This window comes from Silurus meridionalis, chromosome 19, assembly GCF_014805685.1.
Source record: "Silurus meridionalis isolate SWU-2019-XX chromosome 19, ASM1480568v1, whole genome shotgun sequence".
Taxonomy (NCBI): domain Eukaryota; kingdom Metazoa; phylum Chordata; class Actinopteri; order Siluriformes; family Siluridae; genus Silurus; species Silurus meridionalis.
In genome coordinates, this window is record NC_060902.1 from 11,673,164 (window position 1) to 11,745,252 (window position 72,089).

General features: G+C 39.3%; 1 protein-coding gene across 2 annotated transcripts; it reads right to left on the reverse strand.

The window, feature by feature from the left end:
- Positions 1-1,471: 1,471 nt before the first annotated feature.
- lrrn2 (leucine rich repeat neuronal 2) lies at positions 1,472-53,205 on the reverse strand. 2 transcript variants are annotated; one of them, XM_046875744.1, is made up of 2 exons: positions 52,926-53,205; positions 1,472-5,539 (listed from the first exon to the last, which is right to left on the reverse strand). In XM_046875744.1, the coding sequence occupies exon 2, from the start codon at positions 5,305-5,307 to the stop codon at positions 3,169-3,171; it is 2,139 nt and encodes a 712-aa protein (XP_046731700.1). In that variant the 5' UTR covers positions 5,308-5,539; positions 52,926-53,205; the 3' UTR covers positions 1,472-3,168. The 2 variants fall into 2 exon arrangements, with proteins under 2 accessions (XP_046731700.1, XP_046731701.1); XM_046875745.1 differs by lacking the exon at positions 52,926-53,205 and adding an exon at positions 25,262-25,775.
- Positions 53,206-72,089: the final 18,884 nt, after the last annotated feature.

Consider the following 72,089-nt stretch of genomic DNA (forward strand, 5'->3'; position numbering starts at 1 on the left):
AAGCGAGAATTTGGCGGTTCCACTTCAAAAACGTCGACTTAATAGGGTTGTTGAGTTAACCGAGGGCGAGATAACCGGGTTCCACTGTAATAGGGTTGAGGTCAGAGCTCTATAGCGGGGACAAAGAATTAGGACGGTATGCATTTATATTGGTGGATATCAGCTTACACGTGACACTAATTAAACATTTGCCTCTATCATACATGTAGTTTTCAATCATTCATTAAATGATTAGTTGTGTTAAAAAGAATTGTGTATTTTGCCTGAGAGGTAATGAAATTCAGCCTGAGGTGTTTTCTCTTATTGATCAGGAAATTGCACTGACTGGGTCATTCATTAAAACCGTAGAATCGGCAACCCTGTCCTTCACGCAGTCATGTTCTAACGTTGTAGGACGCCTTCCTGTGACACGATCGTAACAGTTTAGCTGCGAAAATAGACTTTGGCTCCATTAACTGCAGGAGGTAGACTTCAGTGATGCGGTGAGCTTTGTTCTTTGGCATTTCCACCTTTAATAGGTCAGAAGGAGAACATTTAAGTATGCAGGAAGCATTAAATATGAGGTAACTGGATGAGGCATCACTACTTTCCATGGTTAAAATATATGTATATTTTACTGTCTAATTTAATGAAGTTCCCAGTTCCCATACACATTTTTTTCAAACAATTTATTTTAATAATACTACATTTTCCATTTTAAAAGATGCATTTTATTCTTCTTTTTTGTAAGTAAAAGCTTAAAAAGAAACATTGATTTTATTGTCAAAGAAACGCTTTTAGCTAGATCAGATAAGGAACTTGTCCAAGCATGTCCTAAAATTAAATTCAAATCAAATGCTATTTCAGGCAGTCTGTAGACAATAACCCCCACCCCAATTCATCGCTTTATAAATACATTCTGTGTACCAATGTTTCCTTTAAGATAAGATCATAATGTTTGCATTTACTTTGAAAAGACAGGAGCACTATTTAACCAGATGCTGCTGTAAATCCCATATGGTGGAAAAGTTGTGTGCAGCGCATATTGAACAACAATGTGAAAGTGAGATATCAGTGTCTGAATTCTCTCCCATCCTCCTCATCTTCTTTCTTTCAATTTCATTTTAGAGCAATTTTCGACAAAAACAGGCACTCACATTCATTAGTGTATGCTTGAAAAAACTGGATGTAAAGACCTGTCTAAAAGTAGATGGATGTTGCTGAAAAAAGAAGCATTACCTACCTGGGGCTCTTCTCTGTGTGATCTTTAAAAAGCTATGCTCTGTTCTGCAGATGAATATTTATGCTCATTATAACTGAAAGTAAAATCGCTCCAGGAACTATTTCATTGGTGTGCAACGGCGAGATAAAACTGTACCCGTGACTTTGACTTTGACATAAACTTACATTTATAGTTTTAAAGGTTTGATTTGCACTTGCTCTCAGGTTTCAAATATTCTCAAGCCATGACCAATGAATCAAGACACTAATATCAGTCTAAAATGGTTTAATAATACTTCAAAATAGAATTTAACACACAGCCTTCTAAATAATTTCTGAAAGGGAAGCTGAACACTGACTGGAAATTCAAGGTGATTTAGTGTAAGTACAGATTTGAGGTGATAGAAAGTAAGAGCTGACGAATTATATCAAATGGAATAGAATTAAAAGGGGAAGAGACAGTTCAGTTAGGCAAGAAATTCAGAAACAAAGGGACACATCAACTACAAACTGACAAAGAACTCAAAACAAACCCGCTGTTTAACCATAAATGACACTTTAGAAAATGGGGTTCTCTGTACTAGATAAGTGAAGAATAGCCGAGCTGACAATCCTTGCTGACGATCCTGTTAACAAATGATGAATTCCTTTGCCCTTGTAAGATTTCTTCAGGTGTAGATGTCATTTTGTCAAAGAATTGTCCCTGACTAAGCCAGGCAAGACGACAATCGGTCGATCAAGAAAACCATTTTGTAACTCGCTTTCTTTACACATTAATATGTCCTTAGCTGTATCCAGTTCTCCATTGCGTTTGTGAAAGAAAAGGAGAAATATAACAATAGGACTTGTTTCATTTGTTGTACTCAGCATGTTGGCAATTATATGAATACTCCTCACAGAGTCCTGGGGTGTATCCTTCTGTCTCCATCCAAAAATGTATAAAGCTGTCACAATGAAGCTGTTCAGGGCTGAATGTAACTTGAGAATCAGTCTTTTGGCAGATCACTTTTAAAATTGTTGTTTGGTTTTCAGTGAGAAAAAGAGAAATCCATAACCAAACAAGCCCTGATTAGCACATCATTTTGTGTCCTTGATCATATATATAATATGTATATATAGATAGATGTGTCCATCATGAAAAAGACAAACACACACACACACACACACACACACACACACACACACACACACACACACACTGAGACGAAGATACCTTTTTATAGTTCAGACTTCATGTTGTGCACTGAATATGGCCCATAATATCAAAGAGAAATACTTGATGTACAATTACGCAACATATTAAAAATACCCTTCTGTATTTTACATATTCTTTCAGTATCTAGGCTTAGACCCTTTTTATTTGAAAAAGTATTGTTGTTTTTTTGTTTTTTTTAATAGAAAAGTAACATTTAATTCTTTAACAACTCACACCAGGATAATGTGATTCTTAAAAAAAAAAAAAGGAAAAGAAACAAAACAAAACAGATGTTTCTTCCCAAATTGTCAACAAAAGAAAAACATTTGGAATGTCTTTCATAAAATTTCTTTACCCACCTGTCAACTCTGTGTCTTCAGCAATGTGAAAAATAAGTGAGCACTTCATATTTCCTAGTAACTTTCAAGTAAAATTAAATCTACTTAAAAACACTTGACAGTTCCTTCTTACAGCTGGCACTATCTGCACGGTTTTCTCAGTCCACATTGCGGTTACATGTAAAAAGCTTTCACTGTACATATATGGTCTGTATCTTTTCCGTTAAAAAATAAATAAAAAATGAACTCTCATTTTATGGCACTGTATTCAAAATTGAGACACTTGTAATCTTGCAAAAAAAAAAAAAAAAAAAAAAGCTATGCTTTTGTCCAGTGGACTGTTAGTGTTGAGTGTGAGCTGTAGTTTGAGTAGCTTTACAAAGTTTGTACGGCTTCTCTGACACATTGCCTTTAAACTGTTGCAAATTGTGTGTCCTAAAATGCCTGTTTTGAAGGACTCGGGACATCTTGCCCAGACATGGCATCACTGAACACCTTTCCGCTGCCATCCGAGTTTTTCTCTTTGTACTGCTGAAGTGAATCGGGAGCCACAAAAGCCATTGCTTCCTGGGTCAAAACAATGGAATGGGGTTTCTTAAAATCTTTCCAATCATATATTGTCCTTCCATGACAAGTTTTGGCTGCCAACAGGATGAGGAAAAAAGCTGATAGACCCAGTAGGAATACTGGGGTGATGTCTGCAGTAGGAACTAACAGAAGCACCTCTTTAGTCCTAAGATGGACACAGGAGGTATCATTTGGCCCCATATGCAGGCAAACCTTATAATAGGTTCCCGGTTGGAGGCGAGTTAAGTTGAAGCCTCTAGTGCCAGCTAATATTTTAGTGCTGTGCTTGTTGTGGTCTTCCAGGCTTCCGTTAACTGACCAAGAGATTCGGGCAGCAGGTATATTATGGCCAGTGTTCCAAGAAAGTACAGCATACCGTTCTTTAACATCATGGACCTCAAGGCTGTCTTCATTTGTTTTATCATTTGTTATTTCTGCCCAGCTGGATCCCTCCACTTTTAGTGTCAGAGTCTTTGTGTCCGCTCCAACTAGATTTTGTGCAACGCAAGTGTAGAAGCCAGACTCCTCATGAGTGACACCAACTATTTCCAAAGTGCCCTCTGTTAAAACCTGGTAGCGTCCAAACTTTGTGGAGGGAGTTAACCTTAAACCTTTTGGAATGACCCAGTAAATAATAGGTTCTGGTTCTGCCAATGCTCGACAATGCAGGGCTATGTTGTCCCCATGTTTTACTTGAATGTAAGATGGGAATATGCTTGGTGCAATCAAAGGGAGGCAGCTATCTGCCATCTCTCTGAAAGAAACGTCTTTTACTCGTCTTGCTTTTAACTCTGGAGGTTCTGAGCAGAATGTGGACTGTGGTTCAATGAATCGAACTGGCTTGTCATCCTCTGCCCCCACCCAGCGAATAAGGCAGTCACAGCGAATAGGATTGGTGTGCAGACTGATCTCCTGTAAACTTGGCAGAGACTGCACAGTCTGACGATGCAGAGCACTCAGGGCATTACTATTAAGCATCAAGCTTTCCATGCGTGGTAGCTTCCGGAAAGCCTGAGGGTGAATGAATGACAGTCGGGGATTGTTTGTGATTTCCAGTTTTGTCAGTTCAGGGAGGTTTTCCATTGCAGAGTGCTCAACGGACACCAGATCCTCCATGTTGTTCAATCCAAGTTCCTTCAGGTGAAGCATGTTCCTGAAGTCCCCTTTTTGCACCAGCTGAATTGGGTTCTTGTTAAGGTCCAAAAATTTCAAGCTCGGTAGCATTTGCAGTGCCTCCTTTGGAACTTTAGTCAGGTTGTTGTCATAGAAGCTAATACTTTCCAGGTTGAGAAGTCCTTCTAGAGCACGCTTGGAGATCTCACGTAAGCCCATACCTGCCAGGACCAGACTCCGCAAGGATCCAAGAGGTTTGAAGTTGAGATCTTGGATTGTATCCACCGGATTTCCTCCTGTCATTAATACTTCAAGTTGAGGCAAAGCATGGAACCAGCGCCTATCAATTATCATTAGGTGGTTAGAGTTAAGATGAAGCCTTAAAAGGTTACTCAAACCTTTGAAAGCTCCCGGGGAAATACTTCGGAGCCTGTTATGATTGAGGTACAATTCCTGGAGGTTAGGCAATCCAGAGAAAGCTGCTTCAGGCAGGTGCCTCAGCTGATTTTCTTCCATGTGAAGGCTTAAAAGGGCTGGCAGTTCAGTGATTCTTAAGTTACGGGTGCTGATGAAACTGTTGTGGGAGAGATCCAGCTCAGTTAGATTGGCGAGACCCTGGAGTTCACTTTGGTCCACTGAACTGATGAGGTTGCTCTGCAGCCTTAGTGTTTGTGTCTCTGGTGGGAGAGATGTGGGCAACTGAGTCAGGAGCAAGTCATTACAGTCAACAGTTGGAGCCTCTTTATAAACAGACTGGGGTGAGTACCAGGGCTTGATCTGGCATACACACTGATGAGGACAGGGTACCTTCCAGGGGATTGAGTGAATAACCAAGGAGCAAGCAACTCCAAACAGGAGGTGAATATGTACAAAAATCATTGTAATCTCTCTCATTTTTATTTCAATTTGATTATCAAATTTTGAAATTTCACTTGTTTTTTGCAAATAAATTGTTAACAAAATTACATTTCTTGAGTTTCATCTTTTCCACTCTTCAAGCTTTATCAAAGAATGGCTTGCTCTGATGTTCTTAGGAGTGACACTACGATGGCCTTGGGTTTCTTCTTATTTCCTTGTCCTTACATTCATGTCCGATTGAGCTTTCAGGACTACTTCAGAGGCATACCTGACAAAGAGAGAATAAGTGCAGTTAGAGATTACTCATGTCGTTGCTCATCCATAATTTCAGACATATTTTAATTGTTCACTGTTGGCTTTCAAAATTTACTTTTAATACAAGTAAGAGGTGAATAACTAATTTTTATTTAATTTGCAGTGTCCAACAGGAGTTATCTCCTGGCTAGAAATTATATATCTGAATTAGTATCCAAACACTATACCAAATCTTCAGCTTCTGAATCCCTTAATAATTATCTCTAAATGAGTTCAGGGATAGCACTGTGCAGTCCGACTGCGGGATCACCAGTTAGCAAATGTAAAAGGAGAGTCTCTGTTACTTATAGCTGTATGCAACTGGGCTATTAAATACCTAGTGATGGTGCCATCTTTGGATAAAGCTACCCAAGATACATTTTATAGCCCAGCAAAAAGATTTAATTTATGGTGACACCAAGACTCATTAAACATTCTGAGACCAGGATATAGCTTTTTTTAAATGTATTTTTCTTTCTTTCTTTCTTTCTTTCTTTCTTTCTTTCTTTCTTTCTTTCTTTCTTTCTTTCTTTCTTCACTTTTAAAAAAAGAAGAATTCACCTTCATTTTTAGTGCTTTTGTTCTTAAATTGCACCATAGTCTTAGATGCCCAGGCATCACTGCACTGCAGCTAAGTGGCAAATTGGCAAAGGCTCTTTACTTGCTCTGATTGTTGCATCCAACACCCACCCCTTCTTTTCCTTCCTCCCGCCTTGCAGATCTATCCTTCTGAATGCCCAATTACTCCTAATGTACTCCCTGTCTCCCTTCGCCAGTTCACCAGAGAGCTACCTGATGGCTATGAGACCATTTGTTCTCCTTTAGACAGACAGACACGCGCACACACATGCACACACACTGGAAGCAACAGCGTGATCCTGAGCTATCAACACGTCACCCCTTCTAGCTAGCAGAGTGCATGCTGTGCCACAAAGCCCGTTTACAAAGTGTCAGCTTTACAGGCAGAAGCTTGGCCCACATGATGCACTCAGTCAATCCATCCTTACTGGTTGAGCTGTGTATCAATGATCTCATACTCGCGTGCTAATAAGGTGTGAGGGTCAATTCGGCACTTTTGATGAATGCAGATGTGTGCAGTGTGTGTGTGTGTGTGTGTGTGTCTGTCTGTATGAAGTAGCCCACACCTCCAGTAAGTAAATTTCCAAATGTAATTAGGTGAGAATGATATGTTCCCTGATTCTCTTACTATGTGTATTGTTTGCTGATAAATTAGTTCTTATCAGCATTTGTTGTTGATGCTAGAGTTACAAATTGTTTTATTTCTTTTTTTTTTTTTTTTGGAATTGCCATAAGCAGCCTTAAGGTGAGTTTACATTTATACTAATGAAATCACTCTTTCTGTGCTAGCAAAAGGACCTGGTAATAGCTTCCGATTGTTGCAGTAGAACAATGTTTGTCCTGTAGATTGTGAGTCTGAAACTTGGAAACATATAAATTGTCTGGACTCTCTTGTGCACACGGTGAGAGATTTTGGGATTGAATACTTTCTGTCAATCATATCAGCATTTGCTTTATGAGTGTCCGAGGTCATGCATGCAGAACTGTGTGGATAGCACCTTCCTCCATTTGTGTTACCCTGCCCTGGGTCACAGCATGAGCAGCAGTTTAAAAAGATGCAGATGGCTAGCTTCATGCAGCTCAGAGGAAACACTATCCACATTCTCAACTGGTAGCCGTTGTATAATATTGCAGAGCTAACTGATGGGTGAAAAACATCCAGGAGTAAATATTTTAAATTTGATGCATGTATAGATACATCTGAGGAGATGATGTAGAATATGAACTTTTTTTTATTGAAATATGTAAAAGGCAAAGGAAAAGAGCAAAAGCTGTATGAAATGTATGAGACGTACTGAACTGAATATAGATCAGGCCAGATTCTCTAAGGCTGTAAAGGCAAAAGTGAGAGATGAGAGAATGAAAAAGAGATTCTCATTTGAGATTATTACTGACAGCCACTTTGGTTCTGGAGCGGAATAATGATCTAGGATGCCGTCGGTTCATAATAGTATTCTTTCATACACAATGGCTCGTGCACTTGGTAACATTTTCCCCTCTTGCAGACAAAGAGTACCATAGAGAGACATTATTATAGGCCATATGCTATATAATAACTAGATTTAAAGTCATATTTTAAAGTTTCCATGAAGCAGTGCCTTCTGTCCCTGTCTGTTGAAACCTGTTTTCATACAGACTGCTATGATGAGCTACTTTTATTAAGCTTTGAGACATTTGTGCAGTGAAAAAAATGTACACTACTAAATGAAATTAGGGTTATGTACTCATATCAGTCAGTAAAGTTGTAAAGCTTTATAGACAATAGTATTTGCTTTTGTAGAGATTTGTGCATTTTAGTAATGTCAGCTACAGGTGTAGGCAGGATAAGGAAACCTGAACTCAGTCAGCATACCATTTCATCATGCTCATTAAGGTTAAAGTCAGAGTTTTACATTTTAAAGCATTTGGCAGACGCCCTTATCCAGAGCGACTTACAACTGAGCAGGATAGGGTTTGGGGCATTGCTCAAAGGATCAGCAGTGGCAGCTTGGTGGTGGTGGGATTTGCTTGTAACCTTTTGATCCAAAGTCTAATGCCTATAAAGCTCTATAGCACGCCACTCAAGATCTTTCACTCCAACTCGTAAAACATATCTCCATGTAGCTGGTTTTGTGCACAGAGAAAATGTATTGCATCCAAAGACACCATATACAATTTTGTGCCTCAAACTTTGTGGCAACTGTTTGAGAATGAACCACATATGGCTGGAAGAGTCAGGGGTCCCAAGTCAGGGGTCCCAATGTGGCAAATTTGACTTAAACTGAAAAAAAATTTGTGTAATAACTAGTGAAGTATTATTGATTAGGAGTTTTGTTTGATTCGAATTAAAATAAACGAATGATTTTTTTGCCAATGTGCTATAGCTTCAGTCTACATTTTGGCTTCTATATAGACCTTTTTATAATTTTTAACTTTGATTGTCTACATTTTAAAAGTAAAAGTCATAAAACGTTCATGAAAGCTAAGTTTCAACTTTAACCTTAAATTTAAACTGAAAAATGTATTGGATATTTACAGGTATTTGTAATCAATAACTATTGGACAATTACACACATTTACCAGTGAAATTCCATTATTTTACAATGAATGTACAATTGAAAGATTAATAGTTTATTGATTTAACTACTTTCCTAAATGTAGTCCAACTGCCAGATGTATTGCGAGGGTCAATTTTACATAAAGCTTTAAAGTAAATGCAAAGAAAGAAAAGAAAGTCTTATAAATTACTGCTAGGACAGATTTAAACTCATGCTTACAACCATTCACTTTTTAAATGTCAGTCCAGCAGAGTGTCTCATCCAATGATATTTCTATAATCTGAAGTTTACAGGGTTAATTTGACATTTTGTTCAGATGATGGAAATAACATTGGAAAATTATGGATTATTGTAGATCTGCAGGAGATGCTCTACTAGAAACAGAATCTATTTTATAATGCAGGTTTCAGAATATTCAGCCACATCAAGACAAAAATTGTATAAACTTCCCATAATAATTTGAATATATAATTAAAATTATTATAGAAAGAATATCCTATTGTGTGTTTAAAAAATCTTTGTATAGCAGACACAAAGTTCTGATACAGTACAGTAGCTATTTCAAGGCTACTATCAAAGCTAACTGTATCACACCTAGTCTGCAAAGATTTAAGTGGGTTTTTTGAGGACACTTTGATTATGTGTGTTTCACTTGGACTTCAGTTCCATTATCTTAATCCCTTAGGTGATGTTTAAGTTGTTTATTATTCAATGCTGGGTTCTTTGTCTTAAGGGTTAGCAGCATATTTACAATCTCACCTCTGACCTCAAACAAGCTTTGTGGCATGTATACAATAGGTCTGGAAAAAAAAACCCAATTACATCTGTCCATTATGACCCCATTACAGAGACTGAAAGAGGAGTTTGGTCAATACTGTTTTACAAGCCATCAAGCCTGGCTGACTGCTACTTGTGTAAAATCATCATGAGTGCACAGTGGCTTTTAGTAGAGGAAGGATTCCGAAAGGAGGGAAAAAAGGCAAAGAAGACAGAGAGACAAAGTGCTATCAGGTGCTGCTTCAAAGGTCAGTGTGAAATCAATCAGGGTTATAAGTAATTGAGAGCAAAGGGGAGCCTTGTCTGTGGAAAAATGGATAACAATTAAAATATTTTAAAATCCAAAAAAGAAAATGCATGCAAATACAGGTCAGAAGGTTGATGTCAAATGTAGGAAAAAATGCAATCTGGGTGATTTTGACTATGGCATGGTTGCTGGTACCAGTAGGGCTGATTTAAGCATTTGAGTAACTGTGGACTTCTGATTTTTATTTTTTTTTTATTCACAATAAAGCCTATAGTTTACACAAAGAAAGAGTGTGATAAAACACCTGGTGAACAGTTTGACTGCTTCATGTTTCCATGACAGCCATTAAAGAAAAATTGGGGAAAAAACCTACTCTTTATAAACTTTACTATTTTAAAATGCAAAATATACTGAACTTTAGGGTGAGTAGACTACAACTGCTAACCATGGTTGTAGGCCATTTTTCGTAAAAATATTTGATGTCTAGCCAGAGAGTTACAAGAGTGAACCTGGGTCAATGGAATAGCCATTCAGGCAGAATATGAGCTAAATCTATATTTAACATATGACAGAATTATTATTTAAACATTTACAAGGCAGAGGGATTCCTGTGAAAAATGGTAAAAATGTTCCTGGCTTGGACATCAACTGTATGTCTATTCATATGCTTTAAAAATGAGCTCTTTGAACTTTTTGTCATTAATGAAACCATTTGAACTTCATCGCAGCACAACACATACTTTATTGAAAGCACCAGAGTGAGCACAGACTACTAACAACATTTCACTCCAAAACCATAACAATTTATGAATTCCACATTGATTCAAGTATCCTCTTTTATTTAATATTTAATAAACTTAATCCACACTGAGGATGCTAGTCAATTCAGCTACTTAATAAATCATTTACCAATGAAAATGTTGAATGAAAATGGCTTGTTGAAGACCATAAAAAGCCTTTGGAAAGTATAGAAAATGAGCTCAATTGTTTTATTTCCAGTAATATTGCTTGGATTACACAATAAAGACAATGGAATGGTAATGAAGTGGAAGTAAAGATAGAAATAAAAAATAAAAAAGAATGAGATGGCATTATAATGCGTAATACTCTGTATGGACACCTGACCTTAAGATTCGTATGTGCTTTTTGAGCATGGCATTCCACATTTAATCCCCATTTGCTATTATTATACCATCCACTCTTCTGGAGAGATGTTCCACTAGATTTCAGTGTGTTTGTAAAGTTTTGTGCTCATTCAGACACATAGTTTTTCATATAGTATATGAATAAATATGTAACAGATTACTAAAAAGTACACTACAGATCTAAAAAGAATAGCCAATAAACACACAGATGAAGGGCAGAAGGCTTTTTCACAGAATATAGGAAGACAGATAATTGGTCAGTTGTGTGTCCTACAATCATTAGCATTGTAATAAGAAAAAATATTAACTAAAGAAGGTCTGTGGATATAGGGTTTATATAAGTCATGATGTCATCGTAGGTTTTATAATACATGTATACTGACCCGAAAATAAAATAAATAGAAGAACCACTGGAATGAGAAAACTGCTGTTATAGGTTATACACTTTTACAGAAACGAAATTTATTTGTAAATTTGTTTTGTACCCTCTGGCCAGTAATACAGCTTGTGCACTGAGGCATTGTAATAGCAATCAACAGAAAGGTCATTGGGTACACTTTTATATAATGAAGTCTAGGTGGAACAATTCCCTTTATGGTCACCTTTAAAAAGCTCTTAATTTGACACTTAGGACACTGCAAAAAAAGGGACCAGTTTTTTATATCCATATTGCAGGAAACATTTTTTGTGAACAATTTGTCAATAGTCCCTTAGTTTGTTGAAACTCTGATTGCTAACATGAATTATAGCTCTATTAAAAAAGAATCCAACAAGTACTGTTACTGTGATATGAGATTTCAATTTTTTAATTATGATTATTTTGTCAAAATCTTGTAGATTTTTATAGTTAAAAATATAGTTATAGTTTTATAGTGGGGCTTGTGTCCGAATCATTTCGTTATACCATTTGTATAAAATGGAAATAAAATTTAATTGCATCATCACTAGACTCCACATTTTTCGGTAGAGTAACTTGAATATTTTGCAAACAAATGAACAACGACTGAGGCACACATACAGATTGGATAGGATTGGTTTTTTTTATCTAATTTTCTAGCTAGCTACCTGGGAAGGATTTTCACTTCTAAATGAGGCTCTGGAGATTTGTGCCTGAAATCTCCAGAGATTAATAACCCTCAAAAGCATTACTGAAATCAGGTACTGATGTTGGTAGATGAGGTCTGGGGTTTAGTTGATGTTTTAGGTCATCTCAAACGTATTTCGTGAAGTTGACGTAAGGCTATATTTAGGCCACTTAAAAATATTTTTCCACACCAGCTTTGGCAAAGCATGCCTTCATGGACCTCACTTTGTCATGTTGGTTTGGGCAGGTTAATCCAATTGAAATTGCATTACTAGAGCATACAAAGGACAATTGTGTGCTTCCGATGTCATGATACCAAAAACATATCTTACAATACTACAAACAGATACCATGCAATTCAATTTCACTTTCAACAACAGGCCATGTCCCAAAGCAGCTTTAGACAGATAAGTAGGTTATAAAGTTAGAATTTATATGTTAGTTATAAGTTTAGTGAATGTAAGTCCATCTCTAAGGAAAACTCCTTGAGTTTGAGGGAAAAAATGAGGGAAAAAATCTTATTTAAGTGGTACCTTATATCCATTGATCACAGTTTTATAGCTGTTGAGGTGTGCTATTTAGTGAACTGTTCAATACAAAATGAACCAAGTCAATGAAAATAGAACACAACCGATATTAGAATGAATAACAGGCTATTGGAAAAGAAATCATACAATTGATTAGCATTCAGTGTGCCACATATTTCAGCTGTTGTTCCCAGGAGCAATAAATGTTCTAAAGACTGTTATATGGTTAGTATTTGTGTATAGCTAAAATTCTGAATGTACTTTTATTTCCAGCACAGGATAATCTGAAGTGTCCACATGTGTGAATAGCGCATATTTAAATTGGTTTTCTTTTAGTTCTGAGTTTCTTCCCTGTAAGTGTGCACTGGAGATGTGAGTGATTTAATGGTTCTAGCAACAGTTGCCTTTAAATTAAAATGACATGGCTGAGCACATATCTGCCACAAGTCATAAAACAAAAGACTTTATTATCATTTGCATTAGGAAGAAACTATATGTGCAAACACCACACAAGATGAATTTGGGCACTCATTGGTCATAACCTAACATAAAACAGCTTTGTCTTGTTGAGGTATGCACTCCACAAGACCTCTGTGCTGTGGTATAGACTTTAGTAGCATATATTTTAAGTCCTGTAAGCTGTGATTTGAAGCCTCCATTTATTAGACTTGCCTGTCCAGTACATCCCACACATACTTGATCAGATTGAGATCTGGAGAATCTTTGCAGTGTGGCAGGAAGCACTAAAGAGTCTACAGCCATTAGAGAAGTGATATACTTGGTCTGCAAAGTGTCTACATAGGTAGGTGATAGGTGTCAGATTAACATCAACCTGGACTCCAGGACCCAAACTTTCAGTACAGAACATTCCTCAGAGCATCACACTGCCTCCACCAGCTTGCCTTCTTTCCATACTGTATCCTGGTGGCATTTAATTTTTTTTTACCAGGTACATACATACACCTCGGGATCCACAGATGGTCCAACAACAAAAATGTGATCCACCAGACCAGGCCACTTTCTTTCATCGCTCCATGTGCTACTTCGGATGCTCGGAAGACCTGATTTTTTAAAGATCCTTTGACCCACTCATCTAGTCATTAAAATTTGTCTCTTGTCAAAGTTGCTCATATTTTCACACATTTTTCTACTTTCAACACATCAACTTTGAGAAGGGACTGTTCACTTATTGCGTGTCAGGATTCTGTGGACCTGTCACACATTCTTACTTTATGTTGTCTTTTGTCCACTAGATGATTTTGTCCCCTGTTTGTTATAGCTAATTATTGCCACCTGTGTTCTATTTATCTGTGTGCATTAACGTTCCCTGTGTCTTAGATTCTTTGTTTGTTTTTTGTTTGATGTTGTCAGCCCCTCATGTTTTGTTCCCATTTGACTTCAGCCATGTTTGCTATTTGTATGGGACTTTGTTTTGCTCTAGTTAAGAATGTTTGTGAAAAGATTTCATCACAGTTCTTTCCTCAAAATCTTTTGGATGTTTCTTTTTGTATATTTTGGACTTTTTTTCTCCAAGGACCTTGAACAGTGTTAAACTTTGTTTTTTTCCCTTTTAATCATTTTCTTAAACTTTAAATAAAAAAGACACATAGAGAGTCTATATCTGTTCACTCAATCTCCTGTGGCTAAATGTGAGAAAGTCTGACTATTGCACCATTGACCTGTTTTAAATCTTGACCCCGACACTGCCTAATATATCTCTATTCTTAACAGGTGCCATTGTGTTTTTAATATTATGGCTGACTGTTGTACAGTTTGATATGTACATGTTCATCCGTTTTTATTACTTTTATTTTTTTGCATAAATGCAAATGCACAGGAAGTCGCCACACTGAGCGTGAGTGTGATGGATATGAACTTTATTATTCTGATTTGTTATTCCTTTTGTCCTGCTGCTACTGCAGCACCCTCGTCGCCTCGTTGTCCCAGAGGAGTCGCTGTATATTACACTCACCTTCTCAAAGTATATTGACCTTTATAATAATTGGATGGGTCCTGCGGCATGAGCTCGCAGGGAATTGATGGCAGCTTATCAGGGAGGAGAGGATGGCAAAAAAAGATGTCTGAGGATTATATAATTATATCTGCTCTTCACAGTTTGAAAGGCAGTATAATCATATCCATTAGCAGATTGCCTTTTGTTGTGGTTTAAAAGCCTCGTGTCCTAGATGCAAAAATAAGTTGCAATATTCCTCTTGTTTTCTCTTACTTGCAAACACGCACACACCCATTCACTCACACACATTCACAGTCAGCCTCTGCATAGCTGCCGTCATTTATTCCTTGGAAGGAGCTATTGCAGTGGTTGCTGCAGAGTTGCCATGGTGATCTGCCTCCGTGTTTCACAAGGTCAGTAGGAAAGTTGAGAGAGCTCTGCTGTTTTCTCATATACACTCGCAGCGCTCACACGCTGCCATATGGCTAAATGGATTTCTGTTTTTGTTCTCACTGCCCTGGTATTTTAATGGATGGGCCGGGATTATGTAACGTGCTTTTCTATTCTTTTTTTTCATTTTTTTTTTCATCCATTTTATATTGAATACGTTTAAAATAAAGACACCATTTGTGTATAGATGGTGTGGCCTCCGAAAAAATATTCTACAAATCACGACCAATTTTTGTTACAGTGCACATGTATTAATTCCCTTTTATAATCTGACATAATTTGCTAGTGTCTTTTAAGTTGACGGACAATTGTAGTCCATTCTACCCAGAGTGCACCGACAGATTTCTCTCTGAGGTCTGAGCATTGGTACTCTGCTATATAGCCAAAGGTTTGTGGACACCTGACTATAATTCAGTAATCTAGTCACATGTTCTTCTTACTGATGTTCTTCTGAGTGTGCAGAGGAGCAGACAGACTGCATAGCAACAACTGCAGTACAGTGACTAGCTTTAAAGCCAGAAATTGAAGTCATCATCATAGTCAGAAATAGTAAGCATGAAGTAAGGGTATGAATGAGACACACTGTTTTAACCTCTGCACCACTGTGGTTCAATCACTGTGACAGACTGTAGTGGTCTGTCCTTAGTGGATTGTGTTTGTTACCCAAAGCCCCCACCCCCCACAGCAAAAAACAAAACAAAACAAAAAAAACAGCTTAGTTGTCAAGATAAATAATTGGATGTTTGTTGCACTATTTATACTTTATAAAATGACCTTCAATAATACTAGGAACACCCTTTAGTACACCCTGGTGTACTAAAATTATAACATATGCAAGTATGCAATTATTGGATATCCATGAGAACTAAATATTTTTCATACAAATTGAAGGATTAAAGCAGTAAACAATAAAGGATTTTTTTTTTTTATTCGACTTCAATTGTATTCACAAAGGATGCCAATATATTAGATATATTATATTGGACACCACTGTATATATTTCTGTATGTAGAGCTTCTGTGTTGGCTGGTATGTTAGTGACATTTTGTCTTATCGTGCACACAAAACACTGTGACCTCACTTAAAACCTTGTGAATGCCTTACAAATGCTTTAGTCAAGACTGATTTTCACTTTGCATGTTTGCAAAAATCTTCATTAGTTGAATAATTCTTTATTTGCATTCTGCAATCTTTCCTTGCCATATGTATTCATAATTTGCTTCATTATCTAGGTATCTTGACAGGTCTTTACGCACATTGTGTATGTATTTTGTTAATGTTGTGTCTGTACTATTATACTAATCTGTACTGAATAGGCAACACCTACACTTTACAGTATTTGTTTTTCTCTTCTTATGATTTTAAAAGCATTATTGCACTGTTTTTGTATTCCATGGCTGTGAGGGTTTGCAATCCCTCCAGAGTAAACCAGCAAACATTGTATACCTGGAAAAACTCTAAGGAAAATCCACTTTTAATTTCTATCAAGAGAGTTCTTTATCCATGGTAAGGACGTGAGCCTCCCTTGCTTTCCTTTCTTATTAGTAAGAAACAAATGATGAACAGGTAATATCTAGCCCTAATGTAAGGAACAAATCTAATTAACAATAATTACATTGCGTTGCACAAAGAACACCATTGTGCAGTTTGACAGAAATGCTAAATGGCACCAACGTTACATGGTTATTGATGATGTTATTTGTTAGGAAATGAGACAAAATGAGAGAAAAATGTGTTCCACCTTCACTAGGAAACTACATTATATGAACAAAATTTAGGGACACCTGAACATAAGATTAGTGTGTGCTTTTTGAACATCCCATTTCGTCATTTAGTACAACTTGTTGTTATAATACCGCCCTGGGAGGATGATTTACTAGATTTTGGAGGCCCGTGGTGACAGTATTTCAGTTCAGCTTAAATGGGTTCAGTTGGGTTAAAGTCAGAGCCCTGTAGAAGGTAATTCAGGGGGCACAGGGGATTGTCATGCTGGAACAGGTTTGCGCCTCCTAGTTCAATTGAACCGGAATTCAAAGACATCCTGTACTACTGTGTGCCTCCAGCTTTGTGCTAACAGTCCCAAAAATGTCCAAATACTTTTGTCCACCAATTGTGCTTTCTGAAATCTTCAGAGTCTGACCCCTGCTGGTCCAATGGCTTGCTGCACGAAGGTCACGACTCATCTCGGGTGACCTTCTATTATACCATTCTCAATAATACTGACACTGGCTTGCCTGTGGAACCGGGATTCATCTTCATTAACGCAAGGTTTTAAGCATCACTGTCAGAGCTCGCTCCCATGTGATCAGGCTGCTATCTCCGGCCCTGTCTGCACCAATCTCTACCATCTCTCTCTCTCTCTCGCAATCCCAGCCGTTCCTCTTTAGCTCAGAAGAAGCTCAATCAGACCATCACCTGAGGGAACTGCTCCTGAAATCGACATGGACTTTAAACTACAGAAAACTAGGCCAAAAGAGATTCAAAAAAGAGAGACAGAGAAGAGGCATCAAGATGTAAAGACGGATCAGCCTTTTGAAAAGCCGATTTGCAACGCTGAATGTAAACAAGGCAAGTCACCTTTTTTAGGTAATGAAAGAATAACAATTTCCTAGTAAAACTTTGAAATAGAAGGAGTTGAGCAAAGAAGAACGCAGTGTGCTCATACATCTGTGGTTCGAGTTAACAGATGTGCTAATCAAGAACTATCTGCAACCTGGTCAGGGTCCCTTTTTCCACTGCATACTCATATCTGCGAAAGGAAAAGTTCTCAAAGCAGTGTGGGGGTTTTGCATACAATTTTACACAGAAACAGTAGCAGCAATGGAGAAACTTCTTATTTTACCCAACATTTGAGTTTAAAATAAGGAGACATAAAACAGCCCCAGTCATATAGAACATTTATGAGTTTTCTTTTGTACTCAGCAGGAAGGTTTAAAAAGGTACTGGAGATGGCTGTTCCATGTAACCTGTAAGGAAGGCAGTTCTAGCTACAGTAGTTTTGCTACATCCAATGATACATAATACATACGGTCTTCGTTGTATATCACATTCTTGCTTCTGATTAAACACAGCAAATGACTTTCACGTGGTATGTTATCCACACGATGATGACCAAAATTATTAGGATGCCTGATGTATCCAGTCATATGTGGTTCTTCCCCAAACTGTTACCACAATGTTGGAGGCGCACAATTGTATAGGCTGTCCTTGGATGTGGTATCATTACATTTTCCCTTTACTTACACTAAGAGAACTCAATCATGTTCCAACATGACAAAGTAAGCTCCATGTTTTACATACAGTCGTTTAAAGTTCTTGAAGTTCTAGGCTGAAGATCCTAAATGGCCAACTATAGAGCTCTGATCTTAACCATACTGAACACCTTTGGGATGAATTGGAACACTTACCGCACAACAGTACCTGACTTTAATAACACTCTGAATGAGCACAAATCTCCATAAGCACTCTCCAAAATCTAGTGGATCATCTTCCCAGAAAAGTGTAGATTACTATAACAGCAAATGGGGACTAAATGTAGAATGGGGTGTTCAAAAAGCACATGTGAATCTAATGCTCATAAACATATATCCATATAATGTAGGTAGCTTATCAAAACTGATTTAATGGGAAGTTAGTTATATTAAAGTTTTTAATAATCCAGCTTGCCATTAATGTCATTAATGTAATGTGATTATCAACATTGGAATCCAACTGAAAGCTATAGTAGATTTGTTTTTATTCATTACTTAAACATCCTCCAGTTCTTCAGACAGATGCTCACTGTATGTAGCCAACATGTGATGTTCAAGAAACTACGAAAAAGTTTATGCTGGGGTTTTTGTGTGTTGCTGAGTTTTGGTTTTGTGCCATAGTTTTGCTGCTGTTGTTGTTTTTTAAAAAAAAAATTGTGTCATGGTTTTGCTGTTATGTCTACATTGTGACTTTGAACTAAAAATGTAATGTGCTATTTAAAAAGATGGCTAATACCAATCGTACTGCACACAAAAGCCAAAAAAAGTGTTGTTTCCTTTCAGCGTTTGCTCTTTTCGCGCTTACCTCCAGAGCAGTTGACAGTTGGGAGTGTTGCATCACGTTGTGTGTTGTTTCAGTTTAAAAATACTATTACCGAAGAACGCTCTATAATGGGAAGTTTTATTTCTCACACTCCTCCGCGTTCCCTGATCAGTCCAAATTTTTTTTCTTACACACATACTGCACTGTGATGCAACAGCATGCCCATTATTTATGTTTAATTTGTATTATTTATTTTTTATGTCTGTGCAAATGTTTTTTTTCTCTCATTTTATGGCGTCCATGGTCTTAAAGGAGATCAGACTCAGACTTCAGTGACTATAGTGTCAAATTTGCTTTTAGTTTTTTTTACCAGACAGCAATTAGCGGTTATCTACTGACTCGTGGTTGAAACCTGTTTACACGTCCATCTTCTGCCTAATTGCTATTCATTGGCTGCAATTTCCACATCAAAACACAAGCCAAGGTCCTTGTTCAGGCACATATTTCGCTATAGTAATCAATTTACATCCTGACATTTTCTGTTCATGATGCTATGTAAGCTCATGTTAGGCTCTGACCTTTCATGTCTTTGCATGGCCTCCTGCACAGATCCCTACTTGCTTTTGTGATGCTGTTGACTAGGAAACGCTAATGCCATTTTACAATGCTGCCCATGTTGAGAGCCACGCTCTTGGCACAGCGTGACTGAGTGAAGACAACAGATCACAGTGGGGGTTTTAAAAACATGAATACGTTTGAGAGAAATCTGCATCATATGCGAAGGCTTTTCGAAACAAAACGAGCCAGTTGCTTTATAAAGATGCTGTGACGTGTATGTATTATGCTTCTAAATGCAGCTTTCCCAGTGAGCTCAGTGTTTAGATGCATATATGCAACATAAAATTCACTCTTTATCATGGTGTAGTTTCCAACAAAACAATCAGTGATTTCACATTATTCACTATTGTTTTACTTCTAGTTCCATTTCAGCTCCTGTTACCTGTAATGTGCACCTGTTCCATGGTTTGTATGTGCTTTTTGAATGTCCTATTCCACATTTAGTGCCCATTTGCTTTTATAATAATCTCCGCTCTTCTGGGAAGATGTTCCACTTGAGCGTGCTTGTGGAAATTTGTGCTCATTCAGACCCAAGAGCATTAGTAAAGTAAGGTACGGAGGAGGAATAGGGTGTAGTCAGCGTTCCGATTCATCTTAAAGGTGTCCAAATGGCCACTTAACATCTTCCACTCTAACCAATGTAAACCATTTCTTCTTTTGTGTGCTTTGTGTACAGGGGTGTTGTCATGCTAGAACAGGTTTGGGTTTCTTAGTCAAATAAAGGGAAAATGTAATGCTTCTGTATCAAATACACCCTATACCCTACGTGTGTGCATCCAACTGAGAGCCACATATGGCTGGAAATGTCAGATGTCCCAATACTTTTTGTCAATTTTGTGTACTTGTTATTAACAAGTCCTGTTTGCTAGTTCTAATAGTCTTTTTATTTCCTGGTTTTGACCCTCACCTATGTCCCAGTTATTATGTTTCTGCTCTTATAGACACTGATTACCAGTCTTAGCTTTGCCCTAAATAAAGCATCTCTCCCACGCGCTACGACGTGCCACCCCGCACATGTCGTTATGAGCTGCTTCTGACTCATCTTGTGCTGCCACAGTTATAGCATCGAACAGCGTGCCCAGATGCCCCTTTGCAGAATTCTCAGCATTGCTCTCTGCCTTTGTGAACACGCAGGACCGGAAAGAGATGGGGCAAGGATTATCCGAACCCCTCTGTGCTGCTAGATCTCTCGGTTTTTTTTTTCCCCTTCACTTTACTCATCCTTTTTAAACAAACGGCAAGTGTGCTGAGCGAAAGCGTACACTGCTATCCCGGCGCTGCGGCATGACCCCGCCACCAGTTTCAACACTGCTTTCTGGTGTGTCAGCCTTGATGGATGTATGGACTCAGGGCTTCTAGTCCTGTTTATTCTGCCTAAACACCCACACACATGTACACCTCACTTAACATCCCACTAAAAGGACGTTATTAAAGTCAGGTACAGAAGTAGCATGCATCTGCATCTATGGAGAATCTTATAGAACAGTGCCTCTGACTCTGTCCTGTGACTCTGTGAGGACAGGTATCAGCAAGAATCACATCGAAAACACAGCTGTAGCCCCAATTGAGTCAGCTTTTCCAGAAAATTTGCACTAAAAGATTTCATGCGTCTTCATCTTGATGATGACGGACATCAGTGCAGAATCAGACGGAGTCAAAGAAAAAGTTGCTGATCAGAAATCATGGAACTCTAACACCTAGCTCACAGCTGTTTGTGAGTTTCTGGTGTTTGATGAGGCAGGTCAGCGTTTCTGACTCTGATCATTCAGTAATGCTGATTGTTCAATCAGCTGCTGTTGTTCAAAACGAAGGCCTGGTGTTGGATTTCAATTCACCACCCAAAACTTTTTTATTTTGCATGTTCATAAAAACGCCTAGTTCATTTTATGGCAAGTCCTTCCTAACCCAGTGTTGAGCTTCTTTGCTATATTGCTGGATAGGAAAGGTCAAACTTCATATATACAGTATCGCTGATAAATCTCCCACAATTTAATTACTATTTTTTAGTTTTACATCACCAAAAAAAAAAAAAATAAAAAATTTAGTTAGCTTAGCTAGTATGGTATTTTCCAAAATGTCATTATGTCGTGCTGGCTTAAAACCCAAATTAGAAAAGGTTAAAAGTAATTGTACAGGTATAAAGATGTTTCTATGCAGAAAGTCAAACATTTGAACCCTGACCTAATCATCATCTTTTTTCTGCTCACATTAGGGGTCGCCACAGCGGATCATTTGTCTCCATACCCCCCCTGTCCTCTACAGCTGCCTCTTTCAAACCAATTATCTGCATGTCTTCCCTCACCACATCCATAAACCTTCTCCTTGGCCTCCCTCTTTTCCTCCTTCCTGGTGGCTCCATCCTCAGCATTCTTCTTCCTATATACCCCGTGTCCCTCCCCTCACATGTCCAAACCAAATCGCACCTCTCTCACCTTGTCTCTAAAATGTCCTACATGCACTGTCCCTCTAATAAACTCATTTTTAATCCTGTCCATCCTCGTCACTTCCAACGAAAACCTCAACATCTTCAGCTCTGCTACCTCCAGCTCCACCTCCTGTCTTTTACTCAATGCCACTGTCTCTAAACCATAGAACATTGCAAGTCTCACCACAGTCCTATAAACTTTCCCTTTCACTCTCGCAGACATCCTTCTATCACAAATCACTCCTGCCACTCTTCACTTTTTTCACTTCTCTAACACACTCTTCATTACTTTGCAGTTTTGACCCTGGGTACCTAAACTCCTCCACCTTCACCACCTCTTCCCCTTGCAACCACACCACACCACTCCACTGCCCTCCCTCTCATTCACACACATGTACTCTGTCTTACTCCTACTGAATTTTATTCCCCTTCTCTTCAGCACGTACCTCCACCTCTCCAGGCTCTTCTCAACCTGCTCTCTACTTTCACCACAAATCACAACATCATCCGCAAACATCATAGTCCATGGAGACTCGTGTCTGACCGTGTCCATCAACCTGTCCTTCACCACTGCAAACAGGAAAGAGCTTGGAGCCAATCCTTGATGCAATCCAACCTCCACTTCGAACCAGTTTGTCGTTCCTACTGCACACCTCACTGCTGTCACACTGTCCTTAAACCTGTCCTGCACCACCATCACATACTTCTCTGCCACACCTGACTTCTTAGCACGCTTTCTCTTAATCCATAAACACAATGCCGGTATGTCATCTGGTCCAACCGACTTTTCACTTTTCATCCTCTTAATCGCTGCTCTCACTTCCTCCTTACTAATCCTATCCACTTCCTGCTTTACCATCTCCACCTCATCCAACCCTCTCTCTATCACATTTTCCTTATTCATCAGCAGCTCAAAATACTCCCTCCACTTTTTCTAACACACTTTGCTCGCTAGTCAACACATTTCCATCTGCATCTTTTATTGCTCTAACTTGCAGCACATCCTTCCCAGCTCGGTCCATCTGCCTGGCCAATTTATTCAAATCCTTTTCTTCCTCCTTTGTGTTTAACTTCTTATACAGCTCCTCATATGCCTTTTCCTTTGCTTTTGCCACATCCCTCTGTCCCCTGCCACCACCTTACTTTCTCCAATCTTTTTCAGGTTGCATCGCCTGCATAGAATATAGTCCACCTGTGTGCACCTTCTGCCGCTCTTGTAAGTCACCCTATGCTTCTCCTTCTTAAAATGTGTATTTACCTCTGCTCTTTTCATCCTTTAATCAAAATCTACCACCATCTGACCTTCCACATTCCTCTCCTTAAGGCCATACCTACCCATCACCAACATGGCCATTAAAGTCTGCCCCAATCACCATTTCTTAGTACACTCTCCACCACTTCATCTAACTCACTCCAGAACTGTCCTTCTCCTCCAGCTCACAACCCACATGTTGAGCATAGGCACTGATGACATTTATCATCAATCCTTCAACTATCAGCTTCACGTTCATCACCGTATCAGAAACTCTCTTCACCTCCACTTTATTCTTACTGTTCTCTTCCTTCAGGATCACCCCTACACCATTTCTCTATCCATCTAACCTCCACTCTCCTACACTTATTTTCCTCCTGTTTCTGTAGATGTCTTTCTCCTCTCCTTCTCCTCATTTGGCCATCATGTTGGCTAACAATACCTGTGGCGGTCGTTGGTAACTTGGGGCTCGACCGATCTCGTATGAAATTATGGTTTATGATCTGTTTATTTGATTTGGCACGTTTTACACTGAATGTCCTTCCTAACACAACCCTCCCAATTTATCCTGGCAATAAGAGTGCACTGGCTTGTGCAACCCTAATGGTTGGGTTAGATCCCTGACCTAATGAGCTTGCTAATTAGCTAAAATGAATGTAGCCAAATTAATGTGACAAATCATACTTAAATGTCACAGAGTGATAAGCTCTAGTTGTTTTTTCTGTTGTTTTTTGTTGTTTTAATAATTAGATCTTGATCTAGATGTCTTAATGAATCGAATCTCTTGCTCATTTCTATCAATATTAGACATCTTTAGCTGAAACAAAATAAATAGAAATGGAGTGGGAAGGAGGCTGATCTTTTAAGCAGTTTTTTGTAACAGGAGCATATTCTGAGATCAAGTGATGCTATAGTTTTGAGTATATTTCCATGTTGAAGCAGGGAATGATAAGATTTAATAGCCAAACAAAGTTAGAGTTTACTATCAGAAGCCAGCAATTTGCAAAGAGGGGTGTTTATTTTCCTCCTGGACGCAAACTGCTCTCAGAATCCTGCTCTGTGCCACACCTCTCAAAATAGCAATTCACTTCAAAGGACAACATTTTTTGAGAAAGCCTGCGTAAAGGTTTCTGCCCGTTCATTTTTTTATTTATTTATTTATTTTTTTACCTGTAACTCCTCTCTGATCCTCATCTTTTGATCTGTGCACATTTCCTGAATAATGGATTTAAGTTCATTTATTTTTGATTGCCTTCATTTTCACCCCATTTTTCCACCCTGTTTTTTTCTCGACCCTCCTCTTCTACGATTCTAAATTCTGCATGTATGACTTCGAAGGCCATCTGAAAATTCCCGCTGAAAGAAAATCCTTTCAGATAAAACGCAGATGTTCGGAAAAGGAATGGCTGTAAAAGCAGACAGGAAGCCTTGAACATAAAGTCTGTCTCGCCACTGCAGATTTACGACTTAATTGTCAATATGCTTCGGCGATGCTGAGCCCACCCGACTTCATCTATCTTCTGCGATAGCCGACTCTCGTGTTTGATGGAAGAGAGGAAAGGGAAAAATGGGGATGTTTGCAAAATAACATCCTATGCTGGTATTTATCTTGAAGGATAAAAAGATCGGCTTGTCCCAGAGAGGACAAGGTGCCATCTATCAGGTTAGAGATAAATTAATTTGTTTGAGCTTTAAAGCCGCGAAGGTAATCTAGATTAGAATCAGAATTCATTTGACTGGACGGCCCCTAGTGGTGGGGAAAATGGAAAAAAGTAAAGTAATTATTTAACGTGGCTTTATTTATTCTAAAACAAAGGGCGCTTTGTTTCACTGGAAAGGGAACGATTGCACTGGCTTTGACTGTGATTTTATTGTTTGCACGATTCACAGTACAGGCGAGGGCAAGTGTAACTCCGATAAAAAAATGGAAGGTTATATTAAATAAGTAAGGTTTATTTTTGACTTTTTGTTTATATGTTAAGAGCTCTATAAATGCACTGTGTGAAATGCTTTTCCATCACTGTGGCTTCACTACGGAGTTATGTTAGATCAATAAAAAAAAGAAAAGAAACAAAAAAGTCACATACCTGTTTGTGTAATCCCAAAAGCCTTTTTTCCCTCGATCCCCTTGTATTGCTGCTGCACTCATGGTGTTACCTTAACCTTATTTTGTGCCGATTGTTTCCTTATTTATTTTTACTTTCGTAATAAAATCCGATTGTGCAGGAGCCAGGGATATTGATCGGCACCGCACTGATGAATGACCCGTTTTCTGCAATGTGCTGACGGATACACTAAAGCCTTTCCCTGAGCTCAATCTTGGCCCAGCAAACACAGCGGGCCCGTTGGCACAGGGTTTTTTTTTTTACCTTGATTAACTAAAACTTTCCTGAAATCCATGGTGAGCCAGTTCCCTTGCTGCTGAGCGCTGACCTGCTGTCAGCCATTTCCCAGCCTGCATATGCTTTTAGATTCCTAGAGGTGTCTCTGCAACCTAGCCATGCTGGCTACGTTTTGCTCAACAAACTCATTGGCTGCACCTGTGATCCTCCTGGCAAGACTGCCTTTGATGGTGAAAGCAAACCGTGACTAGAGCTAGCCACTTAACTTGAAGGTACTAAGAGAAACTGGATTTGCACCACATTTCTTTAAGTTCCTCACCCCTGAACAATGTCATTTAACTGTCTAGCTAAAACAGACTGTATTTCCCATGTCAGCTTGTCTTCTGTTCTCATTTATTCTGACTGTTCCTCGTCCATAACATTATTTCTCCATTGGAAATCAGCTAAATGTTTAATTGATTTCCTCGACAAATGTTCTTGTATTTTTTGTCCTACAAGCCCTCATACACTGCTTTAAATTCAGAGTGCCTAGCAGGCACTGACATTATTACACACTCGGTCAGTCCATAGCAAACTCCTAATGAGCAACTCCCAGCAGTTCTTTACTAAAAAAGATGTAATAATAGGTTATGGGACCAGACTTGTGACCCGAGACAAAAATGAGAAGAAAGGCCCTTAAATGTTGGATCTGTCAGTTGGCCGAGGCAGCAGGAGGAGCAGAAGTGTCGAGTACTTTGGTTCGGCTAAACGTGAAATTGTTGAAAAAGAAAGAGGTGATATAGACAAAAATGTCTGTATGTACTCTGAAGTACTGGTAATGTTTTAATCTATCTATCCTGTTTGTGTGTGTGTGTATGTATGTATATATATATATATATATATATATATATATATATATATATATATATATATATATATATATATATCTCTATCCCCGATAATTCGTAAAAATAGCCGATTCTCATTTGGAACCCAACTAACAGCAAGTTGTGGATTATCTTAACTCATGGGAATCTGCAGCAGGAACAAATGTTCAGGAACGTTAGTAAAACACTTTAAACTTTGTTCTCACTAACAAATTTCATAAAAATTGTAAAACACATTATTGTATTAAAGTGAAAATGTTTTGATGAATTCACTAAGGTACCATAGGCGCTGCGGGGGTGCCTCCGAAATCTGCGGGGGTTAAGTTCTAAGACGTTCTAAGTTCCAGTATATATACACATTTAAACATACATATATACATACACACATTGATTTATTTAGCCATGCAAGTCATTATTAATACTAATAATAGCACCCTCTATTGTTGGAACATGCATTATTATTGTAATTGAATTGTTGATTTGTTGTTTTTATTAATTGTTTAAACCTGTATATAAACTTGAACCTAGACATGATCAAACTTATTAAATTCAGTTTTCTTTGAATTGCTCTTTAATCAATGGACACTGTCACAATGCAGAAATGAATAGATTCTGACAACAAATGTAACAAATGTAACCCTATTAGTTTATCTCAAATCAGTAAGACAGAGGCAAAAGGTGGCACATAAAACTTGGGCTCAGGATCACTGGTCACATATGTCACATATGCCTTGTTCACCATAGGCAACCTTGGCTTGGAAAATAAGGCATGTTTTATTGAAGCAAGAACCATCCATTGCTGCTTCACTCTTTCATGAAAGAGATGATGAAGATGAAATGACAAGAAGGATGCGTACAATACACTCATTGGAAAAGGTCGATTCGATCCAAATTGCATCCCTGCCCTTTTCATACCATACACACTCGGTAGCACCCGTGTTTCATTGTGACCTCCTGATGGGATGATGAGATCACTGCGGCAGTAATCTCAGCATGCAATATGCACCTCTGCCACCGCTGGGCGTCCATGAAGTGTGGACAACTACCAGCACCATTAAACTTTTAATTAGCAGTAGTTGAGGCGGCAGTCAGCCCTAACTAACAACAGAATCTCTAAGATCCCCAGGGGCACTGCGACGAAATAATAAGCCTTAGAAACATCAGATGGTTTTCTTTTTACCACACCATTTCTCATTTGTCTCTTTCCTTGAGGGATATCTGCCTTATCATCTATTCTACCTGAAAGCAAGGGTTACACTTTAGTTTCGTTTAGACACTTTCCTTTCAATAGAGCAACACTTCAACTTCATGTTTCGTTTGATGACTCCCATCCTGGCTTCATTAGAGAAGAGCCTAATTGGACAGGTGTAATCATTTGACTTAGGAGGAATGGATAGTCATGGTATTCTTTTTCTGTAGACAAAATTTGATTATTGGTTTCTGAGCTAATGATTTTATGGGGTCTTAATATCCAAATACCTGATGATACCTGAAGAATTATCTTGAACAGTGGTGTCCCAGATTTATAGAACAGCACTTAATTGAGTACATACTATTGTTCTGTATTTTAAATGGGCAGAAAAATGGCAATAAAGATATGGCAATGAAGTTCATAAAACTGTAGCTTGTGCATCAAATGTAAACTGGATTAATTTGCAATTTTTTTAGTTGTTGAGGTAATATTGCAAGTTATTTTCTTTATTCACTGACTATTTAGCTGACCGAGCCTTTATTCACTATACTTATGCTATTTATTGTTATTGATTGTATTTCCTAGGCATACATTTTTGTGTGCCATTCTGGAGTTACATCAAATGATCATTTGCTTTAATCCAACTACTTACTAACATTAAAACCAAGGTCCAAATTGCACATATGTAAGACACTTATTTCACTCAATCTCAGCATGGCTAATTCCCACCTAAATAAAATCACTTGCACAACTCATCTATGAATACACCCTTCATGTGTATCACTTTAGGTAATGACCATGAATCTTCTTCTAATGGGTATGTGCTCTGTATTTAAAGTACACCCTCTAGAAAATGTCCTCGGGTTACGTTTTTATGATGGATTATTCTGTTCTAACCTGCACTCCCCATTTAGTTGGCATACAGCTGCTGTCCAGTGCTGACGTTTTTCTTCTCGTAAATCTTAAGCCTACCACCTGAGCCTGGGAAAATGTCTTTCTTCACATCCAATCTGAGTTCTGATGATGATCTTTGTCTCGGTGGCTCCTCTGAGACCGCTCAGGAGTGTGTGTTCAGCCGTCGCCGCAAATAACCGAAACACGGCCATTAATCAGTCTGCTGTAGTAATGTGTAAGAGCTCTGGCCCCATAGGACTGCTTTTTTGCAGGTAGAAAGACAGGAAGATGGACAGAGGTGTCGACTTGCAGTGTTAGGAGTGAAGAGGTTACTGCTTTATTTGTACCATTGCTGATTTACCCTCTTACTATACAGTCACTGTGGATTAGACTTGACATTCTCATGGCAGACAGATGTGTGGAAAAGACATTACTTGATCATCATTCTATTAATTTTTATTAGTTATAGCGCTTTTAACAGTGGACACTGTCTTAAAGCAGCTTCACATTATAAAGATGTATAAAAGAGTGTCTAAGTTTAGTGCCTATAAAGCAAAGAAAACATTCCTGAGATGGTATGAGGAAGAAACCATGAGAGGAACCAAACTCAAATAGGAAACCCATCTTCATTTGGATCCACACAGGTCTGCATCTTACATGTCCATCACTGTGGAGGTATGCTGTGGTAGGTGCTTAAATGTATAACTGTTCATGCAATCTGTGGTCCTGAGCCATTGTAGTAGAATGTTGTTATTAATTACAATCCGAATCCATATTGAAAGTTATGGAGCTGCTCAGTTAGTTCATGGACCTTTAGGCTGTTGAGGTAGAACCATCCCCAGCATCATCAGTGTGTCACTGTTGTGAATATATAAAAAAAAAACTGGGTACTATAAATCTGTCATACACATATTCTTTAAATCAAATCACCTTTACCAATGTTAATTTAGCTAATTTTATATTTGTCAGATATAAAGTTTTATACTTTATAATGCCGAATGAGCAAATCAGAAGCGACAGATCTTAAATCTAAGACGAAATTAAAAAGAAACCAGGAAACAGGAGCTTATCTTCTGATTAGAAGCATTGGAGTAATTTCGGAAACTATTATACCTTTAATTTACATCCATTCCATTGAACTGAAAATATTCCTATTAATATAACTCAATAATAGAGATATGAGTGCAGTTAAAGTCCCAAGGGTATCCACTGAAGACATTAAAAAAAACACCTTTATGGTTTCTATGCAGTATTTAATATTGCTTTACGTAGTATTTGTTTTAATATCAAACACAAGACGAATACACAGTTATTCCACATGCGTCACGTCTATCAACTCAAGAAGCCAAAAGGAAAGAAAACTGTGATAATCAGTAAAGATGTGCCATTTTAAGTAATTCCTTTTGCACGTTTTAGTTATTTGGCACACTATTTAGACACGACTTTTCCAGTGCTATGCGATTCTTCCCCAAACTGTTACCACAAGATTAGTTGCATACAATGGGATGTTTGGGATGTTTAAAAAGCACATATGAATCTTATGATCGGGTGTCCACAAACTTAATTACATATAGTGTACAGTTAGACAGTTCTTAATTAGCAGTTTTTCATTTGCAGACTGTAGTCATATGGTACTTGATACAGTCCTGATTGAAGTTTAACAAAAATGTACATAATGCTTCAATTTTCTCTCCATGAAAGCAGCTCCCAAACCTAATGAGTCAATACATATGAATAATACAGAGGAGGGTTTTGCAGATTAGCTACAAGCACTAATCATAAAAAACATTAATACACACGAGATCCCAGCATGTTCAAAGGCAACGCTTGTTTAATACAATTTAGCCTAGATTGATCTAGATGAATATTTGTGAACCGTAATGGAAATAAACACCAAGAGCCTGATTGTCTGAACTGCAGGAGAGCTGGTTACTGAGGCGAGTTGTACGACTATCTCTAAACGGCTCCTACAGTGCACTACACAGGGTGCAGAAGTCATTAAGTTTTGCCCCTACGTAGAGCAGGAGACCATTTAAGATTTGTCCAACTCTCTGAGCTTTCGCCAATGCCATGGAAACAGCCATAACTAAGGTTGATGGCGTGTCTCTTCATATTCAACTAGATAGGAGCCTGGTCTTGTCTGACTTACAGTAACTACATTGGAGAGTTGCCAAGATGGCCGCTGAGTAGATGGGCTGAGTGGATGGTGTTTCTTGGACTAGCAGCCTTTCTGCTGTAGTGATAATACTGTATTAGCCTATAAAATGCACAGGGTCAGTTGGCTCATGAATTGCTAAAGGAACTGAATACTACCTTTAGACTGGAAAATGTTTCACAGGTTTTGTTATAGCAAATTTGTCTGTGGGACTCAGGAGAATAATATGTTTATTAGGTGGGAAATTTTTATTAGCAAGAAAAATTATCTTGGTTATTATGTTTCCCGTAGGGGTTCATTTTCTGGGCTTATTTCTTATTTTGAGTTTATTTCAGCATTTTATGAAACAACATAGAGAAGAGATGAATGGCAAAGCTAGCCTTTTGGTGCTTAGCATGCTTTGCAAATAGTTGTGGAAAGCTTTTCTTCAACATCCTGTCTGAGGACTATAGCTATTAAATATCGCACTTTTATTTTTTAAGAATAGCTTATATTACATGATGTTAAATACAGTTGTAATTTGCTTTGCACCAACCGATTTATCTAGGATTGTTGATTGTTTCATTGCAGTTTTATTTAAACAATAAGAAAGTCACACTAACTATTATTAGTATTAGCAACAATGGAGGGAATCAGGGAAACAGCTCAGCAAGGACACAAGCAAGTGATTCACTAAGCTCAGCTTTATTTGGTCTATGGGAGAAACAAAAAACCTTGATTACATGTCTTCGAGGTACAGCGTTTTTTTTTTTTTTCCTCACATTTCCTTATAGTGCATTTATCACAGGCTTATGAGCAACAGAGAAAATGAGTTTTTCATTGTTATTCCACATCTTAGCCGTACTGTATTTATGACAACGGGGGATTTGCGGCATGCGCGTTCTACTTTGAAATAACATTGCATTATTTTTCCCCTTTATGTCCCTGAGTATCACTTCCAAGCATCTGCTTTATGCGCAACTTCCGTCAAGTTCTTTCTTTTTTTAATGGTACATCAAACAAGCTTACGCTAGCATAATTACAATATTCCTCCATCAATCTTGTTGCATTCTACCACAGTTGCTTGTTGGATGATTCAGTGGGGCTGCAGGAATAGTTATGCTTGCATGTTCGTCCACGGGACAATACACGTTCTGCCTGCCGTATTTTGAAGGAGTACATGGTATTTTTTTCACTGCAGTCGTGATGACGCTACACGCTGTTGCCCACTGGCAGTTGAACCGCACTTTTAAAACAACTCGCAATAAATCATCGCATCAAAACGATTCATTTCCTGTCTTTCTCAGAACTCTGTTATGAATGTGCTGCAGACACCAAAAGCGAGCTTTGAAAATGGCTTTCCTGGAGTAACTGCATTTCATCACTGAAATGATTTATAGCCTCCATTAACCACTGAATAAACATACAGCCTTTTGTGTAATAGGCTAAAGTGATAAATAAGTAAACTACAGCCAGGTAAAAGGAACATTTACCACCCAAAAACATATCGATAACAAAAAAAGTAGGGCTGTATGAGTCAGGTCTAATCTTGAACGTCATTTAATGACTTGGATTGCATATTTACATTTTGCTTGAAATCATCTTATATTTGGGAATTGATCTGCCTCTAGTCTCGGTTTTGACGTTTTCTTGTGGGCATCCAAATATATGCTGCCTAAACCTGCTGTCCAAAATAATTATGTAATTAGGATTCTTTATAATTGTCGTCTTTATATTTAAATAAATAAAAAAAGAAGTCTTGATCTTGCTTCAGCCGTTCTCTCAGACTAAGTCTTGAATAAATAAGTCTTAATATTGACTTCAGCCTTTCATACAGTACCTGGATTTTTGTGCCTGTGTGTTAAATACAGTTGTGAATCTAGACTATGTATCAAATCAATGTTTTCATGAAGCTTTTCATCCTTCGACTAGAATTAGTGTTCGTGACTGTGCTGCTCAATGTAACTGGACAAAAATTAAAGTTAGAGTCTATCAGAAAGGCTAAAGCAGGATGTCAGGAAATTTCATCCCTCAAGGTGAGTGTTGAATGAGCGGAGGATGGAAAAGGTGCCCCACAAACACTCCAATAAACTGGGTCTTTTCTTCCAAAGTGTGTGTTTGTCCTTCTGTCCTTCTATTCCTTTTATTTGTATATGAATTGCATCAGGCTTTTGTTGCGTTCACAATGGCAACAGCGTTCACACCAACTTTTGTAGCTTGATATTTACACAGGTGGGCTGAATGTAAATGCCGAGGACCTACGTGAAATGCCATTGATCTGTGACATTCTGTGGGTGGAAGTGTAGCGGTACTTGCCTTTTAATTTTCATCGAGGGCACGTAATAGCCGACCGGCACATTAAAATTGGTGTACCCGACTCCGAAACAGATGGATGGAGAACAATGGGAGGGAAAATAGATTGGCCTGACAGTTTGAGGAGAGATTGAAAGGATGAGGCACAGGGCTATAAATCAAGCACTCTTGTCAAAACAAAAGCGAGAGGAGCCATGGAAAGAGGAGAGTGTGGCAGTAAAGCACTAGCTCTAGTCATCTGTCTACGTGAGGACGAGGCTATTAGTGGGATGACGGCGCTAGAAGACGTCGATGAACCCCTTTTTTGTTTTCTCTACACTTCCTTTCGCTCTTACTTCCTGTCTCATCTTCCTGTAGTTAAATATTTTAGTAAGCTTATTAACAATCAAGACAAAATGGCCTTCATTCTTTTAGAAAAGAGTATATATGAAACTATATTATATGTAAGTCCTAGTGTGTAAGTTTTTCAGCTACCATTTCATCATCATCAAATTTAATAGCAAAGTGTAGATTTCACCTGCCAACCTCTGTGTTCTGGATATTTAGGCATTGTTCTATAAAAAAAATGTAGTAGTTACTTTTTTCTTACCATGAACCAGTGTGGCTTCTATGCCTGATTCAACTGCTGCTACAATAGAACGGAACAGGTATTTTTACAGCTGATTTTTGCAAAAAAAATAGGCTGATTTGTAAAGTTATAGGATGCTTACAGATGACAGAAATGTTGGTTTATTCTCATTGAGTCAAATCAATCTTTTCACAGTAATGTGGCACTATTCGTGAAATCGTGATGCGGCAGTTTAAAACAGAACCACTTGTAATGATGATATTTATTCATGGTAATTGACAACCTGTATTACATACAGTGAGGGCAGAAGATTACAAAAACTACTGTCATACATAGTCTAAATAAGGTCCTTTATTTCACTGTGGATGTTTTATCCATCTCAATGAGGGTTCTTTTTCAGCATGTCTGTTCTCCTCCCAGCTCCCAAGATTGTCTCTGCTAAATTGCCCCTATGTACTGCTATAAACACATTGCTGTTCGGTTAGTTGTGTAGGCTTTTGTCACTGTCCGCATTATAACAATTACCAGATATCCTGATTTCGTGATTTTCGCAACGCATAAAATTGTATATATAAAAAAGCGACTATGAAACACTAATGCGTTTGAAAATTCTTGCCAGTCTTAAAACAATAAAACAAAAACAATATTAAAACAATAAATTCATTACTTTCCATAAACATGACAGTTTCCCAAATCATTATCTGGACCTCTGCTGTCAACAGCGCAAAATAGCTGACAGGCATGCAAAGTGAATGTGAGTCAGAAGTGGTGATGGAACACAATGTCATGAAATCTCTGACAACATTGTTTAGTCATGATCCAGAGCCTGTCTACGCTGATGTCAGTGTCACATGTCTGTATCATTCAAAGCTTATGTAAATAAATAAATAAATAAATAAATAAATAAATAAATAAATAAATATGAGTGAGGCGGTCCTACTCGAGACCCACTCCTTAGGAATAAATTATAAAACCAAATTCAAACCATCAAAGCTCGCTTTCACTTTCTTTCTTTCTTTCTTTCTCTCTCTCTCTCTCTCTCTCTCTCTCTCTCTCTTTCTCTCGCTTTCTTTCTCTCTCTCTCCTTTGAAATGGATTCCGGCAAGGAGCTTGAATTGGAGATAAGTCTCCCAAGGGTACTAGATAAAAAAGCATGCAGGCAACAATTATTAAACCTCCTGAAATTAATGATGGCTTTTTCCCTTTTCTAATAAGGCATGTTAATTCATTTCACACAGGGAATTCTGTAATGTCATATTGTATTTATATTACTGCATTGAACATAAATGTGAGGGTATATGGTAATAAAAGACGGATGAAACATTATTAGAAGCTGTGACTCGAAAAATGTTTAATAGAGCTACAAGTAAACTTGTACCAACACTTGGTGGGGTCATATATAAGAAATAGATACAAATGATATGAACAAATGTTTGTGAACGCCTGACCTTTTTTTTGCCATCTCATTCCACATTTAGTCCCCACTTGCTGTTATAATAATCCCCACTATTCTGGGAAGATGTTCCACTAGATTTTGGAGTTTGCTTGTGAAGACTTGAGTTCATTCCCCCACAAGGGTGTTAGTAAAGTACTGATGTAGGGAGTCCTGGGGTGCATGGTTGAGTTTAGAACTCTTTCGAAGGTCAGTCAAGATTTTCCACTTACAACCATTGTAAACCATACCGTGGGTTTGTGCACAGGGAATGTCATGCAGGAACAGGTTTGGGTTTCCTAGTTTAAGTGAAATGAAAATGTAATGTTACCGCACCCAAATTCATTTTATAGACTAGATTTTGGAGTGCGGTTAAAGAGATTTGTGTTCATTTAGCCACATGGGTATTAGTAAAATCAGGTACTGATGTAGGTGAGGTGAGGAGGACTGGGGTGCAGTCAACGTTCCAATTCATCCCAAAGGTGTTCAGTAGGGTTGAGGTCAGAGCTCTAAAGCAGGCCACTCTGACTTGTGAATCTGTTCAAACCCATGTCGGAAAAGTGTTGTTGGAATGCAGGTACTGGAACACAAGCTCTAAAAATGTTGAATGTGAAATAGAGCACAGTCTAAGACAAGCTGTGAAGAAAAAAGTGTCAGTGGAAAGCATTGGACAGATGAGGAAGAAAGAGATGGGCTTCACCTGTGTGTGGTGCAGTTGTGAAACACATGCACTCACACAGTTTGCTTAAATTGTTCTTGCAGACATTTTTGACATTTCATCCTTCAGTTTCTCAGTATTGGTGAAAAAAATCCATCATGACCAGAAGAGGCAAACTAAATACATATAGTAAATACAGATGTTAAATCTGATTGCAGAAGTTTTAGAAACTTTCATTAAGCATTGTATGGTGAAGCCATTGACCAATTTTCACTCTGTAGACAACTAACTAGGAGTAGCTCTGTTATTAGTGAAGGCTGCAAGTCAAGCAACAAGGTCTTTGCTAATGCTATTGATCAAATTTAATATTATTATTACAGTAACATCGTTATAAGGATATTGATGATGATCTGTTGTGCACATGCTTAGGGAATCTACCTGATGGAGAGTGCAATAAATAATAGAAAAATGTTAAGAATAGAAACATCTATCTTGAGAAGTTATCAACTGGGAAGTTGAAGATTACAAAAATATATTGCCTGTAATTTTGTAAATTGCCATACTGTAATTTTTAAACTGTGAATTTGTGAAATACTCAAAAACAGTCCTCCGGATACCAACCACAGTGACACCAACCCACCCATTCTAATTCTAATACAGTATGAACATTAACTGAAGGTCTGTATCGACATGAGTTAATGCATTGCGCTGGTGGATTTGATGCTGTAAAATGTTATAAAAGCTGGACTTTTATCTAAACTTCATGTAACTGCTACGAAGCAATTGCCTGCCTAACTGAAAACGAGTCAAATATATCAAAGTCAAAATACAACTGGAGCTCTGTGCTGAATCAGCCCTTTGGAGCCTGAGTGTTTGCTGTGGTGTGATTTAGCACATTGGGAACGACACCCTAACCATCCTAAATGAATTAACTGGGCTTTCTGCCCACATTTAGAAACATATCCACTGGAGTGAATTTATCCTACCGGAAATATTACTTAAAACAGCTGAGATTGGTAATCAATGGCCTCATGTGTTGTTTCGTCTTTCATCAAAATGAAGATAAAAGTCCTGCTTTTCCATTTTTAGTTCTGAACAGAAATTCTGAAATGATCTTAACCCTAATTAACAGTGGATCCACTTGAAGGCCAAGAAAGCTGCTAATTTTCTAGATGCAGAAATGTAGAGGACAATATTCTAGCCATTAAAAGTGCTGTATCAAAGATTGTCCCGTCATATACGTCATTTCAGTTGCACATACCAATCATAAGGTCAGATGTCCACAAACCTTTGTCTATTTAGTGTATGTCTGGCTCCTCACAAGAGACACTTGGAAGCCTGGTAGTCTTGATAGACATGGTCTGTCCTAATAAAGGAGTTCTTACTTATAATAACAACATGCTGGGCAGAGCTTGTGCTAACTGCATGCTTTCGCAACTATGACCAACCTTCTTGTTGCCTCCATGCTGGATTCCCTAGCCCCACACATGTGATGTGTGCTTTTATTCTCGCCTCTAATCACACACATAGACACAAGGTTCTGATCTGTCGCTCTATTAGACCATCAGACTGTGCACACCCCGAGTCTAGATCTATATCAGTATTAGCCTCGCTTAACGACAAGCGCAGATGGAGTCTGTACAGTTCTCCAGTGTGCCTCAGTTGATAAGTCACAGTAACAAGGCAGCCTCCTGTGGGTCAGCAAGCCTGTTTTCTCCCAATGTCTTTTAATCCCGTCTTTGGGAAACAAAAAAAAAAAATCTGTGCAGTGGAGATAAAAAAAAAAAAAGGCTAGAAAAATCCATACTCATCCAGTAGGCCTGTCCTTTAAGACTTCTACTTTGAAACAGCCACAGGGATCAATGGCATTTGTGTAATTGGCTGAGCGAGTGGGTCTAGTGTAATTTTTTTCTTTTTACTCCTAAGTTTGATTGATCACAATGTCAAGTGTGGATTTGTCCGGCAGGGAGCATGAAAGGGACAGCTGTCAGTGCAATGTAGTCGCAGCGTAAAACAGTGGCACCTGCTAGAAAAACTGCATTTTGGAGAAATAGCAGGCAGATTGTCGTGCTGTAACCATTCTAGATACATATTGATTAGAGTTTGTTGTCTATATGGGCTGTCATGGCAAGTTGTGGCCCTAAAGATTAAGATCAATTTGATTATAATAAGAAGTGATAATGTATATTTTTAGTGATTAATGGCTATGAGTTACATGTGATCACATGCCCAGGACACATGGTGACACTTAAGATGAACCGTTTTCAACAGATTAGCATGCATGCTGGTTTGAGCTGAAAGATGATTGAGAGAGCCATTTGGTGTTGTACAGCTGATGAACACAGCCTCGACAATACGCTCCAGTTTCGAGATAAAAAAAAAGAAAACAGGCTTCACAAAACAAATGGTCTGCTAAGACATTATGGCACTTCGATTGCATTTGATCACAGCTCTGATTGCTGTCATTTGGCGTGCAATTAATTGGCCTGTTGGCCAAAACTTACAGCCTCATTTGCCTGCAGTTAGAACGTTCATCTGTTGCACTAAGGAGCTCGATAGGAGCCTAGAGGCTAAGCCACTGCAGCCGAGCCTGCCCTTGAGCATGTGTGTAATTCCCCCTGCCACCTGCTTGTGTTAACCAGGGGAGATTTATGCAGTGTGTTTTGAGGTAGGGGGCTCCACACGCAGATGGAATATGGGCCTTTAGGCTGCTTTATGAACACTGCATTCAATTACACAGAAACTAGATCTCCAGTGTCTCGGTCTTCACGACACTCAATCTCTTACTGCTTTGAAATGTTAAAGCTGCCACTCACTCTCCTTTCTGTTCATTTTTGCTATTAAACAAACAGACGTTTTACTACTTGCCACAAATCATGACAGCTTTAAGAGCCTGTTTTTTTTTTTTTTAAATAGCAGAGCTGGGCTTTAAGTGGAAGATTACCATATCATTTTTTTCCCCTCTTTCCCACATATTCTACATTTAAACATGAAATCAAATATCAAACCTGTCTTTTGTATGCTAATGGCGGTCTCAAGTGCTCAAGTAAAGGTCAGGATTTAGTTAATGGGACTGGAGCGTGCTTTCCAAATGCTTGAGTGAGGATCAATAAATTGACATGTTTATATGTCGCTCGTTACGTACACTGAATTCTCTTGTCACACAGACAGCAAGAGGATTTTCACTTGTCTATACTTGTCCCCAGATTCAATTTACTCAAAAGGCAAGAATGAGTGTGGGTCCTGTTTATATATTTAGTTCTAATACTGTATACAGCATAGACTATGGATATTTTTTCTTTTACTATATTAGTCCTGCTGCCACTGCTGCTGCTTCATTCATTATGAATGTAGCGTCTTTCTTTAAAAAATACAAAATAAAAAAAAGAAGCACCATCTTCATCCAGTGGACATATTGCACTATGCTACAGACATAGCATGGCCGCGGGATGACCCTGATATTCTTGGCTTGGTTTAAAATCTAGTGCAAGGTGGCATGAGCAGTGAAATTTTGCCAGCAAATGTCATCGAACAACATGAGATTGTGGCTGAGCTTAACTGTGTAGGTGTGTTACTTTATTAATTTTGGTAGATAGAAGGTGTAGAATATACACACTTTGTTATTGTGTTAATTAATACTGGTAATAGGAGACCTATATACTTACCTAAATACCTAAATAATACTAGTATCAGGAGGTCTCATTACAATTAGATTACTTATTCAAACTATTTTGTGTCTTAAATGCATGAAACCCTTTTGTAAAAAAAAAAAAAAAAGCATTTTTAATAGTTATAAATGTGACATGCCTTTGAACTAGAATTTAATTAAAATGTTCTCTTTTTTTTCTGTCTTCAAATGTGTCCTTGAAATGTGGGGTTTCCTGAAAAAGAAAAGATTAGTTAGAAATTAAATTTAATTGAAACTAATGAGTACAAATGTTTCTGACAATATCTGTTTTTTCTTTTATATATAAAATTTGATGCTCAGTGTTTAAGCAGTATATTTGTTAAATAAACTATAGCAAGATGTTTTATTCACACAAATTAACAGCTATTATATGCCAGCTAATATTATATTTTGGGTGATTAAAATATTAAATCACGATTAATCGCATGATTAATGCGAGTTAACTAGTGATAAATCGCAGTATACAGTTTATATGCTGTTTATAAACTGTATTAACATACAGTTTAAATTTAAATTTTTAATACGCTAATCAACATGGACATAGACAAAAATTTGGATGCAACATATTCTTTTATATGTTTTATATATAATTGTTTTAAAAGTAATTATAGTGTTTTTTTAATACGACACAATGGAACATCCACTTTCCACACAGATTTGTGCATCATGGCGGATTTTGGTGCTTGATTTGGGACTTGGCGCATCAGTAAAAAAAATGTTTAGTGATTAAAAATTAGTTTAATCAAAAGATGTTTTAATTTTTTTTTAAATCTGAGTAAAGAAACGACGTTGTGAATAAAAGTGTGTTGCATTAAAAGTTTTAATTTCTTTTATTTGTATTCATATTTGTAATAAAAATGGTCAAACAGAAATGCACTCTGCGTTAATCAGGTTAATAAAATTAGTGCCGTTAAAATTAACTTGCATTAACGTGCTAATTTAGACAGCCCTAATGAATATACTGTATTATATTGCCACATAATACCATGTTAGAAATGAGCGAATTCCAATACAGGGATTGGGGTTTAAAATGGCACAGAGGGAGTAACGTGTTTCTCCTTTGCATCCTCTGATGGCTGCGGCTTGTATGAGTGCATATGTGTGGATGTTTGCAATCATGATAAGGCAAGAAGGAGCTAGCTTATATATTCCATTTAGCATGCTGAGCCTTGGGGAGATGCATGTAAAAAAAAAGTTCAGCACATTGCTCCGTTTGGCATTCAGTAGTTGCCCAAGACGTTGTGATTTAAAACGCTGTAATTAGTGAAGATTGATGCTTTATAGAGATTTCACGCCACTCTTTAGCAAGACTCTCTGGCAAATGTTTATATGTTTGTATGTGATTGACAAGCTTCGGTGCAAGATGTGTGAGTGTATCTGCATTACCGTTTGATTGGGACATGCTTTTTACAGGATAAGCCATTAAAACTCTTAGATACACAGCCAGCATGATGTACAACCCCTTTGACTACAGGTATAAATCTCTAACAGTTAGTCCATCTACAGTGAGAGTTCCTACTTTTCATTAGCAAATGTTACCGGGGAGGTAGCAAAGTCCTACAGAGTGCTGAGAAGCAAGCAATAGGTCTCTATCATGGTGTTTGGGAAATGATCTAAGCAAAAACCCTACCAAATGAAAGTTTGTCATTGTACAGCTCCGTCCCGAGCTCTCGAACCTCCCACTGATCAATTTCCTGTCTATAATGAGTCTTATTACAACAACCCATTGAGGAGGAGAGGCTTCTCCATTGCCACCTCAGCAGAGCACAGGGACGAAAGATTATTTTTGTATTGGCACCCCCATGAATCGAGAGAATGCTAAGACAGGGAAGCGTCTGCTTCCTAATAAATGATCCTAGGGCCTTGACTTTTTCTTTTGGAAATGAGCGTATTGAAGAAGATAATTTAATTTCTTGTTTAAATGGCCCAATGAATCAGATAAGGAGCACACGCTCGTAGGCAAAGTGTGGCACATTAAATTAAATGGAAGCACAGGACAGAGGGAGTGGGGGGGAAACAATGTGGGGGGCGGGGGAGGGTTTGTAGTACTTGAATCGATGCTTCACCCATCAGCGCCTCCACGCCTGCCAACTCTGGATGTACGATGACTGTCTGTACCATTATGCAGTGAAGAGCAGGCACTCACTTTTAATTAAAAGTAAACTCAGCCACCTGAGCTAGCTTCTGCCTCTGCCCATTTTACTGATTTCAGCGAGGATTACGGTCAGGCTGAGTTGAGTTTGTGGGAATTCAAGAGCTAGCATTCTAATTAAATTCGCCACATCCACAGTCATTACATACGCACAATGCTTTTTTTTTGTTTTAGTTAAAGTACACACAAGCAGTCTTATGTATATATTTTGCCTGCACATGCACTGGACATGCATTTAATGGAAACATCCACCATGAAAGTTTTATATGCATAGACATTGAATTCTAATGCTAACTTAAACATAAGGAAAAATAATCAAATGTTTGATTCCTGTTCTTTTTTCAATTTACTTTTTTTTTTTGCTACATTCTGGTGCTGTTAAATGCCATATTAATAATAATTTTCTAACATAAAAACAGGGAAGACAAACAGTGGGCTTTGTAATGCAATAATGCAGCTGTATGACCTCTGACCAGGAAAAACACGCACACACATCCTGTCAACATATTGTTCCCACTCAACTTATAGGATTCCTACTCTAGATCAAGTCTTCTGAACTCTAAGGTCCAACAAGTTCAACATCAAAGAAACATGGCTGCAGCATAACCACACCGATAGTAAACACATCTTGATACAAGACATATCACAGTCAAGCGGCCTTCTTTTTTCTAACAAAAGACAGACATGGCGGCATCAATGCTCTTTTTTTTAATGCATGTATCTTGAAATTTATGTCACTTTAACATAATAGAGCATAATTCCAACTATCAGCAGGCTATAGTTGCTTGGCATTATGGGTAATGCAAATGTAGATTATATAAATTTGAACTAGAGAAGGGTGAGGACAGTAAACGAGAATTTTGTTCCAGAATAAATCTCAAATCCACAATGAAGCACCTGTGTTAATTATTCCTTTAAGTAGAAGCGCTGCTGTTTCCTAATTCCTAATGCTAATGTGCTGTTTATAATACCGAGCTGTACCATGGCATCTCTCAGACAAGCAGGTGTTTGGTGTCTATAAAGACTATGTTACGTGGAGGAGGCATGTCGATGGAGAAAAACAAGAGAACGATAGTCTGCCGCTGAGAAGAACAACGTGTAGATCATGGTGATTAAATGCAACAGGAAGCTCCAGGAGGTGATGGGTGGGCAGAATGGTACTTAGGCCTCTACCAAGCACAGATGGCCCATGGCAGTCTGGATCGTGTCACACTGAGCTGGGAAGAACCCAGGGGCGAGGCGTCTCCTCCCTGGACTGTCACCAGTCATTGATGTCAGGTGACGCTGTGGGGAAGAGACTGCTCATTAGGTTTGCCTCAATTTTCTTCAACCTTCCAGGATGGAGAGAACAACATTCAATTTGTGTCACTCATTAAGCCCCTTATATCCAGTGACACTTAGCAGAGGGCTGGGGCTGCCGCATTGCCTGCAATAATGAAACGTATAAGATGGCTGGCACTATAGTAGAAGGCCATGGCTCTATATAGGAAAGTGTAAGTTTGAGTGTGGGTATTTATTTTGAGACAGCTAAGTATAACCACATGCTGTACCACAATATATAGAATAACCGCTTGTGGCTGTTGGATTATCTAACTCGTGTTAACGTGTTATAATTGCTGTAGCTAAATTTGGTGGATTCATGTGTTTGTGTCTTGAATAAACTTACTGTTTGTTTCTCTCTCTCTCTCTCTCTCTCTCTCTCTCTCTCAGTCTGTCTTTAGGGATGCAGGGAATTGTCCTCTGGCAAAACACTATCTCTAATTACTATTGTGTTTCTGCATGATGATGTGCTGTAAAACTGGCGCATTGTGTGAAAACCTTCAAATGCTCTGCTGTACATTTACATAACAGTCTTATTATGCAACCTTCTGTTGTCTTCAGACAATATCCATCCCGCAGTGTGGACAAGGACTATCTGTATCTGTTAAGCGCTCCTAACATTTGTAGCTGTGCTCAGATTGTGGGCATGGCCACAGTGGAGGTAGGGTGTTGGCATTTTTGAATAGGTTTCTTTCAGGTTCCTTCCCGTTTTTTCTAGAAGAGGAGCCCAGCCTTGGCATTCAAGTGCTAAGTCAGGTCAAGGAATAAGTCATCATGTGCTATTTATCAGATTAAAGGTAAAGATCTACCGTAATTTCCGGACTATAAAGCGCACCCATATATAAGATTTTTATTTTAAACATAACAAAGCCGCACCTGTGTATAAGCCGCAGGTGTCTAGACTGAAACTAATGAACTTTACACAGGCTTTAATGAAAGACAGTGTCTGTAACACGGAGCAACGGGTGAAATATGTTGCGCTTCCTTTAGGAGCATAGCGGTATTTTGGGAATAGCCTGCTGCCGCATTTTTCCGCTATTACTGCATGTGTGGAGACCGAGGAATATGTCCTTATTTTTTTCTGATGCTCATTTCGTTTCTTTGACTAACCCGTAATGCGGTTGCCAAGAATAATAAAAAAGCATGAGTTTTGGAAACCTGTCTGTGTTTATATGATTTCTGTTGCAACTGGAGTTAGCGAGCTCTCCCTTCACCCAGACTCAATGCGCTACAACGGCTTGTATCTAAACAGTAGCCTACCAAGAAAGTCATTGTTCACTGTCTTCCTCCTTCCTTTCACAACTAATTCTCTCGGGAGTTTATCTTTTGGCATCGCCATGCGTTTAAAAAAAACGTTTTTTCTCCCGATGCCGTGCAGCTCAGAACACAGGTGAGGTGCGTTTTTTCGTTTCCGTTTGGAAATTTCATTGGTCTAATGTTATGGGGTTCAGTTTTTTGGCTTGAGGTTTGTGAAACCGGGAAAAACCCAGGAAAAATTCATAAATAAGCCGCTATTTATTTAAGTTATTTATTAGTTATTTAAGCCGCAGGGTTCAAAATGAGGGAAAAAAGTAGCGGCTTATAGCCCGAAAAATACGGTAATCTAATAATGAGTATAGTAAATTTACGCATACATCTTAATATTTCAGTTCAGTTTCTCACAAGATGAATTCCAGAATATTTTCATTTAGGGTTTCAATTTAGTTTAGAATTTGCTTTGTACAAGTTTATTTGACAAAATATATTCTCAAATTTACATGCTGAAATCTTTTTTTGGTGCAAACAACATAATCTTTGCCTCTGTTATTAGGCAGTGGTCTGTATTTTTACTTTTCTGAGTAATTTAATCTGAAATGACTGGTTGACATTGGCCTCAGACATGAAGATTAATACTGATTAGCTGAAAATTAATAGTTTGTAAAATAAATAAATAAAAAGAATTGTTTAGTTTTCAGGTGTTTTAATCAAGATTCAGTTAAAATTAAAAGTCTTTCCAAGTCAAAGGGCTTGAATCAGAAGTGCAGACAAATTTGTGGAATGCGTTCAAGTCTTGCATGAGCAGGTGTGTCGAAATATTCTTCCCTTAAATTTCATACGTCTTTTTTTATTTTGTTTTATTATTTACAATATTCCCCTTGGCTAGTTTCTTATTCAGGGGGTGATTCCTATGATATAACAGTTGAGTGCAAAAGTTACCCATTATACCCATCGTCTTTGGAATAGAAAAAAAAGTAACTAAATGGTAGTTATATCTAGCATCAATAACCCAAAATCAAAAGCAAAAGTATTTTTAAAGTACATTTTATACATTTTTCAGTCTACAGACATGAGGCATTTGAGTTATAACAGATAGAATATACAGTATATATATATATGGCCAAGCAATCTGATATGGAATATGAATATGGATAGCCAAAGGGTTGGAAGCAGTTGTGTATTGGCTATTAAAAGCTTATCATGCCATACACTAACACGCCAATATTTGATCATATTTGCTACAATAAGAACTATGTATGAAATAAATGTTTGATTCATCTTGTTTCCTTTTGTCCTAAGTGTATGCAAACTTTGCGTTTGACCTTGTATTTTATATGGCATTAACTAACACTGTAAGGGATGATTAGCCGTACATCATTGATCAGCACTGCAACTGTGTAGCTATGAGTTGGACCTGATTTGAATAAATGTGTAAGACCATTAAGACTGCATATAGGCGATTAGTTGATGAGGTAACAAACATGTACCTGCTTTTACACATGGCCTGGTTTGATATAAGTATTAAGCAAAAAACAGGAATTTATGTAGGTATATATAATGTATGTGTGTGAGAGAGAAAAAGAGAGAGCACTGGTGCAAAACCCCAGCCGCAGAATCACCTAAGCATCCGATTTCGAACCACTTACCTGTAATTTAATTTACTAAGGTACGTTATGAATTATTCAGCTTTATACATTGTGACATTACACGAATCCTCGGAGCCACAGGCGGCTGCTGCAGTCAATCTCTCACACTAGCTCTAGGACGTTCCGGATGCCAGTGACGACTTTGTCGTCTCATTAACCCTTCCCGCATTTCGACTTTGCGGCAGGCGTTTCAATCATTCCCAACGTAAGTTTGTTACTTTTAATATATTTTGACTTATAGTAGCCACTACAAAGCTGCTAGTGTACAACTTGTTTATGATACAGAGGAAATTATTTTGGAGAGATTGTGGGGGGGGAAAAGTACAACACAAATAACCAAAATTGTGAAACAAGAACCTTAAATGTATGTAAGAAAAAAAGCAAAACTGTAACACTTGCGAAAGCTTGACAATGGTACCAGAGCTTGAATAGGGGTACTTGAAAGTAGGACCTGCGACATGGTCATATGGCATTAATGGTTCAGTGGTTAAGGCTCTGGGTTACTGCTCATAAGGTTGGGGGTTCAAACCCCAGCACCACCAAACTGCCACTGTTGGGCTTTTGAGCAAAACACTTATCCCTATATGCTCTAGGGGTGCTGTAATTGCTGGCTCTATCGCTGACAAGCTGGGATACAGTATTTGAAAATTACAATTTCTGATTAATAAAATACTCTAAAAAATTTAGTTCAGCTTTGATTTCATAACCCTGACACACACAAAAAAATTGTTTCACGTAGTTTAATCCAGCTTTTAAATACCGAAGCAATAGAGTAACCATGTTACTTAATAATACATGAATAAACACTTATATGGACAAAAGTATTTGAACATCTGATTTTTCCAGCTAAATGTGGCTCTTTTCCAAACTGTTACTACAAAGTCGAGATGAACAATTGTATAGAATATATTTGGATGCGTACGATACATTTTCCCTTCACTTGAACTAGGAGACTCAAACCTGTTCTGGTATGACAATGCCCCTGTGCAAAATCCATTTCCATGAAGAAATGGTTTACCTGGGTTGGAATGAAAGATGTTGAGTGGCCTGCAATAGAGCTCTGACCGCAACCATGCTGGAATGAAGAATGGAATGAAAAATGGCAAACCAACCTTACGACCAGATGTCCACAAACTTTTGTCCATATTGTGTATCAACCATATCAGAATAAAGGCCACTGGTATAAAAAGAGTCAATGTTAAACTCTACATACTTATACATTGCTTTATTTTGTACAATAAGGGAAACAAATGTATTTTATGAAAATGTGTCAAAATATTTTCTGTGATTTAACCATATTCTAATTTACATTGTTATAAATAACCACCCGATCACTATTAATGGTTTCAAAAGATCTCAGCATTTTTGGCCCATTGGCCATGCATGTCATTGAAGAAAAATCGAACAAAGAAGAAAACCGAGTTGACCTCAACTAATTTTCCTTTACCACTTTTGTGTTTGCAACCTAACTTTCACTGCGCTCAAATGTTCCCATGCTAAGTGCACAGGGACTTTACTCAGAGTGGTGAGATTGCTTGTGACATTTTGATACAGTTTAATCCGCCCCAAGTATATACCATTGCACTTGGTTCAAGGCTGTACTGAAGAAGAGGTCATGTAATGTTTTGATCAATACACTCCATCAAATTTCGTTTTAAAATGCACTTGGTAATATGCTTGCCTAATAGACACAAGGGCTCCAGCTCAGCATTATTTATGAAGTCTTCTTTGTATTCTTCTTCTTCTTTCGGCTGCTCCCATTAGGGGTCGCCACAGCGGATCATACATCTCCATACCACCCTGTCCTCTACATCTGCCTCTTTCACACCAACAACCTGCATGTCTTCCCTCACCACATCCATGAACCTCCTCCTTGGCCTTCCTCTTTTCCTCCTACCCAGCATTATTTATGAAGTGCTATCACATTATTGTCCAGTCAATTGCCCTGGGTATCAGAACTCCAATTCAACCCAGTCTTTTTTCCATGATCTTGCTTTTTGAATACCTAGGATTAATTCCGATGACTAAGCTGTTTTTTTGGAAACGCATTCATTTATAGGTATGAATTATTATTGATGTAATACAGTATTTGCTGACAGGTGATTTGGTGTGTGCAGGTAAACTGGCACTCTTCAAATGCCAGATGCAAATGACTGCTATTAACCTGGCAACCCAGTGTTGCAGTTAAATCGGCCCAAGTTGCTTCAGCATCACTGTTTGCATTCATCACTGGCTGCAAAATGGCAGACTGATCTATTTATTCATGCTGCTATGCTCTTGAGGGATGCACACACTGTTCTTTCTGTCTCTGCTTCCTTCTGTTCGTAGAGTAGCATGTGATTTGCCTGTACAGTATTTGAGAGAAATGCGCAGCGAACAACATTGTCTATTTGAGAACGCTTTAAATTCACTACATAGCGTAGCTCATGGGCAATCAACAGCTACACACTATTTAGGAACATTTTAAGTTTGTGTACATGTTGTCATGTTTGTGTGTGTATGTTTGTGAGTGTGTGTGTGTGAGAGAGAGAGAGAGAAAGAGAGACTTGATAGGAGTACACCATAGTGAAACGACGGTATGTCGAGAAATGTTGTGTGACAGCACAAAAAAATTCTTTTCCTCCTTTCCACACTCTCTGGTTAGACAGACGTTGGCAATGCTTGTGCTCGCCAACCAGGACAAAAGGTGACACCTAAGAGCACTTACACACACTCAAAACACACATGCAGGCACCGAGTGCTCATCTGCAGTACTACTGTTTCCTAGCAGGCAGGAGTCAGGTATTGCCTCAGGCTGTCTAAGCCAAGCTTAAACTGGAAGAGAGCGCAAGAAAGACTGATGGGAGGAAAGAAATAGATAAATAAAAATCTCTGTTGGCAAAGTTCATGGTAAATCTAAATCTTGTCTCAAATCTATCTGCCTTGTCTTAATCAAAATGACTAGACCTTGTGTTTAGAACTCAGGTATCTTCAATCTCTCTTCGAGCGGTGTTCTTATCCAACCGCTCATCTACATGTGTTCAAAACCACTGTAATTGCGATTATTCTTTTATTCCTCTGGGGCTGATGCGAGGCGATAAAACCAGGATTACAACAGTTAAAGAAGCGGGACATCACTGGAATGATAATTAGATGTCAAACCTTGAACGGCGAGGCACCAAAGCCGCATTATATTAACACATTAATCACGCCGAATTGTGGCACGTCCATCTACGACAAATCAACCTACAGTCTGTGTACAGCGTCCAACACAAATCCAGTCCAATCTACACCTGGAATCGATTAGATCCTTTGACTCGATTGCTGTAGTCAAGACAAAAGCTCCACCTGCAAGCAACCTGTGTCTGCTTCTTAATCATTGGGACATCTGTCTTTATTGACTCTGCTCATCTGTTAGATCTCTTTCTCTCTCTCTCTCTCTCTCTCTCTCTCTCTTTCTCTCGCGCGCTCTCTCTCGCTCTCTCTCTCGAAGGCACCTGCTCTACCCCTCCCTTATCAATGCAACAAACACAGGGAGACAATCAGGATTTAACAGATGTTTTGTGCAATATGTGCAACACCTCACTTTTTTTTTTCTTTTTTTTTTTGCAAACTTACCTGCAGAATGAAGACGTTGCTAAAAATAGCAGGAGGACTGAAAAGTCTCGAAAAATAATGATAATAAAAATCTATAACAGAGGATGGATAGTGGTGGAGGAGATGGAGCTAGGATATTTGCATTTGTGGACTCTGTAATTATTCACAGCTGCCTGGTCAGCCCTCCAGTGGTTTTATTTTTAGAAGGATCAAGTATACGATTTTTCAGTAGGTACCAAGAACAATGTGAAATTCCTGGAACAGATTTACCTCTAATGACTTCTAATGTCAGTTTCAACAGTAGTTTTGATCAGACTCTACTGAAGGAAGTGTGTTTGGGAACATGGGAAAGAATAGCTAATCCATTTCTGAGCTTATGAGCTTTGGGACATGTTCAGGGTTTGTCTCAGGTGACAAATTTTACTTGGAGCAACCTGAAACATTATATCTTGTTCCTGAAGGCTACAATGTAGTGCAGATTATAAATTGGAGATCATTTTATAACCTTAGCCAATTGGGAGGAGGTATGTTATTAGTTTGGTGGATTACGTGGACAAATTCCTTCATCTTGATTCTGTCTAGCTTTCTAAAGGTTACTTGGTTTGCCCCTTTAATATATATACTTTCTATGTGAAACCCTAGAACAAAATAAAAGGTTCCATTTAGAACTGGCTAGAATGAATGGTTGCAGAACCTTTTTTCAAGAGTAGTGACCAGGAAATACAGGCAGGCTTATTAAGTCATAAGTATGTTCAAGTTTCTAAACTTGAATAAAGTTTTGGAGAAGAATAAAGGGTTTCATTTGCACGTCATGAATTTTGGAGACATCAGATGGAAGCGACAAAGAACATCTACAACAAATTTCCATCAGATGTTCAAATTGGCAGGAAAATAGCTACAGATGGGTGACAGATTAAAGTAAAAAAATGGCTGCTCTGTTATGTTCTGGCATTTTGCTGGCATGTTTTGTGTCCATCAAAGAAAAGAGTCTGTACTCTAATGGGTCCGTTAAATGAATATTTCAGTCAAAACACACAACTTTGCTTTTTCTTTTCTTTTCTTTATTTATCCCCCAAGCAGATTCAGAATACTACAAACTCTATGCATGGCTATAATGGCTGTGGTGGATTTTAATTTATATTTGTATATAACCCCCCAAAAGGCAATGGTTTTACAGGTGGTAATGGTTTTACCAAAACTTGATCTTCCCTTTTCCTTCCTGACTAGTTTCTTTCTACTTATGGGTTTTGCTGGACTACTATGTCCATTGGGGCATGGGGCAGTACCTGCAACCCACTCTGATTGCACAGGGAGTCCAGCTCCTTCAGCATGTCACATTTATATGTACCTTGCAAGGAGATTTGGTGTGTTTCCAAGTACAGTTTCAAGAGTAAAGAGTAGGGAAATACCAGGAGACAGTTACACAAGAATACATATATGCTCCTTTGTGCAAAGATGAACAGGAGGAGCACTGCAAACAGGCTATAGATTGCATAAGGGTGGCATAAGGTCCTGACATCCTCTAGTGGGACCTGTGCTCACAGCCCAGCACCATGTAGCTTGATTTGGCATTTGCCAGAGAACACCAGAATTTGGCAGGTCTGCCGTTGGTGCCCTGTTTTCATCGTGGATAAGACCAGGTTCACACTGAGAATATGACAAATACGAAAGAATGTGGAAATGCCTTTGGGAATATTGCACTGCTCACAACATCAACCAGCATGACCGGTTTGCTGTTGAGTCACTGATGGTCTGGGGAGGAATTTCTTTGGAGGGTTGCATAGATTTCCACCTACTAGCCAATGGTAACCTTAATGCTGTTAGGTACTAGGATGAAAGCCTCGGAGTCATTGTCAGACCTTATGCTGGCACAGTGGGTCGTAGGTTCCAGGTACATGACAATGCTAGACTTCATGTGGCACCTTGTTTAGGCAGTATCTGGATGATGATGTAATTGATCCCTTTAACTGGCCCTCACGTTCCTCAGGCCTGAATCCAGTTGAGAAATTCAGGGATGTTTACCCTGATCCAGGTCTGGGAGGAGGTCCTCTAGGACACTATCTGCCATATCATCAGCCTGCCCAGATGTTGTCTGGACTGCATACAGGCACATGGGGTCCATACGCACTACTCATATTACTACATTACAAGTTGCTGTGATGCAAGTTGGATCAGCCTGTAATTTATTTATAATTTTTTTCAGTGTGATTTTGAATCAAACACTGATGATTTTAGTATTCACTGTCAATTAGTGCATCATTTACAAAATGTATATAAGTCAAGACTTTCAACTTGAATAATTCATACATTGAGGTCCAGTGTGTGATTTTAGTGCTCCTTACTCCTTCCTTTCTGAGCAGTGGATTTCAGCTATATGCTTGAATATGTGCAATGTATAATCTAGCACAAACAATGTTTTTGCTCTTTAGCTTAACAACATTCTGAAATATAATAATAATAATAATTAATAATATTAATAAGCAGTCATAATGACAATAATATATGGACTCTGTAATAAAATCTGGACAAGAGTCAAGCATCATCATGCACCTAATGGAAGCATGTTCGCCTTTCAGAGCCCTAGACAGCAATGAAGGCTAATCATCATAACGAGGAACAAACGATGCAATTATCTTTCCAGTCTAGTTGTCAAGCCAAGCCATGTGTTTAATTTCAGGGTACAAGTAATTAATGATCCAATCATTTATTTATGGTGGTGGAGTTTTGGGAACCAAGTAGTCGCTGTCCAAATTTCAATGGAAGTTTTAAGGTCAAACTTTTTTCCAAGATTATCGACAAAAGTAAACAATTCATTTATGCAGTTTTTGGATTAAATGGAAAAGGTACTTAATACACTCACGACATAGTATTCCCTCAGTGTATATACACACAACCGCAACTCACCCAACGCTTGCCAGACCATTCACATGTCTGAGCATGCACACACACACACACACACACACACACACAGTTGGCGGGGAAACAGTGCAGAATTACTCAGACCACTAAAGCAACTGCGCCAACACAGTAGCCAAGAACACAGTTAGACGGCAAGTGGGGAGAAGAGAGGAGGGTCGAGGGAGAAAAAGGAAGGGTTTGGATGCTGATCACTTCAATGAAATGACAGATGCATCCCCTGAATGCGCACACACACACACACACACACACACACACACACACACACACACACAAACACACACACATACACACACACACACACACACACACACACACACACACACACACACAATGCTTTCAGTGGCACCCCACAGACACCTTATTTTGCGACCGCTTTTCCCGTGAAATTTCCCTGCACAATGTATCCCCTTTTCACCACAACCAAGTTAATGGCAGAATCCGAATCTGCTCTATTCCTATGTGCCCGGCATGCCAATTATAACTAGCAACAATGATGAAAGAAGAATAAAAAGAAAATACAAGAAAACAAAAGCAAATCAGACCAAAGCTCAAGGATCTCATACACCTGACATTCTTGTATTGTTGATGGATTTTTTTTCCACCCGATGCCAAACCACAGAACTACAGCATCCCTTAACACTCTGCAATTCTTATTTGCAATTTTTTTTTCTTACCTATGATGATTCAGATTCAGTAATTCTGCACCTTAAGCCATAATTAACAGACAGTATTGCATTTTAAACACCACTGCCTTGCTTAAGTTCCGAAAGAAAGAAAAACAAAAACTTCCTTACCCATGACAAGACCAGAAACATGTGATGTGTGTGTCTCATGGCTTTGTCTTGTCTTCTGATCTTCCTTTTTCCCCCTCTCCTCTCGGCTGTTTTGCTGTTTTTTTTCCCCCTGCTGATTCTGTGCTTTTTCTAACGACGCCACTCTAGCGCACCTCTCAGGATTACACACAGACCCAGTCTTTAGCCCCCTACCTACAGCACTGTGTCTTTATTACTGACACTGTGTAGGCGTTCTACAGAGGACGGATCTGTGTGCTCTCTCCACTCTCTCTCTCTCTCTCTCTCTCTCTCTCTCTCTCTCTCTCTCCTTCGCACACACTCGCTCTTAGGTTGGCTTTTTCTGTGTCTCTCTCTCTCTCGCGTTCTCACTGTGTGACTGTTACTGTTAGAGATGAGTCCACAAAGTGGCAGCAAAACCTTCACACTTTCTCTCTCTCTCTCTCTCTCTCATATGCTATTACAACTCATCCTCTCATCCTGTACATTTCGTCTTCTCTTCTCCCAACAGCGTTTTCCCCTTGACTCTCTCTCGCTCACCCAGAAAGTAAAATGTGGTATTTTGCAGTCAGTCACCTGCTCCCTTTGCCACCAAACAGGGCTGTAATCACATTTGCACAGTGATGCTGCAGCGAGCCACCCTCCCCGTCACAGTGCAGAGACTCTCACTGCAAAGACTTTGATTAAGCTGAGCTTACACCTGACTTTACAGGAACACAAACACATTTACTCAGAAACTGTCATCAACCACATGGTCCCTGCTTCAAATAGACAAGCCATGTGCTCAATTTGCTGCATTGCCAAATTTATGATGAATCACGAATAATGGTGTGATTGCTGTACGGATGTACAGATGTCGGGTGACTTTTTGCGACACAAATTCCATTGCAGTAAAAAAAATGAGTATCTTGGAAGGTTGGCATGACGCTACTTAAATATTAGTCCTCATAATTATATTTAGCATTAGTGATCACAGGGTTAAAAATAACACTGCATAAATATTACTAATGTTCTCTATGAAGAGTTCATAGGTTTTCATGCCATCTGCCAACATCGTTATGACCACTGACATATGACACTTATATTACCCTATGCAAACATTATGAAGTTTTATGTAGCCCAATAAACAGTACTTCAAATTGCTGCTCTACTTTTGGGCTTACAAATTGCCTCATAGAACATCAACTGATATAAGGTGCCTATATATTTATAAATATTCATGTAGGATTGTCATTTAGCCTACCTTATATAAAGTGTTCACATGACTACATGACACCTGCATAAGACTTTATTAACATTTATGTTGAATGATATCAGTCTTCACAACATAACCCTTCATGGACATTAATAAAGTCCTATGCGGTTGCATTCTATCCTATGAACTATTTGCTTAAGGGGAGTGTTTATTTAGATACATGACACATGCATAAGCCTTCATTAATATTTATGTAGGGTAGGGGTGAAATTTTTTGGGATAGGGCTTTCGATTCAGTACACACATGTAACAAATGCAATCCTTTTTACATGTGGAACTTAGTTCATATCTGACTTCCCACGGGAATGTATTAAGTCACGGAAAGCAGCTTGTTTAGTCTCCACCTCGGACTTGAGCACAGTTTCACTGTTTTATGTTTTTTTTTGTAATATTATTCAACTGGAAAAGAACATACACAACAATGCGAGAGATATAAAAAAGAAACTAAAGTGTCACTGTGACACTGTAGGCTGTGGCTACTCACTCCGTACCAGAAATACAATTTGTAGTGCACCGCACACTTGTATACACAGCTGGGGTCTAACAAATGTAAACTATGAAATTTTTCCATATATTTAATTTTATTTAATCAATTCAATTTGTGCCAATTTAATCGATTACTAAATTAAATCAATATATAAAAAATGTATTGCATTACTTTGAGTTATTACTTTTTTTTATTTTATGTTTTATATTTTATTAAATATTATAAAACATTATTTTATATATTATTTGACCAAACTCGCATTTGATTTAAAATAGTTAAAAAATATATACTGTTGATGTTTACAAATGTAATTAATAATAATCTGCATTAATAAAAGCAACAAGCAGCTTTATTTTTTGCATTTCTTACCCCTAACTGTACAGAAATTGAACCAAACAGTGACTTAAGAACCATGGCAACAGTGAATTTTGTGTACCATTTTTTAAAAATATATTTATATATATTTTAGACTTCTAAAAATTCTCCTTTTTTTTAAAACAACATAGAACCCAAATGCAAAAAAAGAGAAAAATCCAACCTTTCATTTAAGTACATTACTTTGGTGGTAAAAAAAATCATGCATTTAGAAAAAAAAAACTTGAAATCATGTGTCCCACAATTATTGGCACCCCTAACAATTCCTCTGAAAAATTTAATTGTTTTTTTTTTTTTATATATATTTTTCTGTAGTTGCTAAGGTTGGTCACGGTATCTAGGGTCTTTTAATTAGTAATTCATGATTTCCTGTTTCCCTGGGGTATAAATATGACGTGACACAGAGGCCTAATTCTCTTGCCCATTTGTCAACATGGCAAAGACAAGAGAACACACCATTCAAGTAAGGCAGATGTGTGTCGACCTTCATAAGTCAGGCAATGGCTACAAGAAAATAGCCACCGCCTTAACTTGCCGGTATCTACAGTCAGAGGAATCATTAAGAAGTTTAAAACAACTGGAACAGTGACAAACAAGGCTGGAAGAGGTCCCAAGTTTATCTTGCCACAACGCACAGTGAGGAGGATGGTAAGAGAAGTAAAAAAATTTCCCAAGCTCACCGTCACAGAATTGCATCAAAGAGTGGCATCTTGGGGTCACAGAGTCTCCAAAACAACCATCAGACGCCTCTACATGCCAACAAGCTGTTTGGGAGGCATGCAAGGAAAAAGCCTTTTCTCACTAACACTCACAAATGTAAACGTCTGGAGTTTGCTAAGCGGTACTGGGACTTCAACTGGGATCGTGTGCTTTGGTCAGATGAGACTAAGATTGAGCTTTTTGGCAACAAACACTCTAAGTGGGTCTGGCGTAAAACAAAAGATGAGTATGCCGAAAAGCACCTCATGCCCACCGTGAAGTATGGTGGAGGATCTGTGATGCTGTGGGCCTGTTTCTCTTCCAAAGGCCCTGGGAACCTTGTTAGGGTGCATGGCATTATGAACGCTTTGAAGTACCAGGATATTTTAAATAAAACCTGATGGCCTCTGCCAGAAAGCTGAAGATGGGTCGTCATTGGGTCTTTCAGCAGGATAATGATCCAAAACATGTGGCAAAATCTACACAAAAGTGGTTCAGCAGTCACAAACTCAAGGTCCTCCCATGGCCATCTCAGTCCCCAGACCTCAACCCAATCGAAAACCTGTGGGGCGAGCTAAAGAGAAGAGTGCATAAGAGAGGACCCAGGACACTGGATGATCTAGAAAGATTGTGCAAAGAAGAATGGTCAAAATCCTCTCTCTGTGTTCTCCAATCTTGTGAAATGTTATAGGAGGAGATTAAGTGCTGTCTTGTTGGCAAAAGGAGGTTGTACAAAGTATTAACATCAGGGGTGCCAATAATTGTGGCACACATGATTTCAAGTTTTTTTTTTTCTTCTAAATGTGTGATTTTTTTTACCACCAAAGTAATGTACTTAAATAAAAGGTTGGATTTTTCTCTTTTTTTGCATTTGGGTTCTATGTTGTTTTAAAAAAAAGGAGAATTTTTAGAAGTCCACGACCACATAATTGTGGAGGGCACTGTATATATATATATATATATATATATATATATATATATATATATATATATATATATATATATATATATATAAACAGTATCTCACAAAAGTCAGTACACCCCTCACCTTTCAGCAACCATTTTAGTATTTCTTCTCAAGGGACAATACAATAGAAACAAAACTTGGATATACATTAGAGTAGTTAATGTGCAGCTTGTATAGCAGTATATATTTTCTGTCCTCTGAAAATAACTAAAAATGCAGTCATTACTGTCAAAAAAGCTGGCAACAAAAGTGAGTACAATACAATTTGTGTATCTTTTATTAGAGCAGTTAAAATCTGTTGATTTGAGTACAATTCTCTCATACTGACCACTGGATATTCAACATGGCACTTCATAGCAAAGACTCTCTGAGGATTTGAGAATATGAATTGTTGCTCTCCACAAAGGTGCTGAGGCTATAAAACGATCGGTAACACCCTGAAACTGAGTCAAAGTACAGTGGTCAGGCTCATAGAGATTTTCCAAGACAGGTTCCACTCGGAACAGACCATCAGTGTTCATACAGTGTTCAATACAGTGTTTATCGTACTACATGAATACCTGATATAACCCTACAAAAAGTATGAATAGAGTTTTGTGCAGGTATCATGCAGGTATCGATTTGCCTAAGTGGAGTGTTTATACGGCTTCCTACAAAAGTTTTCAGAACTACTGACATAACCCTGTATAAAAAGAATAAAGGCTTAAGCAAGTGTCATGTAGCCCTATGAACAATGATGGCTTCATGACACCAGACTTTGTAACTGGCGGTACATCTGCATATTTAAAATCACGTAATGATCATAGGACATGTCACAAAATTTTTCTTGTGATTAAAGTGACACTGTATTAAACTTTCTTTCGGCTTCTCCCATTAGGGGTTGCCACAGCGGATCATCTGTATTCATGATCCGCATGTTTGATTTGGCACATGTTTTTACGCTGGATGCCCTTCCTAATGCAACCCTTCCCATTCATCTGGGCTTGGGACCGGCACTAAGAGTGCACCGGCCTGTGCAACCCTAATGGCTGGGTTAAAGTGACACTGTATTGTAGGTATCAATTCACAAAACAGTACTCACTTTATTTAAGTAATAAAATATACACTGTAGACAAAGGTATTGGGACACCTGACTTTTTCGAGCCATATGTGGTTCTTTCCCAAACTCTTACCACAAAGTTGGAGGCACACAATTGTATGGCATCTTCCTTAACTTGAACTAAGAGGCCCAAACCTGTTCCCGTTTGACAATGCCCCTGTGCACAAAGCGAGCTCTATTAAGATATACTTTACAGGGGTTGGAGTGGAAGATCTTGACAGGCTTGCAATAAAGCTCTGACCTCAACCCTATTGAACACATTTGGGATGAATTGGAACACTGACTGCACCCCAGGACTCCTCATCGTACATAAATACTTGACTTTGCTAATGCCGTTGTGGCTGAATGAGCAAAAATCTCCAATTACACTCTAAAATTTAGTGGAACATCTTCCCAGAAGAGTGGAGGTTATTATAACAGCAAATGGGGACTAAATATGAAATGGGATGTCCAAAAAGCACATATGAAGCTTAAGCTCAGTTGTCCAGACTGAGAGATGGATAGATTTATTCACCCCTTACGGAAATTCACAATATTGTGCATAACACCAATCATAAATAAGAATTACACTTTTCTCTTTCATCGCACTAAAATGATTTTCAGTCTTGCACCTTTTAGGATTCTTACTTTAGCGTTTTTGATGTCATGTCACATTAAATTGCCGTATATCACGCTATAATCTATGTCAACCAAAAGAGTGTCATAACAAAGCATCTGTGTCACTTGGCTTAGATGTTATCCAAGCTGACACTGAACACGACAAAAGCAATCTTTATTCAATTACAGCTTAAAATGAATAGTTTGTAGTGCGTTATGTCGAACCTTTCATAAACTTATGATCGCTACCCTTAAATAAATAATTACTAGAAGTTGTATCACACTCCAATACTAGTGAGAATTAATATTGAGCAAAAAGAGGTCTAGAACATTCCTGTGTGATAAAAGGAGGCAGTTGTGGCAAGAAACAACATGCTGGTTGTAAAATAGGAAGACAAAAAAAGAATTTGAGTAAATAAAACCTCTGTATGTACATCAGGTGCCTGCCAAAAATTAGTTGCACTAATGTTAGTGATTATAGCCGTTTATTGTTTATGGAGTTAAATGAGCTGCATCAGGTATGAGAAATTGGCTGTGAAGGAAATGAGAGAGTCCCACTGTTCATGAAATTTCAATTCAATTCAACTTGTCTATATAATAGACCTTGTCAAAAAGCAGAAAGCTAGATGTAGATTTCGTCCCTAATAAGAGGCAGGGGAAGAGGGAAAAACAACTTCTAGGGATGACATAAGGAACAGATGAACCAGATTTAAAAAGAGATTGTTTACAGGAGTATTGGAGTTTCCTACAACTCTATACTTTTTATACATTTTAACACCAGGGTCTTGAAATATTAGTTTGAACAATACCACTGTCCCCCTGCCTAATCTTACCCTTTTTAGCTCTTCATGCATACAAACTGGCTTAAATTTAGTGCACAGCCTTCTTTCTAAAAAAAGAGACCAACCCCAGTGTGCTTGCAGCCCATCTCAGATATTGCTCATTGTGGACAGACTTCACACCTGGCTTTATTACAGAGCAGACACAATCTCATGATCTTGTCCAGCTCAGGTGTCTACGGCCAATTTGGCCTCTTTTCATTCACCATCACTGTGTGAGGGGGCGTGTGGCCGATAACGCATGCTTCACCATTACCTCTCTGATGTCTATTTGAGCAGATCAGAGATGATTTACTCCTAACTGGGAGTTGCTGGTAGCCTCTTTGAGGCTTGATCATTTAAAAAATGAGAAAGATTGAAGGAAAGGGGAAAAATAAGAAACAGGAAGAGTGATGGGGAGGCGAGTATAGAGACAGGGGAGTGTTACAAATTGCATGGCGCAAGGGCATGGTGCCAAGCCACACACTTGAAAAGCTTGCACTTAACCCTGGCCTCTCCTTCTCCACCCTTCATATTTCTCCCTCTTGTTTGGACAGAGTGCTCCCCTGAGGCAGAGACTCTCATTCTGTGTCAAAGCAGCACAACAAAATTGAGCATCAGGAGCCATTTTATACCAATTTTAGGTGGCATGAGGCAGCAGTTTGTGCCTCCTCACAGGATACACAATGGTGTCAAGAAAGAAACTATAAAAGGGAATGGAAAAGCAAAAGAATTAAAAAAAAATAAAGCGAACAATATTTTTTCTCCACTCAAGCAATTAAAGCATGACACAGACTGTCTCGGCATATGCTGCTTTGCTTAATATCCCAGCTGACCTTTTAGACTGTATGGACATGATTTGAAATGGTGACATGACATAGAGCAGCATTTGGACTGCAATGACTTTCTGGCTTTCTCTGCTGGAAATCTCACACATATCAAACAAAGTAGCAGAACCTTCTGCATTCAAATGCAATTAAAAATACTAATGAAGATTATATAGGCAATAATTTAGTAGCAGTAGTTGACAAAGTACACAAACCATGTGCTTGAGTTAAAGTAGAGATACTTTAGGCCAAATATTACTCCAGTAAAAATGCTCTTTTTATACTTTTACTTGAGTAAAAGTACAAAAGTATTTGCCTTGAAATTTACTTTAATATCCAAAGTACTATAATTTATTATTGCTATAATTGTCCTATTATTATTTTTGCCACAAAATTTTTGCTAAATCAATTCAGTTTATGTGAAAATACTCTAATGTTAATCTTAGCACACCAATCTATTAATAGAATGATTTTAATGAGTCAAACACTGATTGATATTTATTAAAATAATAATGAGCCCAAAACCTTTTTTTCACTTACTTTAAAAATATTGTTAAGTTTATATCCACTCATAAATGAAAAGGAACTGATTTTACAAAATTAAAATTCTACCCAAATATATATACGTCAAAACATAAAGTACAGATATGTGAAAAAGCTCCTGTTGTACAACAACAAATTACATTTACTTTGTTACTGTCCAAAATTGTTTAGTAGCCAGATATATGAACTGATAATCCACAGACTACAGCATAGTTTCTACTTTTATAAATATATACATTTGTCCAAAATGTCAAAACTAATCATGAAAATAATAAATAAGAATATAAAAAATATGGAAATATAAATCAAGCAAAAAACACAAAAATAGTGTAAATACTACATAAAAAAACAAACTGTTAAATGAACAAGGGAAATAGAAATGAAGCATGTCTAATAAAATCATATGTGAAATTAATTGAATAATCTTGAAAAAAATGGGAAAAATATAAAAATTTTAATCATTTGTAAAATCACATGCAAGAAATATGTAAAAAGATATTACATGGAAAAATAAATTATCCTTACATGTGTAAATATCGACTCAGGAAATGTATCATGTATTATACATTTTATGGCAAAATAAACCTGGTTTTAAACAAGTAGATGTGGAAACATAAAAATATGCACTACATGTAAAAATGTGTGAAACAACGTGTGGATTTTCTGTAAGGTGTGTGTGTGTGTGTGTGTGTGTGTGTGTGTGTGTGTGTGTGTGTGTGTGTGTGTGTGTGTGTGTGTGTGTGTGTGTGTGTGTGTGTGTGTGTGTGTTTGTCACAGGGTCTTGGCAGTGACACAAACCCAGTCACAGTTCTGTCTCACTCAGCTGTGGCTTTCTTAGTGAGTGTGTTTGTCATACTTCAGCGCTGCTCTAATGTCTCATACTTTTTCTATTTCCTTTTTCACACTTCCTCACTTTTCCTTCATTGTACCTATTCCCCTACTTTTCCATCTGCACCTTCTGGGTTCTTTTTTATTTACACATTTTGGTTTCACTCCAACACTCCATTCCCTGTACAGGTGCACTCTTTCTGAAATGTTATACTGTATATCATCCTGGTTCCCTTTTTTCATACTTTTACACAATGCTGTATCTGCGTGGACTGAATTTGGAGCCTCTCTGTAGAAAATGTATTTAAAATGTACTTTTGAAGGGGTGTGGATGTGGCTGCGTGGGCGTTTATACATCCGTGGAAGCTGGGAGCCTGAAACTTTTGCATGATAGATGTGATTTTTTTCCTTTCTAGTTCCTCGTTGCCCAAACAGAGTCCTGAAACAACAGAAGTTATGCTTCCTTCTAGGTCTCACGAGCAACATAAACACTGCCTTGCTCGTCTATCAGCATGTTCCCTCTTTCCGGAGTGAGCACTTTGTGTGGCCGTGTTGGCTTTAATGGCCACTGACAGTGACTTTATGTATAGGAGAGGGGGCAGAGTTGTTTCTCAGTGCATTAATCAGACAGCTGTTTTCTGTAATGCATAAAGAAAAGCTAACAAGCTTTACTAATGGATGTTTTTGCAAACTTTGCCTCTTAGTATGCCACTTTAAAATGCACTGCATAGTATACATTTACCAGTGCTAATAGTTTGCACAATTGAATTGCACCTGGTGGTCAACACAGGGGTCGGTAATATGCTTCAAGATAGACATTAGCTCCAACATGCTAATGCATTATTAGGCAGCTAGCGCCCACTTTTTATCTGAATAATACCCTTTGGGCACATGTCAGCAGTAATGTTGGCTAGGCGGAATATTTTTGTGCTAAATGGGTCGATTACTTATTCTATTGACTTAATGTACTTGAGAACATGGTTTACTGTAATAGTACTAATTAGAGGAAAATTTAATCACAATGCTATTACAAGTGTTTTCTGTCTCTACATTGATTTTTGAGCACTGTTGCACAGTTTAGACAAATGCATTTAACTGCTAAAAGATATTTTCTACAGGCAGCATATGCTTGTTCGAAACAGAGTCTGGAAGAGTGGAGACAGATTAACGTCTTGTAGTTCAAATAATCAGGTATTGTAAATTTTACATTCTTGAAAGGAAAGAATAATGACATTAATGATAATAATAATGTTATGTATGTAACACTAGTTTCCTGAGGGAAGGAGATGCTGCGTTGAAACGCTTTTGGAATGTGCCCGAGTGTTCACGCTCTTAATTAATGTGTGTAATCAGTCAAAATTGGACGCTAGTCGTCACCAGCATATAAAAGTATAAAATGCACATGGAGTAAGGCGAGCGCCAGCTTCTGTAAGAGAGAAGGAAGCGCTGCAGGGATTCCACCAGTGTGGCTTAGAGATGCAGCGTCTTGTTCCTTCAGGGAACTAGGGTTACATACGTAACCTAGAGATGTTCCTTTTCAGGAATTTGAGCTGCGTCGAAACGCTTTAGGAATGAGGGTCCAATCACGCCAGACTGACCAGTCAGATGACAGTGAGATAGGAGGTTCTCTGTAATGGAGAAAGCACACTCCTGCCAGCAATCAGCCAAAACCCCAAAACCTTCAAGTGATCGAGAACGACATCTCAAGGCTGGACCGCTAACTGCTCTGATCAAGCTAACATTAACCAATGACTGATATATTCAAGGATGCGGATGCCCTGAAGTCTCAGGGAGAACAGAGCCGCAACGAGCTTCGGCCCCGAAAGTGAACCCCAGGAACTTCCTTTGAGAAGGAAGGATGGATACATGAAAGTATGCATCCTTTAGATCTACTATGACAACCAGTCCTCAGATCTGATTTAAGACACGACCTGCTTGAGGGTCAGCATCTTGAACCTAAGTCTCACCAGTGAGCGGTTTAGCTGACGTAGATCCAAAATAGGACGCAACCCACCGTCCTTCTGGGAACTATGAAGTACTGGCTGTAGAACCTGGACTCTCGTTCTGATGGAGGGCCACCTCAATGGCCTCCTTCCTCAGGAGATTGTTTACTTCTCGTTTAATGACCAGAGCCTGTTCGGTTCCCACCAGAGTAGGAAGAACCCCGTCAAAAACAGAGCGGACGAAGCTCGAAATGAATCGAGTAGCCTTGCTCTAGAGTGGGCAGGACTGACTGAGACATGCTGAGGCTGTCAGGGAGTCTCTTAGGGGTATCGGTCTTTCAAAACTGACCTCTGGTGTGCCTAGAGCTGGGGCAGTGCCCTGAAGCAACTCTAGGAGGCGGGGAATTCTCCTGGACCACTACAAGACCGGGTGGAGACCAGGGAGGATGCTCACTGAAGCTTGCTGTGCCCTGAAGCACATTCAGTGGCAGGGTAAACAGACCATTCTGCGCCGAAAGTGCGCAGAATGTACGCAGTCAGCTCCCACAAAAACCGACTTAACTCTGCCCCCCAACTCCCTACTCGAGCCTAGTTCGCAAAGTGCGCCCCCCTCCTCCTCAGGGGAAAAGAGGTGGGCTAATGCTCTCATCGCAGGGGGAAGAAACTGCCGAAAAGCATGCTTCCGAGCCTGTAAACGAGTGCTGGACCCAGAAGGTGAGGTTAAAGAAAGGGACAAGCCGTCTCGAAACCCTCTGCGAGTTCCATTTGCGAGCCCCAGGAACTGATGCGCCTCTCTGCCTCAGTGAGACCGGGGCCAGAACCACGAGGAGCGCAAGCTCTCTCCTCGGAAAGGGCCGCTCGGGAGTGGAGCAATGGCATTGACATGCAGCCGGCTCTTTTGGGAACCAACTTAGCATACTCCACTCCCAGGAATTTTAAATTTGTTCATGAACAAACAGAAGCTGGCACTTGCCTCACTCCATGTGCGTTTTATACTTCCACGGGGGACGGACAGCGTAAAATTTTTGACTGATTACACACATTATTTAAGAGCGTGAACACTCAGACGCATTCTTAAAGCGTTTATACGCAGCTCAAGTTCCTGAAAGGAAACACACAATCACAAATTTACATCAAAAATCAGGTTTACATTCCGAAAACAGGGAAGTGTCTCAGCAAACTGGAGCAGAACCTAAAGTGCTACAGAGCGTATACTGAGTTGTTGTGAATGATACAAATAAGCATTACATTCGAACAATAAAACGAGTCCTTACATTCTATGAGTAAGTGGATGAGTATGTAATTGGATACAGATGTGTTCAATCAGTAAAATTCTAAGTAAGAGTGCTGAGGCTGTGGTGGCCATGTTTGAATGCAATGGTATCTTCTAGGAAGTGGAGTTCGAACAGCGCTTTGACATGACACACAATTTAATGCCTGTTCTTATGTTTCTCATGTTTCTCGTTTCCTATCAATTATTACTACTACAGGCTCTGGCACTACCATAAACCTAAAAAAGTGCTTATTGAAAATGGATGAATGATGAATAGATGACCAACATATTTATCGAGATATAGAGTGTACCATCATAAAATGCATTCATTGGATGGTGTTACACATAATCCCCATGAGCCCAATAAGAGTTTTTCAATGTCCAATGTCAAGTAGAGAGACCAAAGGCTGATATTATGTCAGTTTCATGAGATTTTTGAGTATCGCATTACTGTCCAACTTACAGATCAGCACTAATCTACATTGAGTCTGCACAATGTGTTCTGCGGTACGTAATAAGCCGTCTGTGCTCTTCTCACATTTGTGTGGTTATCCATCTTAGATTCATTAATCCAGCAAATGATATCAATGCCAGAATAAACACTTCTTATCTTAGACTAATACAATTTAACATACATTTGAATGAAGTATATGAAAGCTAGTGTGGACTGGGTAACTTGTATAAGATCAGGTGAGTTTACCTTACCCTTCCCTGCTGGTTCTAAAAAGAAATTGTTTGGAAAATGACTGGTGGCTGAGAAAGCATTTGGTTGCTTTGCATTTTGTTCCTTAAATTACTGCATGTTCCCTATGTGCTGCTATTTGTTTGAAGTTTGGGCAAACAGGTAGTGTAACACACTAGATCAGAATTTTGGGGAATTATGGGGTGTTATAGCACAACATTAGTTAATGTGCACTTCAGGGCAGTTATATGTGTTTGACCACTGAGCATGTTTATTAGGATGAAATGTTTTTTATATAGTATAGTATCCAATGCCAACCAAATATATTTGCACTCGTATGTACTGGCAACCATATCTTTTGAGATCAGTTATATTTTCCTTTTTTTCAGTTTCATTACCTTTGCTGATCAACTAAGGCTTTTAGATCTATAGATTACATATTTATGTATCCTATAAGTTTCTATATGTATATACCCTTTTCAACCTATTGCTCCTTACATAAGAGACATAATTTATCTGGCAACTTTAAAAGCACACAAATGTAGCCTACTTTTGAAATGGGCTCCTTTGTGAGTACCCAGGAGCGCATAACAAAGCTATTTATGTCCTTAGCCCCGAGACCAGGTCCCTTGACCTTTCGCAGGTTCAGGAAGCGCCTGCCATCTGAATTAATGGCATTGTAGCACTCTCTGCAGCTGTGGTTGTCTCATGCCAGTCTGGCCCAGAGAGCCTCATTAATTACATTAGCCCTGTCTGAACTGTGCCTCTCACTCACACCTCAACCTGTCCTTGTGTGTGTGTGTGTGTGTGTGTGTGTGTGTGTGTGTGTGTGTGTGTGTGTGTGTGTGTGTACGGGTAAAAGAAAGTAAGAAAGGGGCCATTTCAATGTCTGTTATTGAAGCCGAATAGACCCATTTGGTTGGGATGACCATTATCTGAAAAAGCAGGTCAATGTCACGGCTGTCACTAAAGGATTTTGAAAAATAGATATTCATTGACCATGTATGCGTAAACCACATATAATCAGGTCCAAGATCTCCATATTTTTATTTTTTTATTATTACACATTTACAATAAAAAGATAAATCACTAAATAAGTTGGAAGTTTAGGGGTCAAATCATTGAAAGTTAAAAGGCTTTAATGTACGGTATGTTCAGCAACGGTATGTTCAGTGGTCCCTCCATCAGAATGAGAGTCCAGGTTCTACAGCCAGTACTTCATAGTTCCCAGAAAGGACTGTGGGTTGCGTCCTATTTTGGATCTACATCAGCTGAACCGCTCACTCGTGAGACTTCAGGATGCTGACCCTCAAGCAGGTTGTGTCTTGAGGGTCAGTATGTTGCACTGTGGCAGCTTGGGGAAAACCCTACACATTTACTATTACATATACTGTACATACACATATATTGAGGCTCCTCAACACAACACAACATCTCTAGGTTACGTGTGTAACCCTAGTTCCCTGAGGGAACGAAACACTGCGTCGGAACGCTTTTAGGAACGTGACTGCTTTGTCCATGCTCTGAGTAATGAGTCTTATCAGTCAAAATTGAAGACAGGCTGTTACCGGCGGGGTGACATTACGACCAGGGAGTATAAAGCGCACCTGGAGAGAAGACTGAAGAGCTGAAGAGGTGAGGTAAGGCTAGAGACGCAGCATCTCGTTCCCTCAGGGAACTAGGGTTACATACATAACCTAGAGACGTTCCCTTTCAGGAACTCGAGCTGCGTCGAAACGCTTTCGGGAACGAGAGTCCAATAACATCACACCGACCAGTCCCTGACTAGTGTGAATGAGCACAACTGATTTAAAGGACAGAGGTACCAGGAGTATGGTGGACGTAACAGTCCAGCGTTTGGACTGGGCACAGCCAGTTGAACCTCTCCTGGTCTGGGGTCAGGAATGAGAAGGGTTAAATTTCTGAAGCCTGACAAGTCGTGGGATGACCAAGGGCACCTTGGGAATGTAACACGCTCTAAATTAAATCAAATCAAATCTAATTTTATTTATAGAGCACCTTACAGCAACCAAAAGGAGCACAAGGCACTTTCCAAAAAAATACAATAATAGACAATAAAATATAAGAACACAATGTACATAAAATAGCAGTTGAATCAGGGGTTACGTGTTAAAAGCTTGTAACAATAAATGAGTTTTCATTCAGAGGAGCGGAAAGTTCTGGCTGGTTGGTAAACAGTTATTAATTCAGCGAGGTAGGCCGGGGCCAGACCATTAATGGCCTTGAACACAAACAGCAGGACCTTATACTCCACCCTGAACTGCACCGGAAGCCAGTGAAGCGAGCGGAGGACAGGGGTGATGTGAGAACGTTTGGAGGTGTTAGAGAGAAGACATGCTGCCGCGTTTTGTACCATTTGGAGCCGATTGAGAAGTGATTGATTAAGTCCAGTGTAGAGAGCATTACAGTAGTAAAGACAAACATTTTTTGACCTTGCTGAGTAGTCTTAGTTGGTAAAAGCTCGCCTTCACTACTGCACTGATCTGTTTAACAATCTGAGGTGTTAGAGGACCAAAACTAAGAGAACAGCTGGATGAGTCTGGGCTAACCAGGATGTACTCAGTCTTTTCTTCATTCAGATGAAGGAAGTTCTGGGAAAGCCACTGTTTGATATCCTGAAGGCAATTATGGAGAGGGTCCAATGCAGAACGATTACTCAGAATCACAGGAAGATAGATTTGGAGGTACTCAGCATAGAATTGAAATTTAACTTTGTGATTGGAGATGAGTTGACCAAGTGGCAGCATGTAGAGTGAAAACAGAATGGGACCAAGAATAGATCCTTGAGGCACACCAGATGACAGAGGAGCAACCGAGGAAGAATAATCATTAAGCATTTCTGAAAAAGTTCTGTTTGTGAGATTTGATGAGAACCAATTTAGCACTGCACCCTGCAGACCAACAACATGTTGAAGACGAGAGATGGGGATGGCATGATTGACGGTGTCAAATGCAGCGGTTAGGTCCAGTAACACCAAAACCACAGAGCTTTTACCATCCAGGGCTTCAAGAATGTCATTATGGACCCTCAATAAGGCTGATTCAGTGCTATGTCTCGACCTGAAACTGGACTGAAATGTATCACCAATGCCATGCAGTTAAGGGTGAGACTGAAGCTGTCTGAAATCAAGCTTCTCCATCAACTTAGACAGAAATGACAGGTTAGATATAGGGCGGAAGTTGGATAGTATGGAGGGATCAAGGTTGGGTTTCTTAAACAGCGGTCAGAAACGTCATTCAAGGCAACGGACACCGGATTTATGTCAGAATTGATAGTGCTGAATAAAATTCCAGGGCGGTGGCTGTTGCTATTGATGAGAGCAGAAAGGTACTGTCCTTTAGCTTCCTTCAATGAACTCTGATAGGTGGTAAGACTGTCTCTAAACATCTCCAGTGACACCTGCAGCCTATCCTTCTTCCATTTTCGCTCAGCCTGTCTACACTGGCGCCTGAGGGCCCGAGTTGTATCATTGAGCCAGGGGTCCAAAGGACCGTTGGTTGACTTTACCTTGTAGGGCGCAACAGAGTCCATAATCTGGGAGCAGATGGTGTGGAAGGAGGCGAGGAAACGGTCCAGACAAAGAGGCGGTGTCAATTCAGCAGTAGAGGCGAGATCATAAACAGAGAAGGCAGCAATAAAATCATTGACTGTAGATGAGGTAATAATGCGACGGCGATGAGGGGCAGTAGAGGTTGGTGCAGGTGAAACAGCACAAATGTCAAACCGTATGAGAGAATGGTCAGAGATGGGAAAATCCATGACCTCACAAATCGACACAATCACCCCACGAGAGATAATAAGGTCAAGAGTGTGACTATGGGTGGGACAGGAAATGGACTGAGCCAGATCTAATGAGTCTAAAAGTGCCTTAAAATCATTAGCAGGTTTATCAGAGGGGTAGCAAACATGAATGTTAAAGTCACCACAGATTAGAACATTGTCAAACTTTGCTAGAAATTCTGACAAAAACTCTGAGAACTCAATAAAAAAATCCTTGTTTAATTTGGGTGGCCGGTAGATTACTGCACATAAAATCGGACAGGGTAGTGTATGCACAAATACTTGTTACAAGGCTGGAATAACCTAGTGGACACCTACTAGCTCTAGGGTGCAGGAAGGCACTGGTCATGCCTGGATAAACTCCAGAAAAGAGGGTGCCACAGACAGGGACTTACTCTCCTCTGAGAGCAGATGGTCAGCAAGAAAGCGATCTTGAAGGACAAGCACCTCCACGAAGTCTTAGCCAAAGGCTCAAAGGGGGGCTCAGATAGAGCGACCAACACTGAAGGAGAGAAGCTTCCCCTGGGCCCACAGGAGGATCTGGCACACCAGCCTGTACGCGAACACAGACCAGGTGGTTGGTGGTTGATATACGAGACCACCGAGGTGTTGTCCGAGCGACTGATGGCCTCTGAGGTCCAGTTCAAAGCCAGAAGCACAGCCAGCATTTTTACGCAATTGATGTGCCACCTCAGATGGGCACTGTCCCAAAGACCTTGTGCAGAGCGGCCACTCATGAATGCTCCTCATCCCTTGAGGGACGCATCCATTGTAAGCACAAGGCGACAACCGGAAACTCCCAACACCGGTGCCTTGGAGTAGGAACCCGGGGTCTCTCCACGCATCTAAATAGGCATCGCCATGTGACTTTGATCGTGCGGAGGGGATTGCCCTTCCGAGAGAACCCCCAAGCTCTGAGCCACCACTGAAGGGGTCTCATGTACAGGAGGTCAAGAGGAATAACACTGGACGCTGCTGCCATGAGCCCAAGCAGTCTTTGGAACTGCTTGACAGTGGGTGACTGCCCTTCTTTGACCTTCCTGACCGCCGTGAGGATGGACACTTTGTGGGCAGAGGAAAACTGCGCGCGCATAGTCGCCGAATCCCTAATGACACCGAGACACTCTGTGACAGAGAAAGCACACTCTTCCCGTTATTAATCCGAAACAGAGGGAGTCAGAGCTGCATCGACACACTTTGTGATGGTGCAGAGTGACAGGGCAAGGCCGAATGAAAGAACCCGATATTGGAATGCTTTGTCCCCAAATGCAAAACTTAGGAACTTCCTGTGAGAAGGGAGGATGGCTATGTGAAAGTACCCATCCTTTATATCTACTGTGACAAATCAATCCTCGTTTTAGCACCCAGAACCGGAGCCTCATTAAAAATCGGTTCAGTTTATGTGGATATAGGATAGGACACAACCCACCGTCCTTTTAGGGAACTATAAAGTACCAGCTTTAGAACCCGGACTATCTGTCTGAGGGACTACCTCGATGGCCTTCTTTCTCATTAGAGGATCTACTGCTCGTTCCAGGACTAGAGCCTGCTTGCTTCTCCCCAGAGTGAGAGCCTGTTAAACCGGGGCGGGCGAGACCTGAACTAAATCGCGCAGCCTTGTTCTACAGTATGCAGGACCTAGAGGGACACATCTGGCAAAGACCTCCAGGCTGCCAGGCTCTCGAGACTGACTTCCGGTGTGTCCAGAGCTGGGGCATTGCCCAAACGCGGCTCTGGAAATGAGACCTCCTGGTCCGCAACGATGGCGGGTGGAACCAAAGGAGGGAGCTCGGTGGAGCTGGCTGTGCCCTGAAGCACATTAATGGCAGGGTTAACGAACCAGGTCCCTGAGGGGGCCAGGGGAAACGGCACAGGTACGGGTCAGGTACGGGTCAGGTACTTTTTTGCCCATAGCCCTCTTCTCAGAGATGACAGTCCTCAGATCTCTCACCTCATGGGGCTTGACCCAGGGATGCTACAAAGGGAGAGCGCATCGCGATGCTCTATCTCTGCACTTGGCGGTTTGAAGTGCTGGGTTGGGGTTGGGGCTGCGGCCCCGAGCAGCCCGATTAGAGCGCTGTGGGAGATACCGCTGGAACGCCACTGATTGTCTCTTGGACTTCTGGAACCTGTTAACTATCGAAACAATGGCGTCGCCGAACAGGCCCGAAGGAGATAGTGGGGCTTCCAGAAGCACGACCCTGTCCCTATCCGGTATTTCAGACAGTGTAAGCCAGAGATGTCTCTCAATGGCTATAAGGGTGGGCATAGACCGGCATATACCCACCAGCACCGAGGTAGTACGCAGGGGCTTGGTGGGTAATGTCAGGGGTTTTAGGAAAGATGCCACACCCGGGGAGAGATAGCATACTAGTGTCTCTTCAACCTGTGACACTATAGCCATAATCCCTAAGCCAAGAGACATTGGAATAAACCACGGTCTTGGAGCTAAAGGGGCGGGACGAGAAAGGCCACCCCCAGGACCTGGACACCTCGGTTTGCAGGTCAGGGAAAAATGCCAAGCCCCGACATGGAGGCTGTGATGCCGGGAGCAAAAAATGCTCATCGGGACAAGCCTGTCTCCAAACCTTCTGCGAGATTTGTAAGCGCCGCTGTAGTCTTTATAGTTTTCTTTGCACAGTACTGTATATTCAAAGTATACAGTAGGTTTACTGGTCGGCGCTATCTTGTATTATGTGTATTGTTTTGTGTCGTCTGTCTGTCTGTACTGTTGTCTGTCTGTTTTTTATCTGCACTGTTTGCACTAGGTTGCACTCGATGCACTGTACATAGCTTTGTGTTGTGTTGTAGTTCTATGTTATTTAGTGTAGCACCAGGGCTCTGGAGGAACGTTGTCTCGTTTCTACTGTGTACTGTGTACCACTGTGTATAGTCGAAATGACAATAAAGAAGAAACTTCCATACCACCTCAGCTCAGATCACACCGGATTGAGGCAGTAATTATAGCAAAA

What these genes read in the sequence shown, in the direction of transcription:
- lrrn2 (XM_046875744.1), bottom strand. Translation starts at nt 5,307, where the DNA reads ATGAGAGAGATTACAATGATTTTTGTACATATTCACCTCCTGTTTGGA.